The sequence below is a fragment of the Sminthopsis crassicaudata genome, chromosome 2, assembly GCF_048593235.1.
Source record: "Sminthopsis crassicaudata isolate SCR6 chromosome 2, ASM4859323v1, whole genome shotgun sequence".
Classification (NCBI taxonomy): Eukaryota; Metazoa; Chordata; class Mammalia; order Dasyuromorphia; family Dasyuridae; genus Sminthopsis; species Sminthopsis crassicaudata.
The window spans coordinates 428,497,320-428,569,408 of record NC_133618.1 but is presented as its reverse complement, the minus strand read 5'-3'; the positions used below and the strand labels follow the sequence as shown (position 1 = coordinate 428,569,408).

The 72,089-nt window shown below is 34.8% G+C and overlaps 1 long non-coding RNA gene across 1 annotated transcript; it reads left to right on the top strand.

The window, feature by feature from the left end:
- The first annotated feature begins 13,290 nt into the window (after nt 1–13,290).
- Nucleotides 13,291–55,865, top strand: LOC141553565 (uncharacterized). The gene is made up of 4 exons (XR_012485526.1): nt 13,291–13,426; nt 13,654–13,696; nt 51,408–51,518; nt 55,507–55,865. It is a non-coding gene; the product is annotated as an uncharacterized LOC141553565 (long non-coding RNA).
- The last annotated feature ends 16,224 nt before the right edge of the window (nt 55,866–72,089 follow it).

The following is a 72,089-nucleotide window of genomic DNA, read 5'->3' as shown; positions in this document are numbered from 1 at the left end:
CTTTGCCACCTAGCTGTCCCAAAATATGTATTTTTAGATAGAGACCCTTTATGGATTTGTTTTGTTTGTTTCTTTTGAACAGTGTTTTCCTTTTTTTTTTAAATTAGAAATGGAGGAATGGGTAGTGATACTGATGTGATAAAAAGAGGACTATTGGAATAAATTTTTAATACATAGAAGAGATTAGAAATAAGTTATAAAGGAAACACAGACAAGTAGTATAATTTTGAAAGTAATGTATAGAATATATGTATAGCCAGGTTGTCTCTCCACATGTATGGCAGTATCATTGTTTGGTTCAGAGGGAGACAAAATAAACTACTCTATTCTAGTCTTTTCCCTGAATCTTTCTCCAAGGAAGAGAAGCAGAATATTGGGGCCAGATGCTTGGCTACTTTGTATTCCCCAGAGAATGAAGTAACTGGGCCAGAATTATATTTAGCTGATCCTTTAAATATTATTAGTCTAGGGAATGTGGTTTTCAAGTTCAAACTAACTTCTGATCACTGCTTATTATTAAGGGAAGCAGGATCTCAAACTTCAAATTCAAGGCTTGATTCCTTTCCCACCAAGTACCAGTTCCACAATAACCACACGTAAGAATAAAAAAAATCCATTTGTACAAATCAATAGCAAAAAGCAACTAGAGGGAGTTTACATAGGAGAATGTAAAGCTGACAATAAAGGGTAAAGAAGTTCTCCCATTGGGAACTAGAAAGTTCAGCTCAATGCAGAGTTCAATGTCTCACCCAAGGGAAAGTTCTCTATAGTCTGTAGCAAGCTGGTGATAGAGACATGATGGATACTTCCAGCTCTCCTCAACTTGAAGTGGGGGTTGCCATTTTCAATCTCTCTAGAAATTAAAAGCACCTGAAACTACTTGATGAAAATTTAAAAAAAATGTCAGGACTGAAGAGACTGGTACTCTCTTTTCTCTCACTCTCATTAATTTCAACTTACCCCTCACACTGACACTAAAAATAAAGAGAGCGTACCATACCAACAGGATTTGAGACTCAATATGTAGGTATATATACACATATGCATGTTTGCTTTCTTATACAGGTATATATTTTATATCTCTAAACAAAATGGTATAAAATAGAAAATCATGGTTTCCTAAACAATCCACTGGTGTTCTGTTGTATATTTGGAAATGTTCTTTTTGGCATGTTTTAGTTAAAGACATATATATATATATATATATATATATATATATATATATATATATATATATATACATACACACACACATATATATGTACATACATTATATATACAATACATATACACATGTATATATGCACATATAAATCATACACATATACATGTACATACATATATACACATACATGCATATGCATTTATACATATACTCACACACATATACATAAAGGTAACTTGGATTCTTAAATGCTGTGCCAGCAAAACACAGCACTAGTATTACCAAGTTGGAAAGGCCTTAAGTGTGGGCCTAATGCTTGGATATTATCTGAGAACTGAGAACTAAGATCTAACAAAACTAAATTTGCAAAGTCATATCACCAGCTTAGTTGCATAGTAATGAAGTTTTTGTTCATAGCAATTTATGATGAACGTATACTAACTTTTGGAGAAGGACAGTCCTTATTGATTGAGAGAGCACCCATTCCTATAAAATTAAAAACATTCAGATAGTCTTTATTAATTGCCTCTCATGTGTAAAATCCTGGCCTAGGGGTGGGATATAGTTAGAAAAACAAAACCATCCCTCCCTGCTTACCAGGAATTTATATTCTCCTCTAGAGAGAAAATATACAATTCATGAAAGTATTGTCGAAGAAATATGAAGCTGGAGAGAATAATAACTGGTTAGAACAGGGAAAGCTTCATAGAGGTAGCATGATCTGTAATCTGTTTTGTTGTTGCAAAGGAGAATCATATATAATAAAGCTGCAAAGGTGGGTGGGGAACATTGTTTCAAGACTTAAAAATAAGGCTAGAATTTCTATTTTTGTCCCATAAGAAATAAGGAAACACTGAAGATTCTTGAGCAGGGTAGTGACATGGTCAGATCTGTTTTATGTAGATTCTTTTGCCTGCTGGAAGGAAAATGGATTGGAGAGGAGAGGAATCAATTAGGACACTGAGCATTTATTTGTTGAAGTTGTTAGAGAACCAGTCTAATAGCCAGGAAGAACTATATATGATTCTCACTTTTGCTGCAAAACGGAATGTTATTCTTAGACAAGTCACTTAAATTCTTAGCATTCTACACAGTTCTCAAGGATTGACCTGTGTTAGTAAAGAGAATTTCCTATATTAATGAAATCCCAGGGTCTACTATTATCTCTATAATAATTCAGGATATAGAAGATGAGGATCTGAAAAGGGCTGCTAATAAAGAGAATAGGATAAGTATTATAGTAGTAGAACTGATGAGATATGGTTATTATTCCTCTGCAGAATGGATTCTCCAGACTTCCTTCATTATAACAAAGAATCCTGTTTACTCTATAAATTCACTCCATTTCTGACCTTCTCACTTAAAAAACTCTATACCCATGTAGTACTAGCCTGTTATTGGTCAGTTCCTTCCCAGATTCTTCATTTTAAGGAAAGTCTTCATTCTTCTCCAGGACTGATTCCTGACTCTTTTGACTTTCTCCATATAAATATGTTCTCCTTTTCCTTCTGTCTTTTCTCATTAGAATACATTCCCAGTTATTAGCACAATGCCTTACACATAGTAGGTACTTAAAATGCTTGATGATTTGATTTGGCAACTGATTATATATATGAGAAATGAGGGAAAGGTAAAAGTCAAAGATAATGTGAACTTTATGAACTAAGATAACTGAGAGGATGTTGGTTGTGGTAGCTGAGTTGTTTTGCAGTTGTGTCTGACTCTTTGTGATTCCATTTAGAGTTTTCTTGGCAAAGATACTGAAGTGGTTTTCCATTTCCTTCTCCAGTTTACTTAATAGATGAGAAAATTCATCTGAAAACTCAGGATGACACAACTCCTAAGTATCTGGGGCCAGATCTGAATTCAGGTGTTCCTCACTCAAGACCTAGAGTTTTATCCACTGTATCACCTAGTAGTTGTCCCAAGAGGATGTTGGTGTCTTCAAAATAAATAAGAAAATTTTAATGTGTGACAGAAAATATAAAGAATTGCATTTTGAATAGCTTACATTAAAGATATCCTTAGTAAAACCAAGAGGAGATATATAATTAGCATTTGAAACTCAGGAGAAATCCTTCGGAACTGGGGCTGGGAATAGGGAGCCTGAATCCTTGGGAACTAATGAGATCCCTAAGAAAGCACATGAGAACTAGGGCAAGAAAGAGATGAAGATATAGTGGGAGAAAAGGAAAGAGAAAAAACTTTGCAGAGAGAAGAATAGGAAAGCCCAAGACTGAATAGAAAACATTTAGTTCCATATAACTAAACTATAGCTATTTATTTTGAAAGAAATAAACCTTTTTTCTCATGCTCACATTTGTAAGTAAAATAAATAGAAATACACATTATCTTGATGGGCTTCAATTTCTTCACTCATAACAGGTATCATAATTTAATGTTATCTAAAGAAAAGAACGTAAGCTCCATAAGGGAACTTAGAGATCATTACTATCAACCCCTCATTTTACAGTTAAGGGAAATGAAGACTAGAGAGTGAAAAGATTTGCTCAGACAAATTAACAGCAGAGTGATACTAAAGCCTGCAGTGATAAAGTAGCAAGAACTCTCTTCTTAGAGTCCAAAAACCTTAGTATGAACCTCAAAATATGTTTATTTCTTTGGTACTTAATTTCTTAATGTGTAAAAGGGGGTAGTTTTTTTTTTTTATCACAAAGGTGATATGATGATTTATCCATATGTTGGAGACATAAAGAAAATAGAATTAGTCCAAAATGCCCGTGGCTGATTGTTGACTTCAACCATTTATACATGGAATGTTTTATATTTAGGAGAATTCAAATGCTGCTAAGGTAGAGACTGGATTTCTGGATTAGATGGAAGAGATCTAGCCATGGATAGGATGGTATCTTCTCCATTGAGTTCTACTAGTTATGAACAAAAATTTGGCCCTTTGGCTTCTCTGTTCCTATGAGTGCATTCAGCTAGTGCACTCATCTTTCTCTTCTTCTATAGTTTATACATTTTCTTCTTCCTCTGTTTGATGATCACAGAAAGGAGGAATTCATTAAAGTGGCATCCAACATTATTCCTATTATGTCATGTTTTCTCCTTAATCTTCTATCACAGTATTTATTTTATTTTGAATTCAGGATACTTTTCTCTTTTTCCTTTTGAAGGAAACCCTCTACTCCTGATATTATTATCATCTCAAAGGGGGATTAATTTGCATTTATTTTTATTATTAACATGAAGTAGAAAGAACATAAAATTTAGATTCAGAGGACTGGACTTTTTTTACATACTAATTTGTGTCATTTTACACAAGTTTGTTTACCTTCCTTGGCCTAAGTTTCCACATCTATAATATGGGCATAGGTAATAATTAATGTCTTTAGAGCCAACCCAGAAATTTAAATCAATATCACATATATGGAGATAAGTTAATAAGGTGGTTCAGAAGGAAGAAAGGATTAATCATTGGGGTATAAAGAACCATGAAGATTTAGTGTAGAAAGTGGCCCCTGAATTAAAGGATTATAAGACACAGAGGTAGGTAGTATTTTTATTTCATATAAAGAGGACTATTTGTGGAAAGATATGGAGCAGGAAAATAATGATTTTGCTATCTCCCACCCCTGAATTCTCTGATTATTTGATCCTAAGCCTAGCAATGTGATCTCCTATCAAGACATAGTGTCTGTGATTTTTCCAGATGAAATCAAGCCTAGCTCCACTTTGTCCTGAAGTAAGCATCAAACCCCAAGAAGCTTAATGATGAAAAAATTTTGCTTTTTATGACCCATTCTGACCTTTAAAGAAAAAAAAAAATCTGCCCTCTACCCCTGGGACTTTGTGAAAATGATGATATTTGAGGGAGGAGGTTGATTTGAATTAGGGCTTACCTTATCACAGATCATTTTTGGAGGAAATCTAAAACAACAATTTTCAGGATAGCTATTTGTCAAATCATCCCTCCCCTTCCTCCAGTCTTTCCTTCCCCAGAAAGACAGATCCCTAATAGCTAAGCTCTCTTGGCACTGCTAATCAGTTCATTATCATATTATCAGCCTCATGAATTGCCTTTTTAGATTATGTGAAAATATACATGCTCGCCTATAATTATCCTAGGCCCTGCTTCTCCTTTTTCAGTTTGATCCTCTGTAAACCCAGTCATTACCCTGTGTCACGTCAGCTTCCCCACATGTCAAGAAGAAAATGGGCCGTGAAAATTTTGAGTAAGAGTGAGTCACCCAGGCAATTTGAACCAATAAATATCAAAGTCAGCCCAAAGAAGCAAGCAATTCATTTGATACTGCATCTTTCAACAAGCTTCTGGTAGATTTTCCTCAGGGCTGGGACTGGGACTCCACCCTCAGTGTCTACAGCTTCAATCCTGCTTCTGGTGTTACAGAAGCCAGGGCTGGCCTCCTTATGATGATGCTTTGGGGTAGGCAAGAGGCAGGCAAGGAGGCAGGCATGGCTAGCTGCACCAATGACTGAGCTGCACTTCCCAGCCGTTATCAAAACAGTCAATTCCAAAGCCTTTGGCTTGTCTTGCAGCTCCCTGCAATTAGATATTTTTTTCCCTTTTATTATTTTTATGAGTTGATGTGGGCCTTCAGCCAAGGAAAGAAGGGATTGAATCAATATTCCGTTTATTATGTCATCATAGGCAAATGAATTATCAAAACAAAAGCACCAATATAAAGCTGCCAATACTAATTATTGGGTAGGATGCAGAGGCACAATAAACAAAGAGTGCTCTGTCAAGATAGGAGCCATTCACTTCCTTGCTGTGTTTCTGGGCTTGGCAGTCTAAGCTTTCCATCTCACCTGGAGCTACTAGCTTGGGGAGAAGTGAGAAAAGGTTTGGCCAAATTTCCCTAGGTACCAATGGAGAGTCTGAGTTAAAATTGGGCTTTTGAGAAAAGGTAGAGATCAGCCAGAGTGGATCCAGTAGGAAGTGTGAGGTACTAGGGATGTAGATCATGATTCAAGAAAAGTACTTTAGATGTTTAGGATGGACATGAGGTCTGTCATCTAGGCTTTGAAGGGAAATCAAGTAGAAGGTTGATTAAATTTGTTCTACTTGGTTCCGGAGAGCAGAATCAGGACTGATGGAATAAGAATGACAAGGAAATAATATTTAGAATGGTTGTAAAGAAAAATTCAATAAGCAGAGCCATGCCAAGGTGAAACAGATTGTGAAAGGTGAAACAGCAGTGGAGAAGAAGCCCATTCTCTGAACCTGAGGGAAAAAAAATCTTTAAAATGAAGGGAGGGTGACCAAATACCTGTCAGAAACACTATAAAAGGATTTCTCATTCAGGTTGGGGTTGAATGTATGATCTTTGAGGTTCTTCTCAACATTGAAAGTCTATGATTTTTTTCTTCAAACTCTGTGTATGTGCACACACGTAATGATTGTATTTCTGGAGCAAGTAGGAGAGGAAGCGAAGGAAACAGGTATTACTTGAAGGTCGGCTAGATGAAATTACTTCTTTTTCCTTCCCTTCCTTCCTTCCTTATTTTTTTCTCTCCCTCTCTGTTTCTCTGTCTCTTTCTTTTTTTTTTTTTATAATTTTAAAATTAGAAAACCTGTAGAGATTAATTTAGCTCTGTCTAGTCAAGTAGCATTTTGGCCATTAAAGCACAAACTTTGTTAGATACTCAAAGCTCTCCACAAACTGGCTCCAACTATCTCTCCAACTTTAGTCTCATATTACTCTCCCCCATTCATGCTTAACTTCAGCCAAGGCCCCCAAACATGCCATGTGCTCTTCTGTCTCTGTGCCTTCCTTTATATTTTTCCCTGTTCTTGGAATGTTATCCTCTGCATTCTTCATTTGTCGAAATGCTCACTCCATGCTTTTCCTCATCCTTTAAGTCTTTAATAAATTTAATCTCTGAACATCACATAACATTGTATCCTTCTCCATTCTAATTCAGTTATTAGGTAATATTGTGCATTAAACATTGTCCAGGTTATCATATTTTTCACAATATTAGAGAGCCAATCTCACGAGGAGAGTGAATTTGTCTTTAATACTTTGTGTCTATCTCATCACCAAATATGGTATTCTTCACAGTTGGTGCTTAGCTGTTTGGTGCATCTGTTGTGAACGATTGTCTCTAGGAGGCATGGCTATGTGAGATTAGATCATTAGAGCTGGAAGAGACCCAATAGGTCATATATCATTCAATTCTTCTCCCTAGCTCTCTTTTACAGACCAAGAAATGGAGGTGATAATAGGTAAATAAAAGAAGGAAGAATAGATAAGAATGAGAGGGCAAGATTAATTAGGGCTCCAGAAGATAGTAAAGTTTCATAAAGTCTAAGAAGGGGATATGGAACAAAAACATTTCCATTTCTTAATTAATTAATTTGGTTAATTTATGAAAAGCTAAGGGTTTGCAGTAGGATTTTACTCTTTGTTATGTATGTTTAGTTGATTGATTTTTGACAATTGTCTCATTTTTTAAAAAAATAGTATAGTGATGAACAAGGAAATTGACTTGTTTAGAATTGATTCCTTTGGATTATTTGGGAAAAAATAAAGAGAATTTTCCTGAGAATTAATCTTATGATATATTTATTCAGAACTTATTCTTTCTTTACAGATGATCCCAGGGCCATTCAATGGAGAAAGCCCTTGTTTCTCTGTTCTTTAGTGAGATAAGCCCATTTCTTGTAAGCCTACTAAAAAAAGTTGGACAATTAGGAGAAAATTTCCTGTTTTGTTTAATTGTCCTTCATGTGAGAAGATAACTTCTGTCTATATAATACTTCAAGATTTACAAGGCACTTTGCTCATAACAAATCTGTGAGATACGTATATTATCCCTATTTGACAGATGGAGAAACAATTTCAGAGAGGTAAAAGTCATTTTCTCAGAATAACACAAGTAGAAAAGACTACAGAAAGGATTTAGGTCTTGGACTTCTATTTCTAAAGCATAATGTAGCCTGTGGTGGTATGACTTGCCTTCTTTTTCTACCCACATGCCTTGAATTCTTTTAGGCACTTGGCAATTTTAGCTGACCATTAACAGACAGCTATTTGATTGTTTTCTATAGTAATAGCCTTGGGGGACCAAAGACAAAATATATAATTACAATTTTGTTGTGTGCATCAAACATGTGCAAAAAAAGAAGCAAGGATTCTGAAGATGTTCTTGCTCATATTTGTACTATTGACTTGTTTTTGCATACCAGTTATTCATCATCCTTATTGAATCTACAATGAATCCATTTATTCCATATTGAAAACTCTGGTTCTCATTTTTAGTTCTACACTGACTCATTCAAAGTCTCATGAAGTATTCTGGTGACTCCAGACTGGATGAACTTCACAAAATAGGCTGGGAAGGTTCCCACAAAATCATCTCAATAGAGCCAGAGAATTTCAGAGTTAGAAAAAACCTTAGAAGTCATTTAGCCTATACCCTTGATTCTACAGAAGACAGGCTCATGGAGGGAAAGTGATTTGTCTAAGATCACATAGTGAACTCATGAGAAAAAGGGATAGAATCCAGATTTTTCAGGCCTGGTACAGAAATTTTCCATTGCTTATTTCATCATATCTGGATAAACTCCATTGGCAGAACTCATGGCAGCATCATGGCAAACTATATTCTATATGAAGAGGTAGATGGAATGGAAAACTTTGTAGTTCAGAGAGAAGGGCAAGAATAAACTCCTGTTATTTTGTACTAAGCTATCTTTAAGAAATAAGATGATGTAGTCAAAACCACGAGTGAGTTTGGGAATGAATGATTCTTTTTTGGTTTTAATCCAACAACACTATATCTCTTACAAGCATGGACAAGCAAGAGTAGGTCACAATGGTTTTGCCATTGTCTAAACATTATTTCCAAAATTTTGAAGAAACTAATGAATTTCCTAAAGAGAAACTTCTAGATAAATATACATGGGGACAGAGTTAGATTCTTCAATTAAGTTTGATGCTACTTTAGCATGATCACATATATTCTTTTAATACATTTATAATATGAGAATAAGGGAAATAATACTACAGCTGTCCCTTGTCTATGTAAAGACATATCTGTAATATTGAGTAATAATCCTGAAGTTAGAAGACCTAGGTTTAAAGCTTATTTCTGATCCTTACTATGTGTATGAACTTGGCAAATTATTAAACTCCACTCTTAGTTTCTTCATTGGTAAAATGAGAAATTTGGACAAGATGGAGTCTGAGATCTCTTCCATCTTAAACTCTTTAAGTCAGGTTTGGTAAGATCTTACAGATGGAAAAAGGGGAGAGAAAAATATTTAAGATGAAGGGAAGTTTGTTGCCTATGAAGCAGGCATTCCGATGATTCCATGGAGGCGTTGGGTAGAATTAGGTTGAACTTTTGGGGTTTAGAGGATTGGGAGTGATGAGAATGAAGAATTAGCCAAAACAAATCCAGTTCTTTTTGTTATGTCAATTTATATGGTCTCCCTACGATTCATTCCAGTGCCCACACCTACTATCCTTCACCCCTCCATAACATCTAAGCAACTTGGGATTTATGAGAAATGAATCTTCACATACTAAGAATGTATCTACACACAAAACTAGTTTGGGCCAGGGTAGTTAGGTGGGAGAGATGAATCCAGTTTATGAACTATTTTGAAAACAACTGGTACCTGTTACTAAATGTTTTCAAAATAATGTATTGTAACACTAACTACTGTTTTCCCAAATCCCCAGATTTAGTATGCACTAGATTCCTTCTGCTCCCTTTCAAAATAATTTGCCACATCATTGATTTTATCTTTCATTTTAAGCCTTGTCTCTGTAGAACAGCAATGTTACCAATCCACCAGGTCCAGGCACTTGAAACTGTTTTTTTGTTTTGTTTTGTTTTGTTTTTCTGGAGTGGGAGTGGATTTGTACCAAGCAATTGACATGCTCTTGGACAATAATCTGGTATTCTATGAGACGCATATGGAAGCAGACTCGGTATACAAATATCAGGGGTACATCTTTCCTTGGGCCTCAGTTTCCTTACCTGTGGAATAGAGACAATAATATGTTCCTAATGTCTCCTTAGGATTGTCATGGGAGGTAAATAAGAAAGCATATGTAAAAGTACCTTGAAAAGTTGAATAAATGTGAATCATTGAAAGGGAATATTTATCCCTTTGAACTATAAATACAGGGCTCTCAGCAATTTCTGAAATCTTCATTATTCTGTCATTAAGATTACTAATATCATCTAAGTCAGCAGATTTTGGCCTTGTTCCAGAGACTTTTTTGATAGTCTTTTCTTTCAGACTTAAATAATCCTTTTTACCTCTCTTTGCATTATTTTTGTTTTGTTTTAGTTGATTGGTTGGTTGCCCTTATGAGTTATATAATGCTCACTTGTTACAGGACACCTCTGCTTTCAACTTTTTCCTCTCCTAAACCAGAATTTTCATCTTTGGCTTTTCTAGATATTCCTGTGTCCCATGTTTACACATCTGGGTCCCTCCACTGACCAATAACTATCTATTTCCCAGCTTATAATATGAAGTATGGGAAACCAATAAGACATACTTGAGAGAAAACTCAGGCTACCTTCTGAAAACTCATGACCCTTGATTGCTTTAGTGAATTGCCCTAGTGTGAAGGAACCTAAGAATCTTGCAGTTCTACTAATTAATAAGAATAATAATCAATAGTAATAACTAAAACATATAATCATTTCAGATTTGCTAAGAACTTTACAAATATTTTTAGATCCTTTAACATGCACATCAATTATAAGGGAATCAGAGAGCTGGTAAAATTCACATGTGCCAACAGTGATGGTGGCCTTTTCAAAGAGCCATCCTTGAGCACTATCTCTTTTTTTTAATTTTTATTTATTATATATTTTTTATAATATTATCCCTTGTATTCATTTTTCCAAATTATCCCCCCCCTCCCTCTACTCCCTCCCCCGGATGACAGGCAATCCCATACATTTTACATGTGTTACAATATAACCTAGATACAATACATGTGTGTAAATACCATTTTCTTGTTGCACAATAAGCATTAGATTCCGAAGGTACATGTAACCTGGGCAGACAGATATTAGGAGCACCATCTCTTTACTAACTAAGTCCTGAAGATTGTTACACTAAATATGAAACCCAGATGGTCTTACCTCTAGCGCAGCAATTGAAACTTCTCGTGTTTGCCCTGTACCTGGGACTGAGAAAAGTATAAATACATGTTCTTTTTTCATGTTTTCCTATGCCCCTCCCTTTGCATGTTTCCTTTTAGACTCTGAGACTTCCCTGTGAATTGGAATGGAGAAGGATAAAGGACCTTGTTTTATATATTTTTGAATTGTATGATGTCCTAAAAGAAAAACAAAGCAAAAATGTGTTATATAAGCTGTGTATTAAAGTAGGAATGATCTCTTGGTCATTGGATCTGAGATACCCACCCATTTCAGCTAATCTGCTCTTGCTCTAGGTTTACATTTATAAGATTCAATTGTCAGAAAACATAGATTCTAAAGACAGGGGTCAGATCTTTTCTCATGTTCTCTGATTCATTACCTCCTCATCTCAGGAATCCCAAGGAAAAATCTTCTAAAGAAAACTTATGTTGGGCTCATGTCTAAGGTTTCCCAAAAAATGATTTCTGGGATCTTGCTAGAAAAATATTAAATGTATGGAATATATAAAGTATAGGACTACTATTTTATTTCCCCATCACAAAAGACATGCTTAAAATGCAAAAGACATATAGAATTCAAATATGAAATAGAAATTCCTAATTTCTAGCATGTTATTCTAGAAGACTGATTGATACTCAAAATATCGAAACATGAAATACATTTGTGACATGAATACATTGTAAAACTGCTCTTTCAACTTCATCTCAACTTTGTACTGTCCAAGTAAATAATTTGAGGTCCATATATTCTGGCTAGCTAGGAATTCTTAGGTTATGCGTCTGGAGGTTTATAACCTCCAAGAAGATTATAGTTGAAGAAATCACTTTTTACTACTGATCACCCTCATCTTTCAATAACTTCATACTTCTCAAGTCCATGAGGAAGCTGGCAAAGTTAGAAACCATCCCAAGATCCCTATTAGTCATATGTACTTTGAAAAAAACCCCACAAAACTGAAGAGGCAATCAAAGATATAGTATTTGTACTGATCAGTAAAACTTACGCTATCATATAAAAGCATCTAGCATGTGTAGACTTTTAGGGGAGAGGAATAAGAGGAAATCAGTCTCTATAGGAAGTTCAAGAACAACCTTTTGAAGTTCTAATTGTCTATCCAGAAAAGTAGAAAAAGAGAATAAGAGCTGAAGTAGTCTTTCTTGTTAAAGTGTACTGAGTGAGTGACTCTTGCTGTCCAGTGACCACTTCTGTTGGAGCATGCTCTTTTCTAATACATCTCACTGGAAGTGGCCAAAGTACTCTACAGGAAGTTCCCCAACTATAACATATATGTCAGCCAAACTGTCCAGGACACTTGTCTGTCCTTATGTATGAGAACATGAGAGTATGCCATACCCAAATTTTGTAACTTCCCATCACTCCCCCTTCCCACAGTCCCATATATACAGTAGGCATTTCCATGTTTTTGGAATTGAATTGAATATGTGTCTCTATGTGGGCAGTGTTGGTGCCTTGTCTGAACTTTATATGTACCTCAGCTCCAAGGATAGAGCTCTCTACTCAAAATGAATGAATGAATGAATGAAAGTCCTGTTAGAATAATTCAATGATTCCAAGTTTCTCAATATCATTAAAATACAGATTGGGATTTCATTGAGGCTAAAATACCAAAACAAAACAGCTTATGATCTGAGGGATATTCATTTGGTGTCAAGGATATGATGTTTATCTGAAAACTGAAACAGCAGCCTCTTGACTAAAGGCATTCATCTCCAGGCTGGAATGAGTCTCACACTCTACTCTTATCTTTATCTCAGTGTTTATTGTGAACTTTCTGTCCTACCCAATAATTAGTACTGGCAGCTTTATATTGGTGCTTTTGTTTTCATAATTCATTTACTTTTGATGATATCATAAAGAGAGTATAAATTTCATCCCCCCTCCTCTCAAAGTTTTGGCCCAATGCCGATATCCACTAATACAAAGGCACTAATTGCACAATCCTCTGGTGCCAGCTGCTTTGAAAATGTCTTTGGCTAATGGACGGAATTAACCTTGTTTAACATACAAATCCTCAGCCTAATTTGCTACTGGAGCCCCGACTCTGTGGCTCCATGTCTCTTTCCACACAAGGAAGTGACTACTTTATGATAGTCTTCTCAGTCACATGGAAAGGTGAGTTAAGTCCATTGATGGGACCACTATTTTAAAAATGGGTATTTTACAGAAGAGGATTTTTAGTTGGAGGGAATGATCTCATTAAAGATCATCTAATGCTCTTATTTTATAAATGAGCAAACTGAGGTTCTTATGTGTTAAAAGGCTTGTCTTGCAGCAGAGTTGGGGTTCAAATGGAAATTTTGTGGCTCCATATATATTGATAGCTTTTCATTTGTTTGCAGACTAACTACCACACTGAATGATTTTTATGAGACTTCCAGTGAGGTAAGCCTCAATAGTTCAAGCCAATATCTACTTCTAACTTCTTGGGTAATCTTAGTAATAGAGAAGAATTGTTTCCTTGACTCTTTATTAGCTCTGTGATAAGATATAAATGTCTCAGCCTTGCATTTAAAATTCCACACCATGACACTCATCTACCTTTTCAATGCTATTTTGTCTGCTAGATGATCCAATAAACACACAGAATACACAGTATCCAGATCTGTGCCATTGAACAAGTGGCCCACCACATCTGTAATATAACTCCTTACCTTTGCATTGTTGTATCCCTAGCTGCCTTTTAAGCATAGCTCAAGTGGTACTTTCTACACGAGGCCTTTCCTAGCATCCTCAGTTGTTACACATCCTCAGGTAATTCACTTTATATTACTTTGTGTTTCCTTATTTGAGTTTGTATTATACATGATGCTTCCTCCCTTCATTCTTCCCACAGAATATCCACTTCTTAATGATAGGACCTTTTTCTTTTTGTCTTTACATCCCCAACAACTAGCAAAGGGTCTGGCACTTGGTAGACGTGTGCTCTTGTTGACTTGAATGTCATCTAACTATGATTTCAGTTAAGTTCTCTGTCTGTCTCCTTCTCCCTCTCTTCCCCTCTCTCTGCCCCCCTTTCCCTTTTTGCATTTTCATTTATAATCAGCTTTTTTATTTCTTTCACTAAGTTATGGGAATATTTGTTTTATTTCATAAATTAAAAATAATTTTTAAAAGAATGCTTTGATCTACTCACGAGTCCTTTAGAATTGTCCTAGATCATTGCAATTCTAAGTCATTAACAGTTGATTATTGTTCAATATTGCTGTTATTAGGTATAATAATTCTGCTCATTTCACTTTGTATCAATCAATCACATAAGTTTTCCAGGTTTTTCCAAGAGCAACCTGCTCATTATTTCTTCTCTCACTTAATACTATTTTATTTTTCCAATTACATATAAAGATAGTTTTCAGCATTTGTTTTTATATGATTTTGAGTTTAAAATGTTTTCTTTTCCTTCAATGTGATACAGCTTATACATGTACAATAATATTAAACACACTTCCATATTAGTCATGTTGTGAAGGAAGAATCACAACAAAAAGGAAAAACCATAAGAAAGAAAAAAATAAAAAGTGAAAATAAAATGTTTTGATCTGCATTCAGACACCATAGTTCTTTCTCTGGATGTGGGTAACATTTTCCAATCTGAGTCTTTTGGAATTATCTTTGATCATCATATTGTTGAGAAGAGCTTAGTCTATCATAGTTGATCATAGTCTATACACAATGTTGCTGTTACTTTGTACAATCAGTTCCTTTAAGTCTTTCCAGGTCTTTCCAAAATCTTCAATTTCTAATTCTTTGCCACCACAAAAAGAGTTGCTGTGATCACAAGATCTATCAACAATACATTAGAGTTCCAATTTATAATATATAATTTTCCTTTTTTGTCAGATTAGCCAATCTGATAGGTGTGAGGTGGTATACCATAATTGTTTTAATTTGTATTTCTCGCATCAATAGTGATTTAGAATGTTTTTATATGAATACTGATAGCTTTAATTTCTTCATCAGAAAACTTCTTGTTCATATTCTTTAACCATTTATTAATTGGAGGATGACTTGTATTTTTATAAATTTGACTCTCTCCTCTATTTGAGAAATGAGGCCTTTATCAGAAATATATACTGATTGTAAAAATTATTTTCTAGCTTTCTGTTTTCCTTCTAATCTTGGTTGCATTGGATTTGTCTGTATAAAACTTTTTTAATTTATTGTAACCAAAATTATTTATTTTTCATTTCATTTTTTTTCTATCTCTTCTTTGGTCATAAATTCTTCCCTTCTCCATATATCTGACAGGTAAACTATCCCTTGCTCTCCTAATTTACTTATGATACCACTGTGTATCTAAATTGTGTATTCTATTTTGTGAGATGTTGGTATATGTTTAGTTTCTGCCATACTATTTTTCACTTTTTCCAGAAGGTTTTGCCAAATAGTGAGTTTTTATACCAGAAGCTAGAGTCTTTGAGGTTATTAAGCAGTAGATTACTAGAGTCATTTATTACTATTTCTTCTGTAGCTAACCTATTTCACTGATCCATCATTCTATTTCTTAGCCAGTACCAACTAGTTTTGATGATTTCCGCTTTATAATATAGTTTTAGAGCTGTTATGGCTAGGTCACCTTCCACTGAATTTTTTTTTCATTAATCCCTTTCATATTCTTGACATTTTGTTCTTCCAGACGAATTTTGTGGTTATTTTTTCTAGCTTTATGAAATATTTTTGGCACTTTGATTAGTATGGCACTGAATAAGTACATTAATTTAGGTAAGATTGCCATTTTTTATTATATTAACTTGGTCATCTCATGAACAATTGTTATTTTTACAATTAATGACTATGTATGGGACATAAAAACCTCATCACCAGAAGCAGAAAAGCAGAAATAGAAAATACATACTTTTCAGATCATAATGTAATAAATATTGCATTCAGTATTGGACAATGGAGAGATTAAAGTTAATTGGAAATTGAATAAAATAATCTTAAAAATGAGTGAGTAAAAAATCAAATCATAGAACAATTGATAACCATATTAAAGAAAATGACGATGAGACAACATATGAAAATTTATGGGATGCAGCCAAAATAAAAGTTGTATTTATAATTGCTTCCATCAATAAAGTAGAAAAAAAGCAAATCAATTAACTGAGCATGCAAATTTAAAAAATAAAAAAAGAGCAAATTAAAATCCCCAGTTAAAAATCCTCAAAATGAAAGGAGAGATTAATAAAATTAAAAGTAAGAAAGCCTTTGGATTAATAAATAAAACTAAAAGCTGGTTTTATGAAAAAAAGTATAAACTATTGGTTAATTAGATTTTTAAAAAGAAAGAACATAAAATAACTAGTATCAAAAATGAAAGGTGAATCCACCACTAATGAAGAGGAAATTAAGATAGTCATGAGAAGTTTTTGTTTGTTTCTTTGTTTGTTTTTAACTAATGCAATTGGGGTTCTAATGCAATTAGGATACAGTGAGTTGCCCAGGGTCATACAGAGAGGAAGTGTTAAGTGTCTGAGACTAGATTTGAACTCAGTTATTCCTGAGTTCAGGTGCTGTATTCACTGCTCCACCTAGCTGCCCCTCATGAGGAGTTTTTTACCCAATTACCTGCCAATACATTTAATAATCTAAATAAAATGGATGAATTCTACAAAACTATAAATTACCCAGATTAAAGAAGAAACAAAATGCTTTAACAACCCAATCTTAGAAAGATATTGAACTAATCAAGAAAAAAAAATCCCTAGAACCAGATAGATTCACAAGTGAATTCTGTCAAACATTTAAAGAACAATTAATTCCAAGAGAACATAAATTATTTGTAAAAATAGGTGAAGCGGTCCTACTAAATTCATTTTATGACACAAATATGGGGCTGATACCTAATCTAAGAAGAGCCAAAACACAGAAATAAAATTATAGACCAATTAACTTAATGAATATTGACACAAAAAATTAAATAAAATATTAGCTAAAAGATTATAGCAATATATCACAAGGATCAACTATCACTATGGGAGTTTTATAACAGAATGCAGGGCTGGTTCAATTTTAGGAAAACTATCAGAATAACTGACCATATTATAATAAGACCAACAGAAATCATATGATTATTTTAATAGATGAACAAAAAGCCTTTGACAAAATATAGTATTCCTTACTATTACTATTAAAAACACTACAGGCATAGGAATATTATTTATCTAAACCATCAGGGAACATTATCTATAATGAGAATAAGCTAGAAACTTTTCTAGTACAATCAGGGATGAAACAACAAAAAAAACATTTTCACCTTTATTATTTAATATTGTACTGGAAATGTTAGCTCTAGAAATAAAAGAAGAAAAAAGAAATTAAAGGGATTGCAATAGGCAAATAGGAAACAAAATTATTACTTTTAGCAGATGATAATGATATTATACTTGGAAAATCCTAAAGAATCAATTAAAAAGCTACTTGAAATTATTAATAACTTGAGCAAAGTTACAGCATTCAAAATAAACATACATAAATCATTAGCATTTCTAAATATTCCCAACAAAGTTCAGCAAGAAGAGATAGAGAAATTCCATTTAAAATGATTTTAAATAGCATAAAATACTTGGAAGTTTACCTGTCAATCCAAACCCAGGAACTATATGAATACAATTACAAAACACTTTTCACACAGATAAAGTCAGATCCAAGCAACTGGAAAAATATCAATTACTCATGGGTAGACAAAGGTAATATAATAAATATATATTTAATATGTATAATATATATAATAAATATAATAAAAACAACAAAATTCATCTGAAAGGACAAAAGTTCAAGAATATCAAGGGAGTCAGTGAAAAAAATGTAAAAGAAGGTAAGTCTAGTCATACCAGATATGAAATTGTATTATAAAGTGGCAATTATCAAAACAATCTGCTACTGGCTAAACAATAGAGCAGCAGATCAGTGGAATAAATTAGGTACAAATTACATTATAGTAAATTACCAATGTAATTTAATATATGCTAAATTCAAAGATCCAAGATTTTGGAACAAAAATTCATTACTTGACAAAAAGTGCTAGAAAAACTGAAAAGCAGTTTCACAGAAACCTAGGTATAGAACAATATTTCACACACAAGATAAGGTCAAAATAAGTAGATGATTTACACATAAAGGATGATGCCATAAGCGAATTAAGAAAGTGTGGAATAGTTTATCTGTCAAATTTATGGATTAAGGAAGACTTTAAGACCAAAGAATACATGAAAACATTACAAAATGTAAAATATATAATTTTAATTGTATGAAATTAAGATTTTTTTGCACAAAGTCAATGCAATCAAAATTATAAGGAAAACAGAAAGTTGGGGGGCATTTTGCAAGAAGTATTTCTGATAAAGACCTTATTTCTTAAATACATAAAGAACTGAGACAAATTTAGAAGAATGCAAGCCATTGAGTAATTAATAACTGGTCAATGGATATAAATGGGCAGTTTTCAGACAAAGAAATCACAGCTACTTATAGTCATATAAAAATGCCCTAAGCCATTATTGATTAGAGAAATACAAATCAAAACAACTCTGAGGTGCTATTTTAGATATATCAGATTGGTTAATATGACAAAAAAGTAAAATCTTATATATTGGAGGGGATGTGGGAAAATTTGGACACTAATGCACTCTTGATGAAGTTGTGGATTGATCCAACTATGCTGGAGAACCATTTGGAACTATGCCCAAAGGACTATAAAATTTTGGACATATATATCCAGCAATACTTCTATTGAGTCTAAAATTCAAATATATCTCCATAAAGGAGAAAGGACATATTTGTACAAAAATATTTATAGTAGCTCATTTTTGTTGTGGCTAAGAATCTGAAATTGAAGAGATGCCTATCAATCAGGAAATGGATTTAAAAAAAGCTGTGGTATATAATTATTGGGCTATAAAAAATGACAGGATGATTTCAGAAAACCTTGGAAAGGCTTAAATGAACTAATGCATAACGATGTGAAAAGAAACAGAATGTTTTACAACATAATAGCAATATTATTCAGTGAAGAACTGTGAATGATTTAGCTATTCTCAGCAATAGAATACTCCAGGACAATCCCAAAGGACTGATGATGAAGAATACTATCTGCCTGCCTCCAGAGAAAGACTTAATGTTGCCTGAATATAGACTGAAGCATATATATTTTTTTTACTTTTATTCATTTTTTCTTTTATTTTAGTTTTCTTGTACAATATAACTAATATGGAAATGTAAAAAGTTACACATATATAACCTGTATCTGATTGCTTATCATGGAAGAGAGGAGAATGAGAAAGGAAGGGATAGATTTTGGAACTCAAAATTAAAAAAAAAAGTTTTAAAAAAGAATATTGAAAGGCAAATTGTTAAGCCTATGGGTAATTTGGCATTAGTAATGGCTTACAAATTTCATCATAAGGCTGCTTCATTATAACAGGCATGTCATCATTAAAATTAATAAAATTAAAATTCATTAGAAAGTATACATTGCTAATAAATGGGTTATCACAAAAAACACTTTGTAAACCTTCAAGTGCTTTATAAATGGTAGTTACTATTATTACCAGCTATTATTCCTCTATGTATTCAATTTTTCTTTTTACCTCTTGAAACTAACTTTGCTGCAATTAAATTTGCTGAAATTATACTATGTATTCACACCAGGAATGGACCCTGTTGTCTGAAGATAGTTAAGTGTAGAGTATGTCATCACTAGAGAATTATCTCTCTAGTAATGAGATGAATGTTTTTGAACACAACGACTCATGGGAATTGTTTCCTAAGGCATGGGAAATATTGCCATTTCTCTTATTACAATATTAGACTTTCAAAATCTAATTCATTAAAGGAGTATTCAAGTAAGCACAGTCTTTCTTGACCTTAAGTGGTTTCTGTTTCAGGGTTATACATCTTGTCTTGGGACTGTCCTTGATCAAAGGCAATGATTACACAATATAGAGGGATGAGTATTGGCGAGAGAGAGAGAGAGAGAGAGAGAGAGAGAGAGAGAGAGAGAGAGAGAGAGAGAGAGAGAGAGAGAGACAGAAAGAGAGAGAGACAGAAAGAGAGAGAGACAGAAAGAGAGAGAGAAAGAGAGAGAGAAAGAGAGAGAGAGAGTTAAAAAGAGAGAGAGAAAGAGAGAGAGAGAGAGAGAGAGAGAGAGAGAGAGAGAGAGAGAGAGAGAGAGAGAGAGAGAGGATCTATAAATGTCTACTGGGCTCCAGTCACAATACTAAGCACTTTGCAAATATTGCCTCATTTGTTACAACCACCTTAGGAGGGGAAGCACTATTATTATCCTCATTCTACAGTTGAAGAAACTGAGGCAGAGAGATAAAGTTACTTCCTCATTTATTATGTGTCTGAGATGTATTTGAAATCAGATTTTCCTGATTCCAGAACAAGTATTCTCTATTCTATGCCACCTGTGTCAACACGTTACTTATCCCAATAGAAAATCATTCTAAGGGATTAAAAAAAAATTCAAAACAAGAAGAGATCTGTATCCTCTGAAAGCATATTTTAGGATCATAGAATTCAGTTCTAAGACTGAAAAGAGTCTTAGAGGTCATCAATTAATCCAACATCTTTGTTTTATAGATGAGGACCACAGGTTTTCAGAGAGAAATATCTTGCTCAAGATCATGTAAATACTGAGCTAAATACAGAGCTAAAGCTGTGGACCATCTGGATCTCAGAGAAGCTCACCTGGTTGGTGTGTGGAGGAAGGTTTGGAGGAAAAGATAGATGGTGTAGCTGTATTAAATGGTTGGAAAGTGGAGGGAAAGAAGTAAACTATATGGTAGCTTGTATTTTAACAACCAAGTAATTTTGCTAACTAGGTGCTAAACTCAGTGGTTTTTATTCTGTTTAAGGATCCTAAATACTGTAAGAATCTTCCAAACTGTGGCACCATGGAAAAGTCCTGAACATCCCACCCTAGTTATAGCCTTATACACAAAGTAGATATCAGACAAATAAGTTTTGGTTTGAAGAAAACCTGGGTTTAAATAAAGACTTCCATTTACTATATATGTAATTTTGAGCAAGTCCCTGGGCCATATTTTCCTCTATATGTAAAGTTAAAGAGTTCAACTTGACCTCCATGCCTTTATTTCCTTTTTCCTCCTTTTTTTAACTCTACAGTCTGGCTTATAAATCCATCAGTCAAACAAACTTGCTCTTTCATCTCATAATTGGCAAATACAAAGACTTTTTCTTAATTGTCATCTCTCTTGATCTTTCAGCAGCCTTTGACACTGCTGGTCACTTTCTTCTCTTGATACCCTCTTCTTTCTTGGTTTCTATGATACTCTCTCCTATTTCTCCTCATATATTTCTGACTTTTCCTTCCCAGTCTTTTTTATTAGATCTACATTCAGATCACACTCACTAACTGTAAATGTCCTTAGCATAATTAGTTTAGAACTGGGAAATGACCTTAGAGGCATCTTAAACTCAAATTTTACAGAAAAGGTAACAAATCTAGAAAGGAGAAATGATCTATACTAAATGTCACATATGTAAATAAAAGAATTAGAATTTGAACCCAAGGCTTCTGACATCAAGTCCAAGGTTCTTTTCAAACTCTAATCTGGAAACTAGTCATTTTTTTGACTTAAAACAAAAAAAAAAGACCAGTGTGGCTCCACATATGATTGAATCAATAGTAAGAGCTAGGATTAGAATTCACCTCTTGGGGGCATCAAGGCCAATGATTTCTCCACTATAATATTTTATTGTATTTTCAACTACTAGCTCTGCCACCAAGTTGATTCCCTTCACTGGAGCTTAGTTTACTCATTTGTAAAATACAGATTTTGGACTTAACGTTCTAAATTCACTTCAAGTTCTATTGTTCTATTTTTTGCTACTATTCTAGGTACTAGGTTCTGTGGATTCTATTCATATGTGATTGAGACTAGTTATTGATTCCATCATCTAATTCCCTCATTTCAGCCTCACTTCCTCATCTGTATAATGGGTGTAAAAATAGCTCCTCATTCTAACTCACATTATTGGGGTGGAATGTATTTTGTAGTTCTAAAAATGAGTTATTACTATTACATGTAGAACTTTGTACCTATGGAAACTTTTTTATTTTTTTTGTCAAAAAAATGACTAGATTCTAGATTAGAGTTTGAAAAGAACCTTGGACTTGATGTCAGAAGCCTTGGGTTCAAATTCTAATTCTTTTATTTACATATTGACATTGTGTATATATCATTTCTCCTTTCTAGACTTGTTACCTTCTCTGTAAAATTTGAATTTAAGATGGCCTCTAAGATAATTTCCCAATTCTAAACTGATTTTGCTAAGAACTCAGATCCCTTAAAATATCTCATTCATTTTCCTTTACATCATACATTGGTTCAGTACTCTTAATAAATTATCATATGCAAATTATTTCATAAGCACTACACAAATCCTCTATAATTACATATTTAAAATAAATACTTGAGCTATTTCTGTCCCATTGCTTCCATCAGACCCTTTTCCCATTACTTTCTCAGAAGAGATCTTTCCAACCTGAACTAACACTACTATGTCTAACTAGAGATGAAGCAATATTTTTCTCTTGGAAAGGAAAACAAACCTCTACTCACAGATTTATATGCATTGAAAGTAGTCTCTGAGAAGGAGCCCCTCCCTGTCTTTACCCATACATATAGGAAAGCAATTAGAATGGGAGTGGAAGGCCAAGTTCAGGGACTTGTCGGAGTAATCAAGAAAGTCCTGTAAAGGATTCTTAAATGAAATTGCTTTTATCCAGGGGCCAAGTTTTGGGCCAGAAGCCAAATATTTCAAGGGCTTCTGAGCCCTGGCAGGGCACGCCTGCCATTACCATAAGCTTCCTAAGTCTCTTCCCCCCACCTTTTGAATGATACCCTTTAATGTGCTGCTTCCTCAATTGTGTCTAAGAGGAATTGATTTATGCTGTCACCATAGAATAGGGCCCAAACAATGAACAAATGTGTACCCAAGTTGTTCACCTTTCCCATCTTTCAGAGAGCTTAGAAAGGAACAGAGCCCTGTCAGGATAAGCCATGTTATATTGGAAAGAACACTGGATTTGGAGTTAGGAGACTGAGTTTGTACTCTTACTCTGTCCCTTACCAGTCCAGTAACTTTGAGCAAATGGTCCCTCTTATCTAGGTTTCAATTACTTTCCTTGTGAAAGACGAATGTTGTGATAAATATCTAAGAGTCTGTTTAATTGCAGTTCTAGAATCCTATGTTTCATGAAAAAATGAATCCTAAATTCATTTCAGTTCATCAAACACATATTAATAGTCTATGTGCAATGAAAGCCTTTTGCTTCCTACTGGACCAATTAATGAAACTAATGATAGTCATAATCAGAGAAATATTAGAGCTCCAAAGAATCAATTGTTTAATGTTCAATGTGAACATTTATGTCTCAGAAACCGGCAAGGACTACAAATGAGGGATTGATTTACATTCATTGTTGTTGTTGTTGATTGTCCAGACTTAAGAAAGTGTTAATAAAGAGAATGTTAATATTTTATTTTAAAGTTAAAAAGTGAGTATATCTTTTTTGAAAGTTATTTGTTAAATATTTACTAGAAGCCCTACTGGGCATAACAATACAACATTTAATTTAGGGCTGGAATAAATCTTGTAGATAATTTAGTACAAACCTTTCATTTTATAGGTTACTTATTAATGAATGAGTATTTATTGTTTTCTATGTGTCAAGCATTGAGAATATGCCAAAAAGATAGAGATTCCCTGATATCAAGGAGCTTGCATTCTAAAGTGGGTGAACGAAAAAACTGTAGACAAAATAAAATAACTGGGTGTCTACCTGCCAAGACAAAATCAGGAAACATACAAACACAATTACAAAACACTTCTTGCACAAATAAAATTTGATCTAAACAATTAGAAAAATATAAATTGTTCATGGCTGATAATAAAAATAATAAAAATGACAGTTATACATAAATTATTCTAAATTAGTGCCATGCTAATTAAACTGCCAAAAATTATTTTATAGAGCTAGAAAAAAACAATAAAATTAATCTGGAAAAACAAAATATCAAGAATATTAAGGGAATTAATGGAATAAAAATACAAAGAGTGATGGTCTAACAGTACCAAACCTAAAACTGTATTATAAAATAGCAGTCATCAAAACCATTTGGTAGTGGTTAAGAAATAGAATAGTGGATTAGTGGAATAGGTTAGAATTATCAATGACTATAATAATCTAGTATTTGATAAAACCCAAAACCACAGCTTCTGGGATAAGAACTCACTATTTCACAAAAACTGCTGGGAAAACTGGAAAATAATATGCCAGAAATTTGGCATAGACCTACATCTCACATCCCACACCAAAATAAGGTCAAAATGGATACGTGATTTGAGCATTAAGGATAATACCATAGACAAATTAAGAGAGCAAGGGATAGTTTTCCTATCAGATCTCTGGAGAAGGGAAGAACTTATGACCAAAGAATAACTAGAGAACATTATGAAATACAACATGGACAATTTTGATTACATTAAATTAAAGTGGCTGAAGGCCTGGATCAATTATTTGATATTCCTTTTCTAGAAATGACACCAGTTTGATTACTGTTTCCAAAAGCAGTGGAAGCATTTGGGTCTAAAAGATGGCACATACAATTTTAGGAAACATTGGCCAAAGTGGACAAGGTGTGGTGATCTTGGCAATACTAGGGGGACTCTTCCCAATCAGGATAGCACAGCTCTCGAATAGCAGTTTTAGAGCCCAATAATTTAGCATATCCACAAAAAGTTCTCCTTTAGAGGACAACAGGATTTAGCAATAGCAGCAACAGTAGAAGGATATCTTGACAGGTTGATTTCTGGGAGAAGCAAGTAGGATCACATCAACCAGCACAATTAATCCTACAGAAAGATATCTTTTATCCTAAGTCACACAAAGTAGTAAATATTAAAACTAGCCTTCAAACTCAGGTCTTTTGGTTCTAAATCTAGTGTCTGCTTATTTTCCCATATCATATCAGAAATTACTGGTTATCCATCTGCCTCTCTTTGGCTAGATTTTCTTTGGGAATGTATAAAAGACTGGGTGGGGTGGAGATGTGGGATGTTGTTAGATTCACTGACAGAAGACCCAGGGTGGGGATGAGGATTTAGCAATGGGGGAACCCAATGTGAACAAGGCCAATGCAAATTCTGAGGTCAGATAGAACTGTTGTCTGTCTGAAGATATTTGAGAATGATTTTGCAAGATGAGTGAAGGTGTTTAAAGCAGCCCATAATCACAGAGGAAGTTTGAATATTAAAATGGTGCATCTTGAGGATACCAAGTTGGAAGAATTTTATCAGCTGGGAAAACAAAAGACTCAAAGAGTTTGTGGTGTGGGGGATGGGTTAGTTAGGTACAAACTATGTTTTGTCTCTGTGTTTCCTTATCTTACCATCTCATCATTTTATAGACTAAAGAGAGTCTGCATAACAGTCCCAAAGAGAAAACCAAGGGATGTTTGAATAATCAAACAAAGATTTTAGAATGAAATCTATGAATAGGTACACTAATAGGAATTCATATCATTTTCTTGTACACACAATAATTGTGGAAATGTGTAAAGAATTATCAAACAAACAATGGTGTCTGATACTGGGATATTACTGGGGGTTTCATATTGATAATTGTTGTAATAAAATTAATAGCCCAAAGAATAGAGGAGACTCCTGCTAGATGAACCAAGAAAATGACTAGGTCTATGTATGCTCCTGCTTAACATATATTGGATTACCAGCTGTCTAGAGGAGGAAGGCCAAGAGAAGGAGAAAAAAATTGAAACACAAGATTTTGCAAGGATGATTGTTGACAATTATTTTTGCATATATTTTGAAAATAAAAAAATCTATTATTTTAACAAAAGAAAAAAGAAAAAAAAGAATTGCCTAGATTAAAAAAAAAAAAAAAGATGGAACTTGAATTGAATCTTGGAGGAAGCAAGGGATTATATGAGGCAAAAGTCAGGAGTAAGTGCTTTTCAGTAATTGGGGAAGGTTATTGCAATACCTAATTCAGTGTCATGTGTGAGGAAAAGCAGGAAGGCCAGTCTGATTGGAGCATCATGTCCATATGGCAGGGAGGTGTCATGTATAATAAAGCTAGGAAGACAAGTTGAGTTCAGATCATGAGAGGTTTCAAATGCCAGAAGAGGTTATATTTTATTCTAAATATGATAGGAAACCAGAGGAATTTACTGAATAGGGGAGTGAGATAATGAGATCTGTACCTGGGGAAAATCATTTTGGTGAGAAAGGAAACAATTGATGAGTCAGTATTTTCTCTAGAGTATGTAAGAGTCTTGGATGGTAGGAAGGGGACTGACATATGAGTGATTTGGTAGTCTGGCTTTGACAGTAAAAGTATAATATGGAAATTAGGAGGTGCAAGGGGCTTCTTCTTGGTTCTCTTCTGCCTATGCATCATTGAGATGTATTGAGAGAATTCAAAGGTATTTGATCACTGCTTCTGAGACCTCATGTAACATGTACCACTATGGGAGAGATAATGATGCTAAAGCAGATACTTCATTTTTGGTTGAACAATCCTCTGAACTGTAAGTTCTGCAAAATCTGCTCTCAGTTTTGACAGAATAGAGGTCAGAACATCTGGGGATCTTTACAATTCAGAAAACATTACTTTAGGGTCCTGACCACAGGGGAAAAGTGAATCATTAATGGAACCAATTAGAACAGGGTAAAAACAGTAACAATACTGACATACTCTACCACAGGAGTTAGAAGTGTCAGGGAAAAGGTTATTTTGAAGTTATAGGACCTAAGTTGAAATCATGATTGTGCCATTTATTATTTTGCTGATGTTGCCCTGGCCACTTTTCATCTCAACCTCAGTTTTCTCTTATGTAAAATTGGGGGATTTTATTGCAGGATCTATAAATGTTCCAGCTTAAAATCTATGATTCTTTCATAATTGAATTGCTTGTCTAAGGCACCTTGTACTTTATCTTTTATAGATGAAATTAAGACTTAGAGGCTGAGGTAAATCTGATCTTATAACAAACATTAAGTGGCTCAGGCTGTTTCATAGGCTATAGAGTTGGAGGGGACCCAGAACTTCATTGAAACAGTCTTAAATCTGGAAGGAATCACAAAGGATATGTCCTCTAAACCTCTCACTTTGGAAATTGGGGCCCAGAGAGATAGGAAGCTAAGTGGCTCATTGAATAGAGCACCAGTACTTTGAGTCAGTAAGATCTGAGTTCAAATGTTGCCTTAGACCCTGTCACTTAAACATGGTCTGTTCCAGTTTCCTCAACTCCAAGGGATAATAGTAGACATCTCCTAGGATTATTTTAAAGATAAAATAATTAGCATATGGAAAGTCTTTTGCAAGACTTAGAATGCTGCATAAATGCTTGCTATAAGCAATTTATCTGCTCTTTGTTAGATCATTTCAAATTTAATAAGCATTTATCATGTACCTACTATGTTCCTGGCACCATGTAAGTAACAAAGTTTGGATTTCTACCTGGGTCCATATCTATTACCTTGTACCGCAGACAAACTGTAACAGTTGAATGCCCAAAAAATCATCCTGATAAAAACAGTATTGCAACACTGTGCTCCTTCCACCCTAAGGATCCTACTTCATTAGGGGTAACAATAAGAGACAGTTCACCATGGGGCATAGTGACACCAACTGTCTTTGCATTCTGGTGGGGAGCAGCACCAAAGGGGGTCTAATGGGGTTGAGGTGACCTCACAATGTGCTATCTGGAAAAATCTGTAAATGCCAATTTTGTTGGCAAGGACACAAAATAATTGCAAAATAAGAAGGCCTCAAGCCAAAATATTAGAAATGCAAAGCAGCAGAATTTGGGAAACCCACAGTGATTAAGCATTCTGCTCAATTCTTTATATGTGGAGAAGCTTATATTCCCCACAGTAATCTAGAAAAACAGAATTTTCTTCTACCACCAATGGTATCATCTGCTAAAATGGAGACCTAAGCTCTAGGAATCTTTTTTTCTGTTTTTGTGGAGATGCTTCTTAAAGAATATTGCATTTGACCTAGACTTTTAAGGCAACTATGGTTTCTAAGAGATAGAAGCAAGGAAGAGAAATATTGCAGGTCTGGGAGATAGCCTCATAAAGACTTGGAAAAAGGATGCCCAGGGAACAAGCAGCAAGAAGTCCATTTTAATTAGAGCTTCTCTGTGCCTTCTTCCTAATTAATTACTGTCATATTTTTCTTACTTGCTGCCAGATGAGGCAATCTTTTTTTTTCTTTATTTCCTCATTATTTTGTATCACCATTATTTTCTAATATATTTTTCTCTTTATCCCCAATTTTAAAAAAAACCACAAAAAGAAAGAAAAAATGGGGAAAACCAAAATAAGCAATACATGAACCAAGTATATACAATGCTCCCCAGCCTTAGTCCTTTACCTCTGCAAAGATGGTAAGCAGGAACATTTTTATATCTCTTCTTTGAGGTCATACCTGGTCAATATAATTAAAATTTGTTTTCCAATTTTCCAATTGTTATTATTCTTCCAATTCTTATTATTGTGCATACATGTAGGCTATATTCTCTTGGCTCTGGTTTCTTTGCTTTGAAAGAATTCTTATATGGAGTTTTTATAGAAACCATTTCTTATCGATCAATAACCATCCATTACTTTCATCAGCAAACATTTATTTAGCCAAGTCTTGTTTGCTGCACATTTACTTTCTTTTGTTTTCTTTGCTAATATAAAAATTATTGCGTAGTTGAGCTATTTTGCTCAACTATATGCCAGTAAGTCTGAAAATCTAAATGAAATGGATGAATACTTACAAAAATATAGATTGCCTAGATTAACAGATAAAGATATAAATTACTTAAATAGTCCCATTTCAGAAAAATAGATTAAACTATTAATCAACTCTAACAAAAACATCTCCAGGATAAGATGGATTTACATGTGAATTCTACTAGTCAATTCCAATACTATGCAAAACTATTTGGAAAAATAGGGAAAGTATGACCCCTACCAAATTCCTTTTATGACAGAGGTATGGTGCTAATACCTAAACCAGGTTCACAAGACACAATAGTCAATGACTATAGTAATCTAGTGTTTCATAAATCCAATGACTTCATCTTCTGGGAGGAGAACTCACTATTTGACAAAATAGCTGGAAAAATTAGAAATTAGTATGGCAGAAACTAGGCATTGATACATACCTACCACTTTATATCAAGATAAGGGTGAAAGTGGTTCATGATTTAGACTTAAAGAGTGATGTTATGAGCAAATTAGAAGAATAAAGGATAGTCTACCTCTCAGATTTGGGGAGCAGAAAGGAATTTGTGGCCAAAGAAGAATTAGAGTACATTATGGAATGCAAAATGGATAATTTAAATTATATTAAGTTAAAAAAGCTTTTACAAAAACAAAACCAATACAGACAAAATTAGAAGGGAAGCAATAATTTGGGAAAAAATTTACATCCAAAGGTTCTGATAAAGGACTTGTTTCTAAAATATAGAGAGAATTAAATCAAATTCATAAGAATACAAGTTATTCTCCAGTTGATAAATGATCAAAGAATATGAACAGACAATTTGTAGACAAAGGCATTAAAGTCATTTCTTGGTCATATGAAAAAATGATCACTATTGATCAGAGAAATACAAATTAAGACAACTCTGAAATATCACTATACACCTCTCAGATTGATGGATGACAGGAAAAGATTATGATGAATGTTGGAGGGGATGTGGGAAAATTGGGATAATAATACATTGTTGTTGGATTTGTGAACTGATCCAACCATTTTGGAGAGCAATAGGGAACTATGCTCCAAGGGCTATCAAACTGTGCATACCCTTTAATCCAGCAGTGTCTCTACTGGTCCTGTATCCCAAAGAGATCATAAAAAAAGGGAAAAGTCCTACATGTGCAAAAATGTTTGTGGCAATCCTTTTTGTAGAGGCAAGAAGCTGCAAATTGAATGGATGCCCATCATTTGAGGAATGACTGAACAAGCTATGGTATATAAATGTTATGAAATATTATTGTTCTATAAGAAATGATAAGCAAGATGATTTCAGAGAAGCCAGGAGAGACTTATATGAACTGATGCTAAGTGAAGTGAGTAGAACCAAGAGATCATTGCACATGGCAACAGCAAGATTATACAATGATTAGTTCTGATGGATGTGGCTCTTTTAAACAGCAAGGTGATTCAGGGCAGTTTCAATGGTTTTGAGGTGAGAGAGCCATCTACTCCCAGAGAGAGGACTGTGGGGATTGAGTGTGAATCACAACATAGTATTTTCCCTTTTGTTGTTGTTGTTTGCTTGCATTTTGTTTTCTCGTTTTTTTCTTTTTGTTCTGATTTCTCTTGTGCAATATGATAATTGTTGAAATTGTTGAAATATGTGTAGAATTGCACATGTTTAACATAAAAATTATTATAATACAAGTTTTAGTACATATGGCACCTTTCTTTGACTTCTTGAGGGTACATACTCAGTAATGGGAATGTAGGTCAAAGTATAAGGCCTTTTTTTTTTTTCCCTGAGGCAATCAGGATTAAGACTTGCCCAGAGTCACACAACTAGAAAGTGTTAAGTGTCTGAAACCAGATTTGAACTCAGGTGCTCCTGACTTCAGGACTGATGCTCTATCCACTGGACCACCTAGCTGCCTCATATATGGATATTTTAATCATTTTCTTGGCATGGTTCCAAATTGCTTCCCAAAATGCTTGGGTCAGTTCTGTGATTACTGTGATCACAGTTTGTCTTACTATTGATGTAAACTGAAATGAATTTACTGTATTCCTTGTCATTTCTGGAGAGGGAAACAGAAATAAGATAGACTAGTATAATTCCAATAAACAATACTAGACTGGATATTGTGTCATACATAATTTAATTACATGTTCCTTATAACAGTCTAGAGGACCCAATTAACATAGGCCCTAAAGTCTTATATGTCTTTGTATGAACAGAATGTTGGGTTTGTAAATGAGCATGCTCTGATTTACAAATCATGTGTATTTGCTTTGCCAACTGCTAGGAGCATTTTTCTTTTGTTCTTATATTCCACATCTGGGTCAGAGAAGATGATGCTTAATGCTTCAAGGATGCTTAATGGAATGCATATACTGCCTCATGAGAGCTTTGTGACCAGACTGACTTGTTTGTAAAATAAATACAAGATAATGTCCTTTTTTTTTGTAGATAAATTCTGTCATGCTTGCCTTTTATTGGTGGAATTCCTTGAGACATTTTGCTTATGTAATTTCCACTTACATGAGATGAGAGGTCAGTTCTACATATTAATATCTCTATATTTTTACATCCCCTCCAACATTTATCATTATTTTTTGTCATCTTAGCTAGTCTGATAGGTGTGAGATAACATGTCAGTTGTTTTAAATTGCATTTCTTTAATCAATATTGATTTAGAGCATTTTTTCATGACTTTAGATAGCTTTCATTTCTTCATCTGAAACCTGCCTATTCATATTCTTTGATTATTTATCAACTGGGGAAACAAAAAGGACTTCTAATAGCTAACTGAGCTACTTACTTTTTTGTGATAGCCACAAGTTAAGGTTTGTCTAGTGGCCTAGAAATGCCAAGTAATCAACTCTTAAATGTCCCTTTTAAGACATGTTCTTATTTGAAGCTATTCTCAAACTGAAGCTTGTTGTCCCATTGTTTAGTGAGTTTAGAATTCCTCTTGTGTTGTCTTTCCAAGTGTTGGTAATCCCTGGGTCAGGAGTGGGGAGTTAGGAGGTGAGATGGTTGCCTTGTTTTATTATAGGAACCTGGATGGATTTAAACCATGAAATCTGCTCTATCTGAATTAGTCTAGAGCAGAGAGGGAAGTACCTTAGTGAATCCTTAGTCCCCTCAGAAAGAAGGGAAAGTATTTGAGTATCATTCTCCACCCAGTTTCACTTTACAATCTAGTTTGTGCCCACTTTTTTCCATAATCCCTCTGGGGAGATTCCTACAAGGTTGAGAATTTTTGTAAATTCACTTTTACTTCTGAGATAGAAAGCTTGGCTTTCTCTTCCTCCTTTTCCTCCTCTTCTTCCTCCTTCTCTTTTTTCCTCCTCCTTCTCTTCCTCTTTCTCCTCCTTCTCCTTTTCTTCTTCCTCTTCCTCTTCATCCTCCTCCTTTTCTCCTTCTTTCTCCTCCTTTTCCTCCTCCTCATCTTTCTGTTCCTCCTCCTCCTGCTTTTCTTCCTACTTCTCCTCCCACTCCTCATTCTTCTATGATTAAACTTGTTTTTGGTGGGATGTGTACAGAATAGAGGAGCCCCTTTAATGGGAAAGAGAGCAGGCAAATAATCCAATCCTCTTTGGATCCAGCATTGATTTTGTTGTAGCACTTGGTATAGGAATAAATTCATAGTGGTGGTATTTTCCTATGGGAAAATGGGAGGATTCTCTCTAGAACCAGTCAGAGAATTAGCATAACTAGACAAACACTTAGGCAAGTCAATTTTTTTTTTTCTTAACATGAAGGATGAAGGGATAACTTTCAGATCATCAACCCCAGTAGTGAAATTTCAGGGAATTTTTTAAAGGACCAGGCTTTTCTTCTTGTATGAGAAGCTTGATTTATTTTCATTTTTTAATTTTATTTTATTTATTTTTGTGGATTCTAAAAGGCCTTTTGCAGGGATCAAGATGGAAGATAATCTATTAGAACTTTATGAAGTTATATTTGTTTGGTATGTTGTGTTACCAAGTATTTGAAAAGTAGAAGCATGTTAATTACCTAATATGAATATGAACTATGCCACAAAGACATTCCCTATGACTCTTTATTACAAGACACTGGAAAAAGCATTTAAAAAGGATAATGGAGAATGCCACCCCACCTCCCTTCATATCACTAAAGAGGATTTGAGATTATGAACTTTGCCAAATACTCGGGTAGTTTTGTGCTGAGGAAGGCAAATATTAAAATTAAGAGCCTCGTGTAGGAAAGGGGTTGTTTGATGAAATCTGTCAAATCACATCATTACACTTAAAGCAAGTAATAATATGCTAAGATATTTCAACTGCACAGGTTAGGAAGTTTATTCTGTTTGGTGAGAGATTTGGTAATTCCCAATGAGAACTATATAGAATCAAGGAGCTAGTTCAAAACCCAAGAGATTTGAGCAAATAGAGAAGAGAGATAATTCCTCCCAAATGCTTAAGAAGGAATCAATCAATGGTGATCAGTCTGGGGAAAAGTATATGTGGGGAATTCCCAACATCCCATAATGATGACAAAAATAAGGCCCACAATGAAATACAGTGGGTTTGGCATTTACATAATTTCATTCCTCTCCCTTTTACTTATCTCTTCCCAAACATCCATCTTTATCACCAAGCATTCCATCCTTATCTTTTATGCTAAGATCTACTTACTCTTTATATTACTGACTTTGGTTTTATTATTACCTGCTTATTCTTGGTCATATTTGGAATTTTGTGTACATTTGTAGACACCTCTATTTAAGTAGAACATTAAAACCTCTGGGACTTGTCTGCTTGCCCAGAGAAAACTGTCCAAAACAGAAAGAATATGGAAAACAATGGCTATTTAACCTATGATAGTTATTTTCAAATATTTGCAGAATTGCCAAATGAAAAGGAATTCTAGTTAGTCTTTTTGTGGCAGTGGACAAAATGAGAGGAATCTAAGAAATCTCTAATTAGCATCCAAAAATACCATGGATTGCTTCAGATGATTTTAGTGCTCTTCTTTGTTTTTATTTGTATTTTTATTACCAGCACTTATCATGGTGTCTGGCCCATGTACTTAATAAATGTCTGTCATTTCAGCTCTAGTCCCATCTCCACCAGGCAGCCTTCTCTAACAGCTTTAGATTACAGGCATCCATGTCTTCTGAGTTTCTATAGTATAGATTGCTATTTTCTAGAAACTAGGCACTGTCTACCTAGAAATAGTAATTTGTTCATATGTGACTCTCTTGATAGACTGTGAACTCTTATGAGATTAAGGACTGGGCCCTGGGTTTCTCAGTAAACCCAGCAGCACCTAGACCATCAGTCCATTTGCACATGGTAGTCAGAACTTTCTTATTCTGTGATAGGGTACTCAGATGGAGTTCATACTTCAGATCCCTAAAGTAAGACCAGATGACCTTTAAGGTGTGGTAGCCCAAAGAATCAAAGGTTTTATGACCATCAATTTACTGGTTCATCATCCTTTATACTGCTAAGATCCAGTCCTCTCTCTGAGTAGCCCATTTCTGGTATTACTCTGTTCCCCAGCTGGGCAAAGCAGTTGATCACAATAGAAAAATTGTCTACTTTTAAGCAAAATCCACAAGCTCATTGAATTAGAGACTTAGTGCTAGATGACCATCTAGTTCAACACTTTCATTTTTATAAATGCTCAGGGAACATAAAGGGCTTACCCAGAGTCACACAGACAAAAAGCACAAACTTAAACCAAAGTCCTTTGGCCCTAGAGTCAATTATTTTAACATCTCAACCTATTGCCTCCCTCAGATCAGGTCTCTGATCTCCCCCCCACACACACACACACAACATACACCTGTGATAGTATTTATCTCACAAATCAACAAATGCTCAAGTCTAAACGTACAGTCTTTAAGTAGCTGTATTAGAGGTGACACCATGGACACTCTTTTACAGGACAAGAATTACACACTTTATATAATCAAATCCATTAGTACTAGTATCAGATTAAAATGGAGATCTTAGGATCATAGGATAGAGAGTAGGAAAGAACTTTGGAGTTCATTTAATCCAATTGTTTAATTTTACAGATGAAGGAACTTAACTATAGAGCATTAGCTTGCTCCTGATCACACCATAGAGTCAAAATTTGAACCAAAGTCCCCTTTCCAAATCTAAGTTCTTTCCAATATGATGCCCTCTCTGACAAAGAGCTCCTTTAAACATGATCCTTAGGTGCAGAAAATATAATTTCTGTCTGCAGAAATATACAATCATTAGGAAAAAGCTCCCTTTCTATTTTGGTATCAACAAGTTATGAGCAGTGGGATCTCAATGCAACAAGAAAATTACAATTGTGCTGTTACTTTTATCACAATCCATCACTCAGCAAATAATTACCCTCTTTCTTTGGCATTCTAATACAACTCTTCTAATTATGCTATTGTTGTGTTTTATGTCAACTAAACAATAACTCAATTGTGTAGCAAGACGCCTAACTGAAGACCCACTGAAGAATAAAATGGTGAGAAATAGGAAGAATTAAAGATATAAACAAAGGGAGGAAGACCTGGGGACTATGGGGGCAGGCTCTCAAAGGCGCTTGGTATGATTTTCTCTAAACAAATACTCAAAAATAATTCTCCTTTTTCTCATTTGTTTTAGGTATATAAGTGTACCATCTTGATTTTTGTATATGTTCAGTGTCTTATTTTTAGGGAAGGACTCTTGAGCTGTTTAGACCTAGGTCACTCTACCTATAAAATGGGAATAACTATCAGCCATAATCCTTGAACCTCCAAGGGGTGTTGAGAAGGATTAACTAATGAATGAGAGAAAAATCCTCTTCAAACATAAAATACTAAACAGGGCCAACTAGCAACTTCCCATCACCTTGTTCCAAAATCATACTTGGCATCCCTCTCTGAGAAACTCTGCAACAGTCAAGAGCCAAATCTCCCTCAGGGAAAGTGGGAAGGCAGTGTTAATTCTTTTGAAGGGCAGAGCAAAAAGTGCTAATGGAAGAGGGAGAAGGAAACTAGGCCTCAATTCAGATTTCTGGGATTCATCTCTCATCATCTCTGATTTCTTGTTCAATACATGCCCTCCTTATGGTAGGAAGGAAGAAGTAAAGCTCTATCTTGAAAGCTACAATTTCCCTTAAACTTTGGCCATGTTCCAGTTCCAAAGTGGGAAGAACTGAATCCAGACCTTTAAGTTGTGATGGTATTATTATTGCAATAATAAATATTTTCAGTTCATGAAGAAGAGAGGTTTTGGCGACTTTTCTGTGCAAAAAAAAGAAAAAAAAGCATAAAGTTCCTAAAACTTCCTAAGGCAGCATTGATACTGACAATTTGAGAGAAAAAACATAATACTCTGAAGTCTTTCTTCATTTAATTTTTCCTTTAGGCTTGAGTTTTCTAACAATGATTATATGCTGGATACAGAACAGTAAATTCTATATTGAAACAATTTCAAAGAACGTTGGAACTGAAAGAATTCTTAGAACAATAGAATTTCAGTTCTGGAAGGGATCTCAGAACATAGAACATAGCCTGTCAGAGTTGGAAGGTACATTATTTGAGCATAGAATATCAATGTTAAAAGAGACCTTAGAGTAGAGGTGTCAAACTTAAGGAGAAATAGGAACCACTAATCCACATATAAGGATCCATGTGGGAAGCATGTTGACTTAATTCTAAAATATAATGTTCAATTGATGTTCAGTAGTTTTTTCAATTGGATTCAAATTTCTGTGACCCCACTTGGGGTTTTCTTAGCAAAGATATTGTAATACTTTGCAATTTCTTTTTCAGCTCATTTTACAGATGAAGAAACCAAGGCAAACAGAATTAAGTCACATAGCTGATAAGTGTTTGAGGCCAAATTAAAACTCAGGAAAATTAGTCTTCCTGACTCTGTGCCTGAGGCTCTTATCTACTGCATTGCTTAGCTGCTCCCAAAATGTAATGTAATCTATGTTTAATTTTATTTTTATTTATTTGTTAAGTATTTCCCAATTACACTTTAATCTAATTTGGTGGCATTCAGAAGAAGTTCTCCTGTAGAACACAGAACATGGTAGTGGTGGTTTTCTTTAGTTCTTGAAGAGTTTCCTTCTGTACTATTGTGGCCTATCAGATCAATATAAGCTCAGAATGCTCTACCCCAGGTCAGGTGCAAATAGTCCATGTGAATACTTGAGGCATATCCTCTAAATTTGAACATCTCACAGTTCTTTTGAACTATTTCAATTCTACTTTACTCATAGAGCACAGCATTTTCTTTGATGAGGGCATGCTTTGCTGGGTGGTCCTATATCAGTGTCTCCCATATTACAAATCAATTTGAAAGTTCTTACAGAGACTTTAAAAGTCTTCTTGTACCACTTTTTCTGACCACGATGTGGTCACGATGTAAATGTTTACCTTGTGTGAATTCTCCATTGACATTCAAACAATGTGGACAGTCCATCAGAGTTGTGCTCTCTGCAGTACAGTTTCAATGCTTGGCAGTTTAGTTCAAGAATGTACCTCAGTACCTACTATCTTATCTTGCCAAGTGATCTTCAGAATTTTCCTAAAGCAATATATATATGGAAGCAATCCAGTTTCCTTGGACTGGTGTTGGTAGACTTTTCATGTTTCACAGGTATACAACAATGAAGTCAGCAGAATGGGTCTGTAGACCTTCAGTTTGGTAGTCAGTCTAATACTTCTCTCCCATACTTTCCTTTGGAGTCTCCCAAACACTGAATGTGTTAACCTCATTATCAATATGTACATCTCTGGAAAGTATACTTTCAAGGTATTCACAGCATTCAAAATTCGCCATTTACTGTAACTGATGATTTCACATATGGCTGGTATGGTGCTGACTGATAAAACACACATTTTTTTTGGTATTAGTTGTTAGATCAAAATTAGCTTAAGCATCAGAAAATTGATCTATACTTTACTGCATCTCAGTTTTAGAGACTGTGTCACATTCACAATCATCTGCAAACAAAATATCATGCACTAAAACTCTTTTCACTTTAGTCTTGGCCTGTAGCACCTTCAAGTTGAAAATTTTACCATGAGGTGGTAAGTGACCTTGACATCTTAACTGAAGGCATTTGACAATATAGTTGAAAACATCTTGCTAAAAAGCATGAAAGCAAGCACACAGCCTTGTTTCCTTCCATTGGAGATTGTGAAAGCACATAAACATTATCCATTATATCCAGAATCTGGCAGGCATGCCATTATGAAATTAATGACAATACTGATGAATTTTTTTAGACAACTAAATTTTGACATAGATTTCCATAACTGCTCATGAGTGACAGTATCAAAAACCTTGGTCAGATCTACAAACTTCTGTTCTGCTCCCAGCATTTCGCCTGGAATTGTTCAGCAGCCAAACATCTTATTGATCATTCCTTAGCCCTTTCTTAAGCCATACTGACTCTCAGGTAGATGACCATCTTCCAGATGAAGTATTAGCCTAAAAAGAAGGACTCTGACAATAATCTTGCCAGCTATGAGTAAGAGAGAAACCCATTTGTGATTGTCACAGAATAATGTATTGCCTTTACTTTCATAGAAATGGACAATGGAGGTTTCAACTGACTGAGGAGGTCATGAAAAATTTAGGAAGGTTAAAGGTATCAAGTATTTGGGGCAGCTAAGTGGTGCAGTGGATAAAGTACCAGCCTTGAATTCAGGAGGACCCGAGTTCAAATCTGGTCTCAGACACTTAACACTTCCTGCCTGTGTTACTCTGGGTAAGTCACTTAATCCCAGACTCAGGAAAAAAAAAGGTATCAAGTATTCTGCCAAGATTTATTTTTTTATATAAAAATAAACAAGTACATCTATCTCACATGCAAATTTGCTTTCATTTTGAATAAATAGTAAAATGATATGTACATCAAAGAATTGTTTTAAAATAGATTTATTTGTGATTTATTATCAGTAAATATTTGATTGGTATACCTATTTTATATACCTATATATCTAGGATCACATAAAAATTTCTCAGGCGAAAAGGGGTCATTAGTGGAAAAAGTTTAAGAAGTCTTGCCTTAAAGCATAGAACATGGAACATAAAAGTTGAAAGAGATTTTAGAACATAGAAAATTAGAGCTGGATTGGACCACTGATCATAAATGTCACAGTTCTAAAAGACTTTAAAAAATAAAATAACAATACTAGAAACATCTCAGAATGTTTGTTAGCAGGAAATTTAAAATTCATCCAAAGATGATTTTCTCATTTTACTAATGATGAAACCCAAACCTAGATTTATTCAAAGTTGCAACAAGAAGTAGCAGAGACTTCCATTATCTGCTAAATTACTCTTTCCTCTTAGCCATAGTAGTAGTTGAGCGATAAGGAATTAGCAAGACTGACCACACATCCAATAGCAAAGAGGTTACAGGTCATTTGGAACATTCGATGTCCCCAAAATAATTATGGGATCTGAAAGGTTAATGAATCCTGCAACTGAAGAGGAATTGAGGTAATAGCAACAAAAGTAAGTCAGAGAAGCAACAAGGGCCTGGTCTTACACACCTTTGAGTAATGGAGAACTCATTATTTGATGATACTATTTATTATGTTTTGAGTCTATTCTTCTTGAGTCCATAAATTTCTTTATAATTTATTATTAGTAAATGTTTGATTCATGTGTGTGTGTTCTTCTTGTTAGAAATATCTTCCTGATGTTGAATTGGTAACCAGCCTCTCTGCTCTGCCCTCCATTTTTCCTAGGTTTTTCTTTTGGGGTGCAGAGAAATTTCAATGTTTCTTTAGAAAATAGTATTTGAGATATTCAAAGACAGTTAAAACATCCAATTCCCAAAACTTCTCATCTACCATCTTAACATCTCAATTCTTCAACTAAATTTAGTTCTTCCACCTCAGCAATTTCCTTTTTAAAATGTGCCTCTCAGAAGTAAATAACAGAGAGCTGACAAAAGGGCCCATTGTGGATGCTCATTCCACTAGATGTCACAGTGGAAAGAGCACTAGGCCTGACATCAGAAATATCTGAGTTGAAATTTGACCTCAGATACTTACTAGCTATATGACACTGGGAAAGCCCTTTAATTTCTGTTTGCTCAGTTTTCTTATCTACATAATGTGGATAAGAAGGTCACATACTTTCCAGGGTTGTTTTAAAGATATGAGATAATAATCATAAAGTACTTCACATAGTGCTTGGAAGATAATAAGCACTATATAAAATGTTAACTATGATTATTATTAAATTATTAATTAAAATAGTGTACCCAAATATGGCTCTAGTTTTATTTATTCAGCAAGCTTCACAAAAATAACAGTTTAATGACACCATTTCAGCAGGAATTTACACAGCCCTAATATTCTGGGGCTGTATTCATATGAGGCTGTCTAAATCAGTGTGACTGTTTCTATACTTCTGAGAAAGTCAGGGACTCAAAAACACTAGTTCTAACCCTTCCTATATCTATATAAAACACAGTAGATCAGATCAACTCATAAACTGCTCCAGCTGTATATTTCTGACTTGCATTTCAGAAATATTGATTTAATCTTTAAATTGTGGTAAATCTCCTCAGGTAAGAAAAATCATAAATCATAAAAGAGGGAAAAAGACCCAGATATGCAAAAATGTCCAAAATAGTTCTTTTGGAAATTGAATGAATGCCTGTCAACTGAGTGAATAAGTTATGGTATATAAATGTAATAGAACACTCTTACAAGAAATGTTGAGCAGGCTGATTTCAGAAAAGCCTGGAAAGACTAACATGAACTATGCTGAGTGAAGTAAGCAGAACCAGGAGACTATTGTATACAATAACAGCAACATTGTGTGATGAACAACTATGATACATTAATTCTTCTCAGCAATACAATGATCCAGGACAGTTTCAATAGACTGGGGATGGAAAACACTATTCTCATCTAGAGAAATAACTATGGAGACTGAATGTAGATCGAAGCATGCTATTTTTACTTTTTTCTTCTTTTGTTTTTTCTGTTTCAGGATTTTCTCTTTTGTTTTGATTTTTCTTTCAAACATGACTAATATGGAAATGTGTTTAAAATGATTGTACATGTATAACCTATATCAGATTGCTTGATATCTTAGCAAGAAAGGAATGAAGAAAAGAAAGGAGAAAAAAATTGGAACTGGAAATCTTTAAAAAGTAAATGTTGAAAACTATCTTGACACCCTTGACAAAAAAAAAAAATCTTCTCATTGTCAGTCCAAGCTTACCTGCAAATAAAAGCTGCTAATAAAGTAATTCTGATAGCAACACATTAACATTGATATAATATCCATTATAAATGAAACCTTGCATTATGTCCTAAAGGTCTGTCAAGTAGTTTTGTACTTAAAATAGGCACTTGTCCTGGGTAGGTACATGGCAAAGCAGGATTACTTAAACCTTGCAACTTTCCCAACCCAAAACATTAAGGATCATGCTCTGAAGTGTCCTTTTATTACTTCCACATTCCCATTCCTTTCCTACTAGAGTTACTGGATATGAAGAGCATAATTCAAAGCTGTGCAACTAATGACACCACAAAAATGATTAAACTGCACTAATCAGACTGAGAAGTCCTCTTGCAGGCCTGAATGGTCTGATTTTTTAAGAGTTTTTAAGAGGTGGTGTTGTGCAATGCTGAAAGAGCATTTATTTGGGAATCAGCGATTCCAGGTTTAAGTCTCAGCTCTGTTATGTAATGTTGGGCACTTCACATCAGATTTCTGTGCCTTAGTTTCTTAATATGTAAATTGAAATAGTAATACTTGCATAATAACTTGTCTGATTATGAGGACACTGCATTTCAAATCTTAAAGAGCTATAGAAATGTGAGGTTATTAATCCGATAACCAGCTACTAAACTTTCTTCTTCATGTTAGGCAGACTGCGGTCATATTTATGCAACCATGCTGAATGTTATTGGTCCTGACATATGTGATTCATGTGTCAGGCCCAATTGATTCTCCCAATGACCATCTTCCTAATGACCTAAAGTGGACAGATGTGACAATAGTTTATTCCTTAGAGTTTCCAGGCAACAATGCATATGCAAACTAATAAAACAAATTAAAAGCTCTTAAAAGAAAGAAAAAAAGAAGGACCCTTACAACATCCCCAACCCAAAACATAAAGGAACATGTTCTGAAATATCCTTTTATTACTTACATTTTACCATTTCTTTCCTAATAAGGTTACTGGATATTAAGAGGATAGTTCAAAGCTTTACAACTAATGGAGCCTATAGATATGGTGAGAGAAAGAGAAAGAAAGAAAGAAAGAAAGAAAGAAAGAAAGAAAGAAAGAAAGAAAGAAAGAAAGAAAGAAAGAAAGAAAGAAAGAAAGAAAGAAAGAAAGAAAGAAAGAAAGAAAGAAAGAAAGAAAGAAAGAAGAAAGGAAGGAAGGAAGGAAGGAAGGAAGGAAGGGGAAGGAATAAAGAAAGAAAGGAAAGAAAGAAAGAAAGAAAGAAAGAAAGAAAGAAAGAAAGAAAGAAAGAAAGAAAGAAAGAAGAAAGAAAGAAAGAAAGAAAGAAAGAAAGAAAGAAAGAAGGAAGGAAGGAAGGAAGTAAGAGAAGGAAGGAAGGAAGGAAGGAAAGAAAGAAAGAAAGAAATTAAGAAAGAAAGAAAGAAAGAAAGATAAGAAAGAAAGAAGAAAGAAAGAAAGAAAGAAAGAAAGAAAGAAAGAAATGAAAAGAAGGAAGGAAGGAAGGAATCACTGGGAAGATATTAGTAGGCAGGATTTCTCGTAGAGACAGGCTCTCAGTTAAGTTTTAAAGGAAATCAGAGGCAGAAGTGATGAAAGAAGAATTCTAAGCATGGGGAATAGCCAGGAAAAGTACAGGATCATGTGTGAGGAATCACAAACAGATCAATATTACTGAATCATAGAAAGGTATACATACAAGAAAAATAGGAAAAGATTAGAGATTTAGAAAAGGGTCATATTATGAAAATTAACTGCCAAACAGATGACTTTCAATTTAATTCTGGAGGCAATAGAAAGTTGCTGTGGTTTACTGAGCTAGATTGGACTAGATCAGGGCTTTTTAGACTTTTTTTCTACTCATGACCCCTTTATGCTTAAGAGTCCAGTTTAATAGGTATATAAAGTAGGTGCGCAAATAAAACACTGATAATAAATCATATTTTTGTGATTCCCCATTTGGTTACAAAACCCTGTATGGAGTCACAATTCAAAGTTTAAGAAGCTAGAGACTAGATAGCCTTTACTTTCAGTTGCCTGAATAGCCATTCCATTTCTAAAGTTATGATTCAATAACTATTAAAATAATGTTAAAGGATAGTTATTGTATAGGACTTTAAATTTTCCAAAGTATCTTCCTAACCACTTTGGAAGGAAACTGAAGTAGCTAGGATTCAGTGACTTGCTCCTGATCACACAGCTAGTAAAGGTCTGAGGCTGAATTTGAATTTAAGAAGAGGAGTCTTTGATTCAATGTCCAATGCTCTATCCACTAAGCTGCCTAGCTGCCAAATGAATAGCTATCTTATAGGACTTTAAGTTTTCTGAAGTATCTTCCTAACAACTCTGAGGTACAACTTCACCCCTCTCAGATTGGTTAAGATGACAGGAAAAGATAATGGTAAATGTTGGAGGGGATATGGGAAAACTGGTACACAATGCATTGTTGGAGTTGTGAAATGAAATCTGGAACTATGTCCAATGGGCTACCAAACTGCATATCCTTTGACAGTGACACTATTGGATCTGTATCCCAAGGAAATCATAAAGAAAAGGACCCATATGTGCAAACATGTTTACAGCAGCTCTTTTGTGATGGCAAAATATTGGAAAATGAGTAGGTGCCCATCAATTGGGGAATGGCTGAATAAGTTGTACTATATGAAGATAGTGGAATATTATTGGTTTATAAAAAATAATGGACAAGTTGATTTTAGAATGTCCTGGAAATATTTGTACTGATTCTGAGTAAAACAAGCAGAACCAGGAATTCATTGTACATAATAACAGCAAGAATGTGTGATGATCAACTATGAAAGATTTGGTTCTTCTCATTGGTTCAGTGATCCAAAGCAATCTCAATGGATTTTGAACAAAAAATGCCATCTGCATCCAGAAAAAGAACTATGGAGATTGAATATAAGTTAGCAATGCTATGTTCACTTCTTTCTGTTTTTTTTTTCTCTCCCATAGTTTTCCCCTTTTGTTCTGATTTTTCTCTCCCAATATGATTCATAATGTGTATTAAAAATAAATTTAAATTAAAAATGATATCATAGACAGCTGTGACATTTCATGACCTGGCCATCCAACTGAACATACAATGACTTGGTGGAAAGAACTACTGAGTCTCATATAAAACAGAAATAATGGGATAATGTGATGTACCCCCAATGTTTGGGGGTATTCCAAAACACAGCAAATACTGATTGCCTGGGGTTAGTGGTGACTATAAGCTCAAGTATATTTGTTCTTGGTAAGAATCCTTGCCAATTAATAATCTTGGCTAGTGTTTCTCTATATATGTACCTCTCATGAGTCTACTATCTAATTGAAATCAACAATCTTTTTTTAAACCCTACTATATGATAGGCACTGTGCCAACAGTGGGGCTACAAAATCTCATTATCTAACCTTATGCTCAAAGAGATAGAAAGTATCATATTAAATTAATATCATATCCATTTGTTGACATGTATCTCCTTTCCCTCTCTTCCCCTAATGTCTTAGCATAAGGACTGTGGAACTGTGAATTTTTCTCTGAAGTCCAAAGCACTAGGTCCTACATTATGGAGCAGACTCTCCCTTAGCTGAATTGAATGGCTTCAGCCAAGGCTCTGAATGGAATGTATACCTTTCTTCTTTTCCCCACATGCATACATGGTAGGTGATATACCTCAAAGATCAAATATGGATGCCTTCAAAATTATTATCCCCTTTAAAAGACTTCACTTGCCCCCACCCCCAGTTCTAATTCTTTGTCTATTGGTTCCTAGGCACCTTTCTGTCTCACCTCTGCCTTGCCAAAACCATCAGATATCACTGTCATGTGAACTAGGCAGTCTGCCAGCAGGTCAGAGCTTACACAATTTGTGGCGCCTACTTATAGTGTCTGAGAGACTCACCAATCAGTCAGGACCTGGGGGCAAAGTGTAATTATCTTTTTTCCCCCTTTGCTATGGAGGTATAGTATGGATTGATATTTTCCTCCAACTCTCCCTCTCCCTTCACACACACACACACACACACACACACACACACACACACACACACACACACTCCTTTTAAAGCCAGCAGAATGAAAAGACTCCAGTAACTTTCTGACAAAAACCTAATCCTGCCAATATAATAGAAACCCTAGGTGGCTTTTAGTTTCTTCTAGAAGCACTTTTTTAAAAAAGGGAAGTCTGGAACAGCAAAGAGGTTTGTGGAAAACTTCCTTAAGGACTGTCAAAGAGAAGATTTGAAAAATGACAGTACTATTGCATTCCTTTTTGCTTTGTTGTTGTTTTGTTTTGTTTTTTTATTTTATAGTATTTTATTTTTTCCAAATACATGTAAAGATAACCTTCAACATCTATTTTCAAATAGTATTTTATTTTTCAAATACATATATAGTTTTCAACATCCATTTTAATAATATTTTAAATACACACAATATGCATTTTAATAGTATTTTATTTTTCAAATACATACAAAGATAGTTTGCAACATTCACTTTTGCAAAATCTTGTGTTCCAAATTTGTCTCCCTTTCGGCCTCTTTCCCTCCTCCCCAAGACAGCAAGCAATTTGATATAGATTAAACAGGTGCAAATCTTCTAAGCGTATTTTCATAACCATCCTTCTATAAAAGAAAAATCAGATCAAAAGGGAAAAAAGGGAAAAAAAGTTTTTGTTTTTTAACTGAGATTCACCAAGGTTAAGATATTTTTCCAAGGTTATAATCACTAAGTAGCAGAGTCAGTATTCAAAACCCCAAACTTTGACACCAAGTCATTCTTGCTAACATACCACATTGTATGCTTTTCTGATTTGAAATCCTTCACTTCTATAATCAGCTAAAATGATCTAAAGTAATGGAGCTTGTCATAGAGCAGTGGGAAATAATAGTAGGTATTCAAACTCAGGTCCTAATAGAGGCAGCTAGATGTACAGAATTCTGGCCCTGAAATTGATTTAAACTTAGCCTCATATGCTTGCTAGCTATATGACCTAGGGCAAGTCACTTCACCTTTGCCTGAGTTTCACCATCTGTAAATTGTGGATAGTAAGAGCACTTATCTCTTAGAATTACTGTGAAGATCAAACATAAAGTGTTTGCTATAATACATGCTTAAGATGGCTTCAGGTAAGGCTCTGAATGCTTCCTTTTCCTTCATTTTTCAGAGTTATAGTCATATTACACCATGATGGGTCACCAGCTACCTCTTTTACTCTTTTCCTTCTCTTTGTCTTTGTCTTCCTTCTTTCTCTTCTGTTTCTCTCCACCTCACTTTCCTACTGATTGCCATGGGCCTTGAGAAAAGAAGAAAATACTCATTCTTAACTATTACTGGGTAAGTTATTATGTGCTTTAACACAGTGGAGGCTCACCTTAGAGGCTGTGGTTTTAAAAATTTTTATTTCCTGTGTCTGTAAATATTTCTTATGAAGATCATCACTGGATTTAAAGTCAAGAGATAAGGGTTGTAATACCAGCTCTATTACTTATGACTTCTGTGAATTTAGGTAAATTGAATTCTTCCTGTGGACCTCTATTTCTTCATCTGTAAAATGAGAAAGCCAGATTAGATAACTTTGAAAACTCCTTCCAGCTCACATATTTTGTCTTAAGATTGCCTTTAACATTCAGTTCTATGCTTCCCTACAATTAAATTGTTTGTCCCCTTACCCTGTTGCCAATCATGCCCAGCCAAATCTCAACTTCCAATTACTTCCACAGTACACCTTTGCTCTTATTTACATGTTCCTGAATGGAGATGAAGAAAATCATAAAAACTGTGTTGATTGAATTCATTATACATTTGTTATGGGCTTCCCTACAATAAGGGAAATTTTATCTGTTCCCTACTGTTGTTGTTTGTCCTTCCTTCTATAAGAGGACTACAACATCAGGGAGGTGATGCTGTTATATGTAAGTGAATTGGATTTAGGAATGTGCAAGGTCAGCTGCCTCACTTTCCCCTTCAGTGTGATATAAGTCCAGGGGCAAGATATTTTTTTAATTTTAAAATTAAGGTCTTTTAAATTTAAAATTAAGATCTATATCTGGCCATTGAAACCAAATGGTTTTGGAAGGGAAAGTGGGGCAGGTAACTTTGCAGAATCCTCTCTCACTTAAATCCAATTCACTTGCATGTCATGGCATCACTTCCCTGATGTCATGGTCCTCTTCCAGAAGGAAGAGCAAACAACAACCCCTGGGCCAGGAATACTGTTCCAAAAATTGGAATTGGTCAGTTGGAATCTCATTTGTCCATTCATTTGTTCATTCATTCATTTGTTCATTCCTCCCTCCCTCCCTCCCTCCTTCCTTCCCTCCCTCCCTTCCTCTTTTCTTCCCTCCTTCCCTCCCTCCCTCCCTTCCTTCCTTCCTTCCTTCCTTCCTTCCTTCCTTCCTTCCTCCCTCCCTCCCTCCCTCCCTCCCTTCCTTCCTCCCTCCCTCCCTCCCTCCCTCCCTTCCTTCCTTCCTTCCTTCCTTCCTTCTTTCCTTCCTTCCTTCCTTCCTTCCTTCCTTCCTTCCTTCCTTCCTTCCTTCCTTCCTTCCTTCCTTCCTTCCTTCCTTCTTTCCTTCCTTCCTTCCTTCCTTCCTTCCTTCTTTCCTTCCTTCTTGTCTTCCTACCTTCCTTTCTATCTTCCTCCCTTTCTTCTTCCTTCCCTCCCTTCCTCCCTCCTTTCCTTGTTCTATTCACATAAAGTATCATACCCTTACCTACAAATGCTCTTAAAATATTTTTTTTCCTCTGAACCCTCCCAAGATATCTTGGGGTTTACTGGCAAGATTTCTTTCTTCAGAGCTAAGTCTTAAACCAAAAGCAATCTGATTCTAATTGTCCACCAAAAGGTCCTAGACAAAGCTTCTTTTGGTCACTGTTTGGGTCCTGATTGACTCAGATTGAATGTAAATAGAAGTGATTTCTTCTTTGGTGAGAAATCCTAAGGGTCTTCCCCTCTCAAATTCATTGATATGCTTAGATTTTTTTGGACTAAGTGAAAGAGGAGATTCTTTGCCTCAATTGCTACCCAGCCTTAATCATTGAATGAATGGTCTTAGTCAAACTGATATATGTATGTGTATAAAAATGTGTAGTTTTTAAAAAATTATTTTTAATTCCAAAATCTTTCCCTTCATCTATCTTTTCCTTCATGCAATGAGAAAGCAAAAAAACAAAAACAAAAACATAATCTATTACAAATATTTCTACTTATGTAAAACAAATTTCTGTATTAGCCATATTTAAAAAAAAATAAGAAGGAAGGGAGAAAGAAAAAACTTTCAGTCAGTATTCTGGGTCCATCATTCCTCTATTTGGAGGTGTATCATGTTTCATTATGAGCTTTTTTGAATTATAATAGGTCATTGTGTTGATCAGAGTTACTTAGTCTTTCACAGTTGATCATTGTTGTTACTGCAGATTGTTTTCCTGGTTCTGCTTGCTTTCATTTTATCTGTTCATCTAAGTTTTCTCAGGTTTTTTGAAGCCATCTCCTTCAACATTATTTACATCATAATAGTTTTTCATTACACAGTTTGTTCATTCATTCCCCAATTGATGGGTATCCCTGCATTTTAAAATTGTCACCACAAAAAGAACTGCTTTAAGTATTTTCATACATATGAGTCCTTTTCTTCTTTTCTTGATCTCCGGAGTATAGATGTAATAGTAATATTGCTGAATAAAAGATTATGCATAGTTTAATTGATTTGGGAGCATAGTACCCTATTGCTTTCTAGACTGTTTGAACTAGTTCACGGGTCCATCAGCAGTACATTAATGCATCTGCTTTTCCCCAATCTTTTCCAGCATTAATGGTTGTGAAGTAGTACTTTGGGGTTATTTTAATTTTAATTTTTCCATTTAGTAGATATTTAGAACTTTTTAATACATGACTATTGATAGCTTAAATTCTTCCTCTAAAAACTTCTTATGTATCCATTAATCATTTATCAATTGAGAAATGACTCTTATAAATTTGACTCAATGCCCTATATATTTTATTCTCTATTAGAGAAAATTGCTATAATTTCCCCCCCAGTTTCCTACTTTGCACCTAATTTTAGCTGCATTGATTTTTTTTACTGCAAAAACTTTAAAATTTAATACAAGAAAAATTATCCAGTTTACCCTCCTTGTCTCCTATCTGGCATGATCTCTTCCTTCTCTGTAGATCTAATAGGGAATTTCTTCCATGCTCCTCTAATCTATTTGTAACAATATCTTTTATGTCTAAATTGTTCTTCCATCTTGAGCTTATCTTGTCATACAGTATAAGATAATGGCTTATGACTAATTTCTTCCAAGTTACTTTGTCGTTTTCCCAACAGTTTTTGTCAAATAATCATTTCTTACCCCAATAATTGGGATATTTAAGTTTATCAAACACTAGTTTACTGTGCTCATTTGCTTCTGTATATTGTGTACTTGATCTTTTCCATTGTTAAATCTCTCTGCTTCTTACCCAGAACAAAGTTGTTTTCTTTATATTCTTGACTTTGTTCCTCCAGAAGAAATTTATTATTTTTTTCTGGCTTTATCAAGTAATTCTGTGGTAATTTAATTGTACAGCATTGCATAAGAAGTTGATTTAGGTTATACTGTCATTTTTTCTTATATTGGCTTGACCTACCCATAGTCTTCAATTATATAAATCTATTTATTAGTGTGAAGAGTGAAAACACTCTTTTCAGTTTTTGTATAGTTCCTAAGTGTGTTATGGCAAGTAGGTTTCCAAGTAATTTATACTGCCTATAATTGTCTTAAATTGACTTTCTCTTCTCTTTCTTACTATTGGATTTTGATAGTAATATATGGAATTACTTATGATTTTTATGAGTTTATTTTATATCCTGCAATATGTCTGAGGAAATTCATTGTTTCAATCAGTTTTTTAGTTGATTCTTAAGGATTTTTCTAGGTAAATTATTATCTAAAAAAGGAATAGTTTTGCTTCCTCCTTAACTGTTTATTCTTTCACTTTCTTTTTCTTTTCCTATTGATATAGCAAGCACTTTGAGTACAATATTGATTAGTAATAGTAGTAATTGAATTTTCTGAAACAGATCTTTTACTCAAAACTCCAGTGGTTTCAGGATCAAATACAAAAGTTTTTTGTTTGGTATTTAAAGTCCTTCCTTCTTTTGCATTCTTCTTACACTCAACTTCCCACTGATCTTCTTCCTTAATCTCAAACATTACAAAGCCTCCTTTCAATTTTTTCGTGTTTTCATTAACTGTCCCCCATGCCTGTCCTACTATTCCTCCTCATTTCTGCCTCTTGACTTCCTTGGTTTCCTTCCAGACTCAGCTAAATTCTGATTTCTACAGGAGGCTATCCCAAATTTCAATGCAACTCAACTTCACTGCTGGTTATTTTAGTTCTGAAGTTTCCTTCTGTACCTTGCATGTACAATGGTTTTGTTTTGTTTTGTTTTGCATATAATTTCCCCAATTAGAATGTAAAGATCCAGGAACTATGTCTTGTTTTGTTTGTTTGCTTTCCTTTCTTTGTATTCCCCATGTTTAATAATATGTTTAATAAATGTTTAATAAATGTCTTTTGATTGACTGCCTTTGGATTTGATGTTCCTTATTCTTTAATCTCTATTAATTCTGATAGTCTAATTTTTTGTATTTTAAAGTTCTTCAATCTCTGAAATTATATATTCTATGAAATAAGTTTGGCATATTACTTGAAGCTTGATATTCTGAGTTAACAAAATTTATCAAAAAATCTAAGCATCATTTATAGAGAGACAAAAAGAACTTTGAAAAGCATAAAGTTTTATCCCATTATTTTATAGATGAGGCCCAGAAAAGTTAATACTTGTCCAGAGTCAAAAAGGCAGTAAGTATTTGAGATGGGCATGAACCCAAGTTTTCCTAACACCAAGTCTAGTATCCTATTTTATCCAAATGTTATTCCTAATTCTGCATGTTGAGATGGAAAAGAGGGGATCTAAATACAAAAATCTTTTGAAATATTGGTTTTAAAGTTTTTTAAAATTTCCCCATGTTTTCCTGACTATAACACATATCATGATGGCACTTTATAGTATAGATAAAAGATGATATCACTTTACTTATTGAATGAACACTTAACTAGTAACCTCAGTTGTGTCAGAACTCTTTTTTGTTGTTTTGCTCATTTTGAAAGGTTGAGGTCTGTTCTTATGGCAAAGGGGAGATTGTCTCAAGCTTATTCTACAGGCAACAGCAGCTTCTCACTGACCTAGGATTGATGCTGCCAGCTTTCTTCTCATACTAGGTGGGTATGGTCAAGTCTCACTTGTTATGCTGGAACTCACTATTTGCTTTCTATAGTGGTTTTGAATATCTATTTGATATCTATCTGAAATAAGACAGAATAGTAAACACTGCTGTATTTTGTATATGAGCCTGCCACTGCAGAAGCCTTTCCACTCTGGATCTTCCTGCACTGCAAAATGCTGGGCTGTAACCATGAGCCCTATCCTCCCTCCTGCCCCAGCCTAATTGAGACAGACCTCTCCTGAAGTTCTTCCAAAATATCTTTTGCTGGAAATTTGTTACACTCCAAATATTTGTGGGTTCTGTCACTTCAAAACCTATTTATAGGCTTGATCTGGTGTTGATCTGAAGAAAGCTAGGAAGAGCTCAGATAAAAGCCTGTCTACTTTCTGCCATATTAGCTCCATCTAAGATTTGTACATTCCCCTTTTCCCTATACCCTAAAACCCTTCCCCCAGAAAACAAGGAAAACAAAACCTGTTATATTTATAGCCAAGTAAAATAAATTCTCAAATTTATAATGTAAAAAAAAAGGTGTCTCAGTCATCACTCTGGGTCTGTCACCTATCTACCCAGAGATGGACAGTACATTTCATCATAAGTCCTCTGGAATTGGTGGGTGATGATGGTGTTGACTAAAGCTCCTATAGGACCAGATATTTAGAGTTGCCTCAATAGACTAGTAGATATTACTATATTATAAAATAGTATAATTCTTGATATTCACTATTTCTTGTTTCATTTATAGGTTACAATAACTAGCACAATACACTAGAATAGGAGGTATTTAATAGATGAAGATAAAATGATGTTGACTAGACTGTAGTATAGTTAGCTGGTTGAGGAATGGATTGACTAAATCCAAAGATTAGTTGTTAACAGATTAATATTAACTTATATGGAAGACTCTAATGTAGTGTCAAGGGGCTCTTTCTTCCTCCTTACCCTGTTCCATTATATTATCAATTATTCAGATAGGGACATAGATCATGTAATTATCAAATATGTCCATGGCACAGTGTTAGACGGGTCAATTAGCACTTCTAGCCACAAGATCAGATGATGTTATAATATCAAACACCATTAATTTATTATGTGTCAAATAGTGAATTCTTATCCAAAAGTTGTGATCTTTGGGTGTGTCAAACACTAGATTGCTATAGTTATTGATTATTTAGTCCTGTGAACATCAACTATTCCACTGATCAACTAATCTATTTCTTAGCCAATACCAAATGGTTTTGGTGAGCGCTGCTTTATAATATAGTTTTAGATCAGGTACAGCTAGGCCGCCTTCATTTTATTTATTTATTTTTTCATTAGTTCCCTTGAAATTCTTGACCTTTTGTTCTTCCATATGAATTTTATTGTTATTTTTCCTAGGCCATTAAAATACTTTCTTGGGAGTCTGATTAGTATAGCATTAAATAAATAGATTATTTTAGGGAGTATTGTTATCTTTATTATATTCTTTCTGCCTATCCAAGAGTACTTAATATTTTCTAAACTGCACTCTCTATCTCACTTAGGGGGTGACTCACGATTACAATATTAAACAAACATTTAACATACATAGACTAGAGGCTATTAAAAAACTATAGAATAGCTCTGAGGGAAGTTGTTGCAGCTCGAGAGTCTTCCTTCACTTGGGGGGGACTCCCTTATAATAATCAGCTTTGCCGTTTCTTTTTTCTTGCCTGGAATGGAAGCCCTCACTGAGACTGCTGCCGGCCAATATCTGACCTGTGCCAAAGCGAACCCCGGCCATCCCCCCACTGTGCCTGCCCTGTATCCCCAAGGGCTCACACCTGGGGAACACTGGAAAGTTAATTTCATGGACATGGAAGTTTGGGTTCTAGGACATCTAGATGCAGTTGCTAGCTAGCAATAAACACTCATAAATTTTCAGTTTTTTGGCTGCCATGTTTTTTGTCTCGCCTGGGTACTTCATTTGGAGGTTCCCCAGAGAGATAGCTTTTGTCTCTGTTTCTACAGTCAATCCTTTTCCTTGGAGGGCAAGGGAGGTACCATCTCTAGAGGGTGGCCAGAAAGAGACATTCCTCAGCCTCAGACTTCGGACCAGGAAAGGAGGCATAAATTTGACTAAATTGGCTTTGAGCATTCTGGGAACCCGTTTGTTTCTGGTTGAGTACTCAAGGATTGTAGATCCTTACACTGGATGCAGCATTGGCCTCCCCAGGATGCTGGCAGAGTGCCCTGCTGGTTTGGTTGTTGTGTTTTGGAATTGTTTGTCTACTGTCTCTTTGTGCTTAAGTGTACTTGTGTCTATCTGGTTCTGTATGCCAGTGGCACAACTCTGGTTCTGAGTGCCTTTTAGCACTCTCTGGTTCTCTGGGCATTCTCTATGAAGGCAAAGACATGCACCAAAGTGAGACTCAGAAGCCGAAAAAGCTCCGTTTGGATTCTGGGAGGGAAGACTAAATGGCCAAATGATATGAACAGACAATTTTTCAGATGATGAAATTGAAACTATTTGTACTCATATGAAAGGGTGTTCCAAATCATTATTGATTAGAGAAATGCAAATTAAGACAACTCTGAGATATCTGTCAGATTGGTTAAGATGACAGGAAAAGATAATGATGAATGTGGAATAGGGCATGGAGGGATTGCGGGAAAACTGGGACACTGATGCATTGTTGGTGTAGTTGTGAACAAATCCAACCATTCAGGAGAGCAATTTGGAACTAAGCTCAAAAAGTTATCAAACTGTGCATACCCTTTGACACAGCAGTGTTACTACTGGGCTTATATCCCAAAGAGATACTAAAGAAGGGAAAGGGTCTTGTATGTGCCAAAATGTTTGTTGCAGCCCTTTTTGTAGTGGCTAGAAAATGGAAAATGAGTGGATGCCCATCAATTGGAGAATGGCTGGGTAAATTGTGGTATATGAGTGTTTTTTAAATAGTTTTTAATTACCAGATATATGCATGGGTAATTTTACAACATTGACAATTGCCAAATCTTTTGTTCTAATTTTTCCCCTCCTTCCCCCCTCCCCAGATTGCAGGTTGACCAATACATGTTCAATATGTTAAAGTATAAATTAAATATAATATATGTATACATGTCCAAACAGTTGTTTTGCTGTACAAAAAGAATTGGACTTTGAAATAGTGTATAATTAGCCTGTGAAGGAAATCCAAAATGCAGATGGACAAAATTAGAGTGACTGGGAATTCTATGTAGTGGTTCATAGTCATCTCCCAGAGTTCTTTCGCTGGGTGTAGCTGGTTTAGTTCATTACTGCTCTATTGGAACTGATTTGTTTCATCTCCTTGTTGAAAATGGCCATATCCATCAGAATTGATCATCATATAGTATTGCTGTTGAAGTATACAATGATCTCCTGGTCCTACTCATTTCACTCAGCATCAGTTCATGTAAGTCTCTCCAGGCTTTTCTGAAATCATCCTGCTGGTCATTTCTTACAGAACAATAATATTCCATAACATTCATATACCTCATGAATATTATGGAATATTATTGTTCTGTAAGAAATGACCAGCAGGATGATTTCAGAAAAGCCTGGAGAGACTTACACTGAAGTGGAAAAGCACCCCAAATGGGACCGTGAGAAACATAATCTTGAATCTTTGTAGTTAGAAGTTTATTATTAGTTCTTCACTCCCTACTGCAGATGGTATTCTTACACCCCCAGATGTGCTGTCCTGAGAGACCTGAGTCTTTGACTTGAGAAGCTTAAAGAAATACTCCTTGCTGCTGCCTGAGAATGACCCCCTTAGAATGATAATTTTTTTGCCTCCTCTTGAGAATAGAAATTCCTTCATTATGACAAATGTATCAAGAAATATTTTGATGTCTCTCTCTTCTTCCTATAAATATGTGACCCTGGGACCACTCATTTGCTGACCCCCCTGTTCTGTTGGGGTGTGGTCGCTAGCTAGCAATAAATGCTCATAAATTTTCATTATTTTGGCTGCCCTGTCTTTTCTCTTGCCTAGGTACTTCAACACGAACTGATTCTGAGTGAAATGAGCAGAACCAGGAGACCATTATATACTTCAATAACAATACTGTATGAGGATATATTCTGATGGAAGTGGATATCTTCAACAAAGAGAAGATTTAATTCAGTTCCAATTGATCAATGATGGACAAAATCAGCTACACCTAGAGAAGGAACACAGGGAAATGAATGTGGACTACCTGAATTTTTGTTTCTCTCCCCAAGTTATTTTTACCTTCTGAATCCAATTCTTCTTATACAACAAGAGAATTGTATGGTTCTGCACACATATATTGTATCTAGGATATACTATAACATATTTAACATGTACAAGACTGCCTGCCATCTAGTGGAGTGGGTGGAGGGAGGGAAGGGAAAAGTATAAACAGAAGTGAGTGCAAGGGATAATGTTGTAAAAAAATTACCCATGCATATGTTCTGTCAATAAAAAGTTATAATTTAAAAAAAATAAATAGAAATTTATTTTTCTTTTTCTCTCTGGTTCTAATAAATTAATTTTCTTTAGAATTTCATATATGGTATCAATTTTTATTTGTTTATCTTTTTCAGAGATAATAATAATTCTTAAATTACCTCTCTGATTCATTTCCAAATCAGTTTTTTTTTATAATATATACTTTTCAAGTTTTAATTTTTCTAGTACTTTAATTGTACTTTAATATTTCTTCTCATTGCATTGTTATTAAGATTGCTCTATTCTATTTTTAGGGTTTTCATTATTGCATTATGTTTTTCACTTTCTGTTCTATGCTATTTATTTTCCTTCCATTGTTTCCTTCATAATTCTAACTTGATGTTTAAAAAATGTTATTTTAATTTTTGGCTTTTGAAATCTTTATGGTTGCATCATTTTTTTCCCTGAGGCTCTTCTTGTATAACTGTGGAGTTATTAGTCTAATATTATCTTCTGATCTTTGTTATATTTGAATTGTTATATTTGGATTTTTCTTGTTTAGTCATATTTCACTTTTTCTTGTTTAGTCATACTTAACTTTAAGCCATTTGAACTGGAACTTTGTGTCAATGCAAAACTCCATTAAATTCTGAATGTCTGGGGAAATGGTTCAGGACCTATATGGTCCTGAACCTTTTGTATTATGAATGTTGTTTCTATAGTTCTAAGTAGAGTAGTTGGTTCTGGGCTGTGTCTTCTATATCAGTAGAATATAGCTCAAAAAGATGGGGACCACTAAATCATGCAAAGTTTTACAATATAGCAATATCTATATTAATTGCATTTTTATTTGTTTCTTAAATATTTTCTAATTACATTTTATTCTGGTTGGGTTCCACAATTGAGAGTGTTGTGGGTTATATATGGTTTTAGGGCCATACTCTGCTTTATACAATCCCTGGCTTTTGTCTCTGTTTCCTGGAGGCCCAACTCAAATATGGTCTTGTCACTATGTCTAATCTCCTTTCCTTGAATAGACCCCAATTTGGAACAGGATCTATTGTGTTCTCAAGAGATTTCAAGTGAATATCAAAAACTGCACTGGTCTTCTCATGTCTCCTAGAAAGTACCTGAAACTCTGAGAGGACCTGGGTTTGAATTACGAGAGGATTAGGACATAAGGAATATTTAACATTTATGACAAGGGGAAAAAAGGAAATCTGGAAGGGAATGTTGGATATAATTGTGACATCAGAATAAAGAGTCACATTGGTCTCTGAATTATTATACTTCACATAGCCAGATGACATAATTATTTAGCTTTGAACAGTTACTGATAATTCTACTGATAATAATACTGATATTGAATTATCAATAGTCACTATTAGGAAAAAGGAATATCCATTTATACAGTATTTACTATGTGATAGGCACTGTGTTAGAAGCTTTCTAAATATTATCTCATCTTTCCTTCATACCAACTCTATAAAATAGATGCTCTTTTCAACAGCAAGGAGATTCAGGCTAGTTCTGATGGGCTTGTGATGAAGAGAGCCATCTGCATCCAGAGAGAGGATTGTGGGGACTGAGTGTGGATCAGAACCCTTGTTTTTTGCTTGCATTTTGTTTTCTGTCTCATTTTTTCCTTTTTGACCTGATTTTTCTTATACAGCATGATAATTGTGGAAATATGTGTAGAAGAATTGTACATGTTTAATATATATTACATTACTTGCCACCTAAGGGAGAGAGTGAGTGAAAGTGAGGGGAAATTTTAAAATGCAAAGTTTTGAAAGGATGAATGTTGAAAATTATCAGAGCATATATTTTGAAAATAAAATCTTTAATAAAAAAACATTTAGGTACCATCATAATTCCCCATTTTATAGTTGAGGAAATTAAGGCTGATAGAATTTAAATGATTTGCCCAATGTCATACAGCTAGCTAATTGTGTGAAGCCAGATTTGAACTAAAGTGCTTCTGATTCCAGGCCTTGTTTTCTATCCATTGAGCTATTTTGCTGCTTATTATAGTGAAAGTCAGGAGAAAAAATTATTTTTTTATTCATCCTTTCTTGTATAAAATCTGCTTCCAATTTTTAGCTTTTGGAGATGTGTTGGATCCAGCTCTAATTGGGTTCCTAAGATGTGTTGTTAAATTTTCAGTACAAACATTTAGATCTCATCTACAAATGAGGACTTGATTTGCTGTTTTGTTGAAGTGAAGAAAAATTGAAGTGATGGAAAAAACATTACTAATGTAGATTGAACTGAAAATGTGTCCTGTATATATCTTTCTATACTCCCTCAATCTCTCAGGAAATTGCTATATATTTACCAGCATATACCTGTTTATCTCCTATAGAAATACTCTGAGAACTGCAAGCCTTCACTGGCTATCACTACTGTTGAGCTTCAGAGGACTTCAGGGTTCTTGCTGGGCCTGGCTTTAAACATAGCACTACCCTTTCTTTTGGTGTCACTCCACAGAAGTGTTAGCTTCAGAATTCCTAGAATACTCATGTTCAGTCTCTTCATCTGCCCTCTTGCTGGTTTCAGGCTTCCCTGGCATCTCCCTTCTCTGTCAACCCATAAGCTTTGAAACATCTTCTTAAGCTTTTCTTGCTGGGATGGGGAGCTTACTTGTGCTCTCTTTGGTATTCTCAATCATTGCTCCATTTTAAAGCTTTTTAGAGTTTTTTCTGGGAGTGGGAATTTTGTTGTAATTCAATCATTTCTCAGTTGTGTCTAACTCTTTGTGATCCTATTTAAGGTTTTCTTGGCAAAGATACTAGGGTGGTTTGTCATTTCCTTCTTCAGCCCATTTTATAAATGAAGAAACTGAAGCAAATAGGATTAAGTGACTTGCCCAGGGTCAAATAGCTAGTAAGTTTCTGAAGCCATATTTGAACTCGGGAAGAAGAATGTTCTTGATTTTAGGTCTAGCACTTTATCCACTGTTCCATCTAGCTACCTGACTAGCAATCTACTTTAACATCTTAATCAGAAAAGTAAAATTTCCCATAAAGATTCACAGAACTTAAAGCCTTCATCTGGCTGCTTAATATAATGTATTTGGTAATACACAGAATATCCATCCCTCATGTTGGCACTTAGCCATAATTTAGTCTCCTTATCACTCATATATGTCCTGCACAATATCTCTCAATCTATTGCTGCATAAAGTCATCACTAGAGAACCTCGCCTCCTATTTCACTGAAAAAAAGAGGTTATTTGTTGAGAACTCTCTCTTCTCTCCTCATTTCACATTATCTAGATGCCTTCATTCACTTCTCATTCTCCTTCACCTCCATCTCACAATGATGAGGTGGTCCTTTTCTTTGGCAAAGCAAACTCCTTTATATAAGTAATCTCATTCTATCCTATACTCTCCAGCGGATTGTCCTGTTCATTATTTCCACCCTCTCATTTATCTTAGATTTCCCTGCTACCTATAAATGTGCCCCATATCTCCTCCATTCTCAAAGAAACTTCACTTGTTTCATCCATCACCACTTGCCATTATTTAATATCCCTTCTTTTTTTTTTTTTAGCTGTCTAAACTTTTTGAGAAGGAAGTCTATAATATATACTTCTATTTTCTTTATTCTTACTCTTTAAAAAATCTCTCTACAATCTAATTTTTGATCTCCCCATTCAACTGAAATTGTTTTAGAAGCAGTTAGAGCAGTTGATAAAATGCTGGGCCTTGAATCAGGAAAACCCGATTTCAGACACTTCTACCTCTGGGACCAAAGGTAAGTCACTTAACTTTTGTCTGCCTCAGTTTTCTTACCTATAAAACATGGATAATAATATCATCTAAGTCCCAGGGGTCTTGTGAAGATCAAATGTAATTATATTTATAAATGTCTTAGCATAGATCCTAGTACCTAGTAAATGGTTCCTTCCATTTTGAAGAGAGGAAGGATCTCTCTTCAAAATTATCAGTGATTTCATAATTGCTAATTCTATTGTTCTTTGTTCATCTTCATTCCTTCTTGATTTCTCTACTGCCTTTGATACCATAGGTCACTCTCTTCTCTACTCTTAGGTACTCTCTAGCTTTTAGTGATATCACTCTCTCTGTTTTCTTCCTATACATCTGACTTCCTCCCTCTCAATTTCTTTTGCTAGCTAACTCTTTGTATAGATCATAGCTATTCACCATCAGTGATTTCTAAAACTGTTTTATTTAGTAAAACAAGTTCCCATGTTTTTAACTATCATCATTTTATGAATGATCTCCCAAATCTATTTATACAGGCCTAACCTCCACACTTACAACTCAGTTATCTATTGGACATTTCAAATTTAATTCTCCTTACATTTTAAATTTAATATGGGGCAAAATTGAAATTATAATCCCCTGTTCCCATCCATTCCCTTTCCAAACTTTAATATTATTATTATCAAGGACACTGCCATCCTCCCAGTCATACAGATTCACAAATCTAGGTGCCATCCTAGACTCCTCACCCTTCATATCCAATCTTTTGCCGTCCTGTCAATTTAATCCCTATAACAGTTTATGAATATGTGTCTCAATCTTTGCTCTGATATAACTATCACTGTAGTGCAGGCCCTCATTCTATTTTACCTAGGTTATTGTAATAGCTTTCTGGTTGGCCACCTGGCTTCTCACCACTCCATTTAATCTTCACTAATCTGACAAATTAATTTTTTTAAAGTGCAGAATGGACAATGATACTTTCTCCCTCAACAAGCACTAGTATCGAAAGAATCCAGCCATTCTGGAGAGCAATTTGGAACTATGCCCAAAAAGTTATCAAACTGTGCATACCCTTTGACCCAGCATTGCTGTTATTGGGATTATATCCCAAAGAAATACTAAAGAGCAGAAAGGGACCTGTATGTGCCAAAATGTTTGGGGCAGCTCTTTTTGTTGTAGCTAGAAACTGGAAGTTGAATGGATGTCCATCAATTGGAGAATGGTTGGGTAAATTGTGGTATATGAAGGTTATGGAATATTATTGCTCTGTAAGAAATGACCAGCAGGAGGAATACAGAGAGGCTTGGAGAGACTTAAATCAACTGTTGCTGAGTAAAATGAGCAGAACCAGAAGATCACTATACACTTCAACAACAATACCGTATGAGGATATATTCTGATGGAAGTGGAAATCTTCAAAATAAAGAAGATCCAACTCACTTCCAGTTGATCAATGATGGACAGAAATAACTACACCCAGAGAAGGAACACTGGGAAGTGAATGTAAATTGTTAGCACTACTGTCTATCTAACCAGGTTACTTATACCTTCAGAATCCAATACTTAACGTGCAACAAGAAAATTGGATTTACAAACATATATTATATATATATATATATATATATATATATATATATATATATATATATATATATATATATATATATATATATCTAGCTTATACTGTAACACATGTAAAATGTATGGGATTACCTGTCATCGGGGGGAGGGAGTGGAGGGAGGGAGGGGATAATTTGGAAAAATGAATAAAAAAAAATAAAAATTAAAAAAAAACAAGCACTAGTATCTCCATATTCTCTATGGAATCAAATATAAAATCTTCTACTCAGCATTCAAAGCCACATTGACTGACTAGAAATCATGCTATACTCTAATTAAAACTTCCATCCATGCTCTCCTTGCTCCTTGGGTCACCTATGTGTGTCTTCATTCAAAAAGCATTTATTAGTTGTATATTATGTGCCAGGCACTATATTAGGTGTCACTGATGAAGTAGAAATAAAGACCTGAACTGTGATTTCAATAGCATAAAAAACTTCCAGGCAAGGGTTTATAATTTCAATCTTTTCCCATGTTAAGTTTTAAATGTAAGGGGAATCCAGTTTGAGTTGTCCAATAAGCAGTTGAAGATATAAATTTAGAGATTAGAGCTAAATAAATAGACTTGAGAATCATCAGCATGAATTTGATAGTTAAAATCATAGTAACTCGTTTTACTAAGTAAAACAGTATAGAGAAAAAGAAAAAGATCTTAGAACACATTTCTTATTCTTTTTTTATTACAGCTTTTTATTTACAAAATATATGCATAGGTAATTTTTTAGCTTTGAGAATTGCAAAACCTTTTGTTCCAACTTTGCCCCTTCTTCCCCCACCCCTTCCCCCAGATGACAGGTTGACCAATACATGTTAAATATGTTAAAGTATAAGTTAAATACAATATATGTATACATGTTTAAACAGTTCTTTTGCTATATAAGAAGAATCGGACTTAGAAATATACAATTAGCCTGTGAAAGAAACCAAAAATGAAGGCGGACAAAAATAGAGGGATTAGGAATTCTATGCAGTGTTTCAGTCATCTCCCAGAATTCTTTCCCTGGGTGTAGCTGGTTTAATTCATTACTGCTCTATTGGAACTGATATGGTTCATCTAATTGTTGAAGAGGGCCACACCTATCAGAATTGATTATCATATAGTATTGTTGTTGAAATATATAATGATCTTCTGGTCCTGCTCATTTCACTCAGCATCAATTCATGTAAGTCTCTCCAGTCCTTTCTGAAATCATCCTGCTGGTCATTTCTTACAGAATAGTAATATTCCTATAACACAATTTATTCAGCCATTCTCCATTTGATGGGCATCCACTCAGTTTCCAGTTTCTAGCCACTATAAAGAGGGCTGCCACAAACATTCTTGCACATACAGGTCCCTTTCCCTTCTTTAAAATCTCTTTGGGATATAAGCCCAGTAGTAACACTGCTGGATCAAAGGATATGCACAGTTTGACAACATTTTGAGCATAATTCCAAATTGCTCTCCAGAATGGCTGGATGTAGTCACAATTCCACCAACAATGTATCAGTGTCCCAGTTTTCCCACATCCCCTCCAACATTCTGCTTTATCTTTTCCTGTCATCTTAGCCAATCTGACAGGTGTGTAGTGGTATCTCAGAGTTGTCTTAATTTGCATTTCTCTGATTAATAATGACTTGGAGCATCTTTTCATATGGCTAGAAATAGTTTCAATTTCTTTGTCTGAGAATTATCTGTCCATATCCTTTGACCATTTATAAATTGAAGAATGGCTTTATTTCTTATAGATTAGAGTCAATTCTCTATATATTTTGGAAATGAGGCCTTTATTAGAACCTTTGACCATAACAATGTTTTCCCACTTTGTTGCTTCCCTTCTAATTTTGTCTGCATTAGTTTTGTTTGTGCAAAAACTTTTCAATTTCATATAATCAAATTTTTCTATTTTGTGATCAATAATAATCTCTAGTTCTTCTTTGGTCATACATTCCTTCCTTTTCCACAGGTCTGAGAGGTAAACTATCCTATATTCTCCTAATTTATTTATAATCTCATTCTTTATGCCTAGGTCTTGAATCCATTTTGACCTTATCTTGATGTATGGTGTTAGGTGTGGGTCAATGCCTGTTCTTGCCATACTAATTTCCAATTTTCCCAGCAATTTTTGTCAAACAGTGAGTTCTTATCCCATAAGCTGGGGTCTTTGGGTTTGTCAAACACTAGATTATTAATGTTATTGGCTGTTTTGTTCAGGACATATTTTTAAAAACCACTCATGATTAATGGCTATGATCTATCAAAATGCAGGTTGAATGTTCTCTGAAACTTAGAATCTTACAGAGTTGACATTAAATGCCATGCCTAGGATCTCAAAGCCAAGTCTTCCTGGCTTAGAAGGCAATTGTCTATTCACTATGTTATGTTGCCTCTCTAACAGGCTGTAGGGAATGTAAATGCACAATTAGAATCATCATAAGATTATAGACTTAGAACTGAAAAGAACCTTAGAGGGTACATCTAGTTCTCCTTTTTCCTACTGTTGCAACTCAAGGAACTAACATTCTACTAAAATGTTCTGAGGAGGAGATTCTTCTGAGCTTCTGAAATTCCATGAATCATGGATATAATGACATCACTGGGACAATTCTCATATTTCAAAAAGTAAAGAAATAGCATGCAAGAAATTTTTGAAAATTCACATTTGAAATGAAAGGAATTCATTATTGTCTCAAAAGAAATAAACTAAGCATCTGTTTTGAGACTTAGCTGGGATTTTATAAGCTATTATATCCAAAAAATATAATATGTGATAATATGTTATCCATCTTATTCATTTTATAGATGAAGTTGCCCAAAGTTCCTAGTTAATAAGTCACAGACCTAAAATTAGAACCCCATTCTCTAACTCCAAACCCAATACTTTCTCATCTTGTATTCTGCTTCTCATATTGCACAATAAGTATCAGAATCATTATTTGAGCCTAATTCCAAATTGCTCTCCAGAATGGCTGGATGTAGTCACAATTCCACCACTTTTTGATTTCAGGTCTAACTCTATCACCACTTCCCTAGAGCTGCCTCATTCCATTTCATAGGCTCTACATAAGCTAGATAGTAATCTAGAATACCCTCCCAAAGCTTCTTAACTCTATTCTCAAATGATGGCCTGGGTCCAAGAGGGTAGTTCAATCTCCATGCCCCACTGACTTTTCCTCTTTGGTTGTTGCCTGAAAATTGGCACAAAGGTTTCAATTGTAACGGTAGGCCCTCTATGCTGTTGATGGATTGCCCATTAGGCTTTATTACAGGCAATTACAATTTCTAGCATTTGTCATCTGAAAATGTCTTCAAACATCAGTTCTTTGGAGACTTGCTGCTTGGAACATAGGTCGAGCTTGTTTTGCTCCTGCCTTGTCAATTTACAGCTGCAGTACTCGATCAAACAGAACCTTCTAATAGACATAAAAATCAACTGAAACAGCATGGTCCACTGCATCAGACTGAAATGAATATGAAATATTTTAGGCCCTTCTCCTGGCACAGACTTGCCCTCCCTCTCAGGAAACCAGAAGAGAAACAAGAGCAAAAAAAATGGTCCTATGAATTCAAATGCCCACCATCTCCAAATTGTTTTCATTGGGGCAGTTCTGGGTTGAGTTGACATAATAATAAAAAGCAGTTTGATTCAAGTGTTTGTGGTCTTGAGAGACCAGTGCAGAAATTTTGATCAAAGCCTGTTGGCAGCTATAGCCATCAGCCAGTCGACAGCCAATTTGGGTGAAAAGTACTCCTTTCTGGCTCTCCGGGTTAGGCCCACCCTAGAGACAACCAGGACCCAGGCAAACAAGTGGCCGTTAACAACCAGCACCTCTCTTCTTGATGTGCTATTAAACACAATCCAGCAGCAGGAGCCCAAGCACAGATATCATGTTTCACATGGTGAACTGCGTGTATACATATGACACACAGTAATTGTGTCCGTGTAATCCATTTTGGCAGTGATGGATCATCTTTTTTCTAGTGCCAAACAGTGGTCTTGAACCTATATTCATTTCAACTCAATAAACATTTATGAGCAAGGTGTTGTTCAAACAAGGAGTCTGTTCCTGACTAGTCAGAATAAGTTAAAGAAAAGTATAAGGGAAGGAGCAAGAAGTCATGAGAAGGCAAAGGTTTTAGTCTCAGGTTTGCCACTGATTTCCTGAATAACAATTGATGGGTCACTCTCTCTGGGTTTCAGCCTCCTTTTCCATGGATAGGGGTTTTGGATTAGATCATTTCTAAGGGACAGTCTAGTTCTAATGGACTAAAGATGGAAATTGCAGCAAGGCTGATTTAGCTTTGAGATAAAGAAAAATTAGTCCCAAATAAAAGCTATTAAAAAAAGTAGAATAAGTTGCCTTGGAAAATAATGGGTTTTTCCAAGGAGTGCACTTGTAAATATTTAACAACCAGCTTTACAAGAAAAGTGGTAGATATACTAATGCTGGAATCATATTGGGCTTTTTGTTTGTTTGTTTGTTTTTACAATTCTTCTATATATAGTTACACAATTATATGTTGTACAAGAAAAATCAGATCAAAAGAAAAAAATGAGAAAGCAAACAAAATGCAAGCAAACTACAAGAAGAAGAATTAAAAGAATATCTTGCAATCCACAGTCATCTCTCTGTGTGCAGATGGCTCTATTCATCATAAATCCATTGGAACTGGCTTGAGTCATCACGTTGTTTTTGTTTGTTTGGTTTTTAAGGTTTTTATTTTCAAAACATATGCATGGATAATTTTTCAACATTGATCTTTGCATAGCTAGAGGCATACTGTTAAATTTAATCTGCATTATTAACATTTTCCTGCCACTCTATTAAATCTAGACAATCAGCAAAACAATAAATCAAGTTTTCATTTGTAGCTTTTCCTGATTTTTGAGGTATGTGTTCAAAATTTAATAATTGGCTTTCAGAGATAATTTGAGTTAGCACTAGCACATCCCTGTTTAACTTCTCTAGAGACTTCACAATCACTTGCTGGAGATATTATACCAGGGATTCCTGCTAAGATATAAATTAGGCAAGGAAGACTTCAGAAGTTCCTTCCAATCCCAAAAATATGCAAGAGGATAACTAGAGCCACTGGATTAATTTAGGCCTGTTTTTAAAAAAATTCCTAATATTTATTTATTTATTTATGGTGACAGAGACTGAAATGGATGATCACTAAAGCCCTTACTACCAAAAAAAATCTTATGATCTTAAGTTGACCAGTATTGAGGAAGAATGTTATTAATTGATTTAATTATCCAGATTCCTCAAGGGTGTTTTTTTATGTAACTTGACTCATCTGGGTAATTGTCTTAACTTTACTCCATAGTAGGTAGTTAGCAAATGTTTGTTGAATTCAATTTTACTTTGTCTCTATCCATACAGCCCAAGGCTGTATACTTGGGTAAATTAGTCACATTTTTTTGGTAAAGGTTGTTGTCTTTGGCTTCATTTGTTTTGTTTTGTTTTACACACACACACACACACACACACACACACACACACACACACACACACACAAAATCTTTGTGGCTAAAGAGTTGCCAGCATGATGATAATTGTATCTCTGACACTGATGCTATGTGGGATATATCTCTGCCAGTAATGGTCTCATAGCACCCCTGACCATCTACAAGACCACCCATGAGATCATAGCTATTGGCAGTAACAAGAATTATCTCAATTCACATTTCTGTGGTACTTTTTTCTATATGATATACTTTTCCCTAAGTCAGTTAGTACAGGAAATGTATAAGGGAAAAACTATGGCCAACCCACTCAGAATCCTAGTACTTGGATAGAAACAATCCAAAACATATTGCAATAGAAAGACATTGGATTTGGAATAAGAATTGATGAATTTGTGTTGGTTTTGTTTTAGGCTTTTATTTGGGGGTGGGGCATTTTATTCGGGGCAAATCAGAATAAATGAGTGCCTAGAGTCACACATCTAGTAAATGTCTGAGGCTGGAATTGAATTCAGATTCTCCTGATTCTAAGTCCCAAGCTCTATGTACTGTGCAACCTAGCTATCTTGAACAATTAAATTTGATTCCCAATTCTGCTCTGTAGTACCTGTGTGTTTCTGAGTAAAACATAACCCTTCCTTGGGTGACATTTTTTCTCATCCATAAAATGAAGGCTTGGGCTAACACAAAGTGGCAAACTAAAATACGCTGCCTATTTTTTGGTAGCCTAAGCTAAAAATGTCTTTTCAATATTTTAAAAGGCAGTTTCATTGTGTTTTAAAATATAGAAACCACTTAGCTTGTAGGCTGAATTTGGACCCAGGATTGTAGTAGTTTGCTAACCTCTGAACTTTGTAATTATTAAAGAAACTCATAGTTCTCAATTCCATGATCTATATATGTGGAATTGAAAGGAATGTTAGAGAACATTCAGTCTCCAAGTTCTTAAACTCTTTTGTATGATGTATTCTTTTAACAGTAAAGCTGACTTCTCTAAATACTATTTTTAAATTCAAAAAGTAAAATAAAAAGATTAAAAAGGAAATCAATTATATTAGAAGAAATTATCAAAATATGAAAATAATGTATATATCCCCACAAATTAGTAACTCCTCCCTTTATTTCAACCCCTTCCATTAACAAAAACATAAAAACTCAATTTATAAATGAAGAAACACAGCTGGGATGCCAGAACTGGTATTTGAATCCAAATCTCTTCCTTCTTCAAGCTCACCATTCTTCCTACAATAAGCACAGTTGAAGCATGCTCCATTAGGAATCATTGCCTGTCAACTGGTCTTATATAGCAGAGAACAGTCTGCTCATTCATCTGGTAATATGCATTATTTTAAGAACTAACCTGTAGGAGTAACAATTGTTGGGTAATGACCTTTATATAACTAGCTGCTTCATTTCCTTAAGGCTATGTGGAATAGTGCAGCTAGATGGCTCAGTGGATACCCCTGGGCTTCAAATGAGGAAGGTTTATCTTCATAAGTTAAAATCCAGCCTCAGCCACTTATTAGCTGTGTAACCCTGGGCATGACATTTAACTCTTCCTGGAACTACTGAACAATATGTATACTACCACCCGAGTCCTAGTTGTCTGGAAGGTTATTTTGGGACAAGACTTTTATTTTTGGAGGCAAAAAAAAGACTATCAAACCCAAGAGATACTGAAGGAGCATGGAATGTGCACTTTCCTCCCACTATATGATTTTCATGCTTCTGCCCACTGTCAGTGACTTTGGACACTAGCTTTCTACAAAGCTACTTTGACCAAGGGATAACATATATAGAATTGAAGGAGATGTGAGAAAACCTTTAGTCCTCAAGTTCTTAAACACTTTTGAATAATTAACTTCTTCAGCAGTAAAACTGAGTAACTCCTCCAAATATTGTTTTTAAATTCATAAAGTAAAATAAAAGGATTATAAAGGAAATCAATTATATTGGAATTATCAAAATATGAAAATAATGTATATGCCCCCACAAATTAGGAGCCCCTCCCTTTATTTCAAGCCTTTCTTTTTACAAAAAAACGAGAAAGGTTAAGTAGTACAAGAGGGAAGTAGTCAAGCAAGAATTCTAATCAGATCAACACTCCTACTATGCTGCCCTGCTTCCTACATTAACATTGTCATATAGATGAGTACATTTGGACTGACACATGAGTGTTTCAAGAAGGTCTTTGGAACAATGAGGAAGCAGGAGATTTAACAAAATAAGGGACTAATTCTATTAAACTTCTAGTTTAACTTCTAGTGTTCTCTTGAACCCTACATGACTGGCAAAGTCTGGTTTGGCAAAGAATCTGAAATTGTTAAATGTAGCAGAATTGGATGGTCCATGTTATATGGACGATGACACTGAAGTCTCATTGTAATTTAGCTAAGGAAATTCTGAGATTATATGAACAGTAGGAACAGAGTATTATAGGCCTTTCCCCCAAGTTCAGCAGTCTTTGAACTGAAGTAAACAGCAAACTGTGTCTGAGGTAGCTGTAATGAAAGATACTCTTTGTTGTGCTCGTGTCAAAGAGGCAGAAATAATACCAGTATAACACAAGCAGATTCTCTATCACTGTGAAACCTAGATCTTTGGTCTTCCTCTCTAACTCTTGTTGTTTCAGTTTCCAGGAGAATTTGAGAAGCAGGACAGAGCAAAATTTCCTGTAGAGGAGTCAGATACTTTCAGGAAGGTAAATATTTCTAGCAGGACTAGAAGCTTTTTGCTTCCCTCACTTTCCTGACCTCCCAAATCCTTCCTCTCTTCACAGACAAATAAGGGAGATACTTCCCAGCCTACTGTTGACAATTCCTGGCTCCTCCTCTCCCCAGAGAGCCCAGACCATGGAGACTTTAAGAAATGGAATCCCTGCAAACAAGCACCAGGTCACCTTCCTCGCTATTTAACTGGATCTGAGTTTGAGGAACCAAAGCTTACAACCTCTTCTTGAGATATTTTAGAGATAATCAAGTTACTCTCCCATTGGGAATCTGCCTTTCCCTGCCTCCTGCTTCAGCATACTGTTATCTCCCCTCTACCTCCCAACTCACCCACAGATCCTTCTTTGTACCCCTTAACCTAGACTTCTTTCAGAGTGAAATACAATGCCTTGTCACTATTCTTACTTATTTTCTGCCTTGGAGCAATTTTCTTTTCTACTGAAAAGCCTGAATAAACCTACTAATAGGCCTGCTGCAGGTATTTTCTTCAGAATCTCATTTCTTGAACCTGTTTTATCCAATCATTTAAGTCACATCTGACTCTTCATGACTCCATTTAAGATTTCCTGGCAAAGATATTTGAGTGATTTGCCATTGCCTTCCCCAATTCATTTTACAATGAGGAACTGAGGCAAACAGTTAAGCAACTTGCACAGGGTCATATAGTTAGTGTCTGAAATCACATTTGAATTCAGGTCTTCATGATTTCAGGCCCAGTGTTCTATCCATTGCACTATCTAGCTGCCCTTAGAATCTCATTTCTTCATATTTAAAAGTCACCACAAAAGTTACCTACTCTAACTCATACTTGATCAGGATTCCCCATCATGACATCTCTGATAAGTGACCAATAGACTGCCACTTGAAGAGGACTGCATTTTTACCTTTCATTAAACACATGGTAAGTGCTTGATCTGGGTATTCAAGCATTGGGCTTGAAATGAGCCCCTCTTATCTTCATGAATTCAAATCTATTCATTCCAGACTCTCTAATTTTTGTCTTCTTTTCTCATTATTAAACAGTCCAGAATATTGCTTACTTTACTATTCTATCATCCATAATTAGTCCTAATTTGTATTATGGAAAGAACCCTGGAGTCAGTCAAGAGATAATGCATACTAATCTCAGCTCTACTACCAAATGGTGTTACTTGGGGCCATCACTTGAGTTCCTTTATGACTCAGTTTACTAGTCTTTCAAGTGTGCATCAAAAGAGATTGGGAATAAAAGATAACATAGAGGTTAACCAAGGGAAGAAGGAGTTTGTATCTCTATATCCTTTTTTTTTTCTATCAAAAATAGTTTGACTCTGATTCAAACAACTTGACCTTTACAATCCATAGTTTCTGGGAACCATGGAAATACCATGAGAAATGAAGACATCAAACTGTCATGAAAAGTAAGCATATATAATGTGGTAAGATTTAAATGTTTGATCTCCCAGATCTTCAAACACAAATCTTGGGGTCATAGATAGGCAATAGAAAATTTGAAGAATTCCCTTTTATGGAATCCAGTCTATTGATCTTTCAGGGATAGTTTCTAAATAAACAAAGAAAACTAAAATATCCTCACCGCCTTAGAGAATGAACAAAATATTAGTGCCTATCTGAGATGAGAAATAAATATTTGCAAACTTGTGGTTGACTTAACATGAGAAAATTAACACATATTAATTTTTTTCTAATTTTAACTATATTGGTATTGTTTGTGCAAAACTTTTTCAATTTTACAAAATCAAAATAATCTATTTATCATCTCTTATACCCTCTTTGCCTTACTTGGCCAGGAAATTTGCTTATGATATGACCTTATAAATTTAAGTCACATAGATTTTTTGGGGTTTGTTGTGATATATGGTGTCAGATTTTGGTCTAAATTTTTGCAAGTTTACATTCTGATATTTACAGCAAATGCACGCTTACCTCAGTGGTTGGAACACTCTGTTACTTTTTCTCTGTATATTATACATCTAATTTGTTCCACTGATTGACTTCTTTAGTCTTTTTTTCATTCATATCAAAAGTTTTGAAAGTTACTGTTTTATAGTATAGTTTTGAGTCTAATATTGATATACCCCATTTATTCTTGTTTTTCTTTTTTATTTCCCTTGACATTATTGGTCTTTTGTTTCTCCAGATGAATTTTGTTTTTATAATTTTTAAGACTATAAAATATTCTTTTAGCACTTTGGTATGACACTGAATAAGTTAATTTAGGAAGCTTTGTCATTTTTATTGTATCGTGTGTTAACTCTGAACAATTCATATTTCTCTAATAATCAATGTCTATTTTTAGAGAGTGTTTTGAAGTTGGATTCATATAGTTCTCACATATATCTTGGTAAGTTGATTCTGAAATTCTGTAATTATTTTGAATGCAATTTATCTTTTCCTGCAGTACTTTACTGTTAATATAGAGAAACATTGAAGATTTATGTGGGTTTGTTTTATATCATATTACTTTGATGAAAGATTTTTTATACAAATAAAATTTAAATGACATCAGTTCACTACAACTGAAAATTAAGGACCTCAGAAAGGGTTCTCATGATGACTTTTAATTTTCAATCACATGGTTGTGTAGCCATGAACCTTGACATTATGTTCTACCAGATACCTTCTTTTAA